Source organism: Spermophilus citellus (assembly GCF_964194105.1).
Source record: "Spermophilus citellus genome assembly, chromosome: 16".
NCBI classification, from domain to species: domain Eukaryota; kingdom Metazoa; phylum Chordata; class Mammalia; order Rodentia; family Sciuridae; genus Spermophilus; species Spermophilus citellus.
In genome coordinates, this window is record NC_138196.1 from 5,248,115 (window position 1) to 5,318,631 (window position 70,517).

General features: G+C 54.5%; 1 protein-coding gene and 1 pseudogene across 2 annotated transcripts; both read left to right on the top strand.

Moving 5' to 3' along the window:
* Positions 1 to 8,209: 8,209 nt before the first annotated feature.
* Positions 8,210 to 48,429, top strand: LOC308635059 (rho guanine nucleotide exchange factor 10-like; annotated as a pseudogene). Its single transcript, XR_014024340.1, has 18 exons — positions 8,210 to 8,285; positions 10,925 to 11,080; positions 11,433 to 11,696; positions 14,087 to 14,153; positions 14,242 to 14,299; positions 14,410 to 14,519; positions 14,759 to 14,886; positions 26,130 to 26,245; positions 26,572 to 26,698; positions 26,844 to 26,943; positions 28,053 to 28,174; positions 29,313 to 29,399; positions 30,792 to 31,015; positions 31,592 to 31,749; positions 34,952 to 35,094; positions 39,970 to 40,144; positions 46,052 to 46,174; positions 47,900 to 48,429. The product of XR_014024340.1 is annotated as a rho guanine nucleotide exchange factor 10-like (transcript).
* A 4,749-nt stretch (positions 48,430 to 53,178) lies between these two features.
* Positions 53,179 to 58,073, top strand: LOC308635060 (kelch repeat and BTB domain-containing protein 11-like; the record flags this gene model as incomplete). The annotated part of the gene is given in 3 exon segments (XM_081269323.1): positions 53,179 to 53,390; positions 56,462 to 57,659; positions 57,663 to 58,073. Coding segments are annotated over 3 exon segments (1,821 nt in total).
* Between the last annotated feature and the right edge of the window lie 12,444 nt (positions 58,074 to 70,517).

Sequence of the window (70,517 nt, forward strand, 5' to 3'; positions counted from 1 at the left end):
CTGAGGGTGCAGGGATGGTGGGGGGACCAGCAGCCAGTTCAGAGTGAGTGGAGAGAAATCGAGTCTGGGCTCTGCCCAGCACCCACCACAGGTGTGGCCTGGTGGCACCTTTCCTGCCAAGCCACCCTGAGGCCTCAGAAGGCTGCTCCCCAGGTGCCGCTCTGGGAGCGCTGCCGCAGGGTGAGCCTCACTGCTGTGGAGTGGCTGCTGTCCTCCTGGCACCTCTCCTGAGGGCCCGGGTGGGAAGGAGGGTGTGCGCTGTGGTCACCAAGGCGTGGCTGCTGCCTCCTGGCCCTTGGATCTGGTGCTCAGGACTGAGGCCGCCCCTCCAGCCAGGGCAGGAGTAGAGCCAGGACCATCCCCAGCTCATGGCTCAGTGGTGCCTGCACGTGGACAGTGGTCCAGGATCCGTGAAAGGGCCACCAGAGGGATGGACACCACAGGGACGAGGGGCACGTGTTTATCTGGAGCCTGCTGGATGGGGGCCTTCTCCTGATGTTTGAGGATGGTCTTAATAATCCTCGCACAAGGATCCCCCTGGCACCTGGCCTTGAACCAGAGTGGCCACCTAGGACATCCTCCCCAGGGCTCCATGGGACTAAGTCTGCAGGTGAGTGGGAGAGAGGCAGCACTGCTGCAGAGGACATGCTGAGGGCCACCTACTGCCCTGAAGGAGTCTGCCCAGGGCCGACAGCTGCAGCCTTGGCCCCCACACCTGCTGCTGCTGCTGCTCATCCTGTCCCCAGCCACAGAGCCTTCCTGCAGACACCCACCGTGCCCTGGCCTCCCTTCCCCCAGTCAGCCCCTGTTCAACACTGCAGGTGTGGGTTTCCTTTGTTCTAAGGCCTGCCCATGCCATGGACAGGAATGACCAGGCCACCCCTCTCCCAAGTTCCAGACGCCAGCCCCCTGCATTTCTCCTGGCTCTTTCCAGCCCGGCACTCGAGCTGGACTCTGGGCCTTTCCAGGAAGGTCCTTGCCTCCTGGCTTGGGCAGAAGGTCTGACCTGTCACCACTCTTTTCCTTCCTTGTAGGGATTTTAGTCTGGACTTGCACGTCTCAGCTCCCAGAGCTAGGAGTGTGACCACTGTGGCATCCCACTCCTCCTCCAGCCCCTCTACTGGGATGTGAACTCTCAGCAGTAGGTATCTAAGTGCAGGAAGGGACTATAGCCCTGGGGGGATTTTCACAAGTTACTTAAACTCCCATAGCCTTAATATCTTATTATAAAAGTGACTTTTCACCCTGCATGTGGGTAAATACCAGTAATCCCAGTGACCTGGGGAGGCTGAGGCAGGAGGATCATGAGTTTGAGGCCAGCCTCAGCAATTTAGTGAGACCTTCAGCAACTTAGCAAGACCCTGTGTTAACAAATAAAAAGGACCTGGGATGTCACTCAGTGGTTAAGTGCCCCTGGGTTCAATCCCCAGTACCAAATAAAAGTGACTTGGAAGTTTGAACTTGTGTGCATGAAATCCCTGGGTACAATGTTGGGACTTGGGCAGGTGCTCTTCTCCTCTTTACCCCACTCTTCCTTCTGACCTTTGAGAACAGTTGGTTTGACTCGTAGCTCCGTTTGCTTTTCTGGTCCAGTCAGAAACTTTCTGTTCCATTCTGTTCCTTCTGGATGGACTGGCCCTGGAAAAACAACCGAGTGTGGGCAAGCAAAGGCGGGACGCGAGGCAGGTCTGGTGACTCTTGCGGGGGGGGGGGCTTTCTGCTCTGTTTTGTGAATATACCTCTCATGTCATGAGAAAGAGCTGCAAAGACGGGCCGCCCCAGGTAAAGGTGCCACCCACGTAGGTGCTGGGGCAGTTGGCAGTGGGAGCGATGGTGTTCTTTCTGGCTGGCTTTTCCCGGAGAGGACGCTCCTGGGCTGGCGTGGTGACACCTGGTGTGCGTCTGCCCGCAGAGGCTCCTGGGAGGGCTGTGATGTGGTGGCCACCCTGGTCTGGGTGCCATGATCTCAGGTGCAGTGGGACGACTGCTTGGGGGCAGGGGGGAGGAAAGCACTGGAACAGACCCACCTCCCGCCAGTTCAGCCGCTGGCTGCTGGGGTCTGTGAGGGAGCTCGGGTGCGGGATTTGCTGAGGGCCAGTGCAGACTGGCAGGGGTCTAGCTGGGTTGTGCATCCGGGGATGCTCTCCCCGCGCTCTTGCCTGCCTTCTTCCTCCACACCTGGTTTTGAGAGCTGACCACTGCGGGCATGCTGCTGAGTGCCCAGCACATAACCCATCTCTGCTGTCCCCGCTCTTACCCCTGCAGACGCGCTCTAGTCGGCTGTGCAGCACGCAGGTGTCTGTGTGCTGGGGCTGCAGGTGAGTGGCTGCACGCTGATCCGCCTACTGCCAGGGAGGGCTTGCGCAGGGTCCTGTCGTTCTCCCCCTTGTTTGTCCTGGGGAGTCTGGCTTCTAGTGGGGGACAACAGGGAACATGGAGACAGTACTAATGGCTCCATCTCTGCTGGCCTAGGGGGAAGAAGGGCACACACAGGTGAGGTGACGTGGCCAAGTCCACAGGGGCCACCCTGGCAGCTGGGCCAGGGCGGGTGGAGGACAGCAGGGAGTGGAAGACCGGGGACATGGAGCTTGGTGCCTCTGGCAGGCAGTGGGAGCCAGGCCAGGGCAAGTCCTGATGGGCAGTGCCCCTCCATGCCCTCAGGTGCACCCTCAGCCAGAGCTCTGCTCCTCCAGCCCGGGCAGCCCCTGCTGCTCACGCTGCCTTTCTCCTGTCCCCCTCCCTGTGTCCTCTGGAGAGTCCTGCATTCTTTCTCTTCTGTCCACGAATGAGAGCTCGACCTCAGAGGTCACTTGAGATGTCTCAGCATGCCCGGGGGGGCCTTCCTGAGGATGTGGTGGCAGTGCTTAAGCACAGACAGCAGGCACACAGGCACAGCGGGCACTGGGGGCAGAGCCCAGGTACTGCTGGCCAGGTTCCAGCAGTGCCCATGCAGGTGGCGGCTGCCCATCCCGGCAGAGCACTTCTAAGGGGTCTGGCCCTTCAGGGGCAGTTGTAGGGGGTCTGGCCTGCAGGAGTAGTGGTTATAGGGTCTGGCCCTTCAGGGGCGGTTGTAGGGTTTTTGGCCCCGCAGGAGTGGCTGTAGGGGGCCTGGTCCCGCAGGAGTGGCTGTAGGGGGCCTGGTCCCGCAGGAGTGGCTGTAGGGGGCCTGGTCCCGCAGGAGTGGCTGTAGGGGGCCGGGTCCCGCAGGAGTGGCTGTAGGGGGCCTGGTCCCGCAGGAGTGGCTGTAGGGGGCCTGGTCCCGCAGGAGTGGCTGTAGGGGGCCTGGTCCCGCAGGAGTGGCTGTAGGGGGCCTGGTCCCGCAGGAGTGGCTGTAGGGGGCCTGGTCCCGCAGGAGTGGCTGTAGGGGGTCGGGTCCAGCAGGAGTGGCTGTAGGGGGTCTGGTCCTGCAGGAGTGGCTGTCGGGGGTCTGGTCCTGCAGGAGTGGCTGTCGGGGGTCTGGTCCTGCAGGAGTGGCTGTAGGGGGTCTGGTCCTGCAGGAGTGGCTGTAGGGGGTCTGGTCCTGCAGGAGTGGCTGTAGGGGGTCTGGTCCTGCAGGAGTGGCTGTAGGGGGTCTGGTCCTGTAGGAGTGGTTGCAGGGGGTCTGGTCCTGTAGGAGTGGTTGCAGGGGGTATGATCTTGGGCTCTGGTAGCCCTTGGGAAGGCAGCTGCCCCAGCACATGGCTAGCCCTTTGAAGCTGAACCTTGAGGGATGTGGCTGCTTGCTGTCCCTCCTGGAGTGGGTGCAGGCTCTGATGAAGAGACAACCTGGAGTCCCTGAGTGACCTGTCCACACAGCCACACAGTAGCTCTGACACGCTAGGCTTCTCTAGTCCTGGAGAAGAGTGACTGTGGAAAGCATGTTTGGATTTTCAGTTTTTGTAAGCATCCTGTCTGCTTGTACCCGTGGACAGTGAGAGGAATGTCCACTGTCTCTCTCTGCAGTGGGGTGGGCTGAGCACCCTGTACTTATGTCTGCACCCCCTCATGGATTCTTTATGGGTACAGAGCCTTCCCAGCAGGCAGCCAGGTTTTGCTCAGCCACCGAGAACCCGTGGGTGTTGCAGCAGCACATGCTCCTGACCCGCTTCCGGGCTCTCTGCTCCCTGGCTGCCTCCTCTTAAACCTGGAGAGGGCCGGTCCTGAGCCTTTCCTGAGCCTCCCTCTGCCCAGGGACTGCCGGGTATGGACGGCCATGGATCTGCCTCTGGTGGGACTCCAGTGTGACGTGTGGTGTCGACTCACGAGGGCTCCGTGAGCTCTCACCTTTGAAGGGCTGAGGGGCCAGGAGGCTCAGGGTACGCAGGTCTTGTGTTTGTCGCGTGAATCTGGCAGAGCATTCTGAAGCAGGCATGACACCTGTGCTACCAGATATGGTGCTCCTGCCAGCCTGCCAGAAGTGGGATTGCCATGTCAGCAGCCCAGCTGCAGCAGAGGACACAGGCTGGGTGGGTCAGATCCTTGTCTGACCAGGAACAGTGACCAGACAGAGCCTCCAGCCCCTTTGCCCTCTGCTCAGTGAGGGCCTCGGCCAGGGGATTCCAGAAGGGCTGTGCACATGGGCTCATGCCCAGTTTCCTGAGGTCTCTGGCTGCGGTCTTTCCTGTTTGCCTGAATGCAGCAGCTCTTGCCCAATACCACCACTGGGGTGGTGATCAGGGGCCTTCACCAACTCGGGTGGGTGACCATGCTGGCCAGGGGCAGTTGTATGAAAGGGAGCACAATGTTTGAACACAAAAGGCTGAGGCAGTCTGTTAGTGTCTGGGCTCTTTAACTGACCATTTCTACTTTTGTTTAAAACCACAATCCAAATGTACAATGAGATCTTTCATTAAGATGCTTAAATTGGACAATGACAGCAGTCATGAAAACAAAGCTGGGCAGCCGAGGCTGGTCTTGCTCACGCTGCACGCAGGTCAGACACAGGGTGCTTTGAAAGCAGACCCTGGGCTCTGCCTGGCGTCAGTCTGTCTCACCTGCTCGCAGCAGGCAGAGCTCCTGCCCAGTGCTCCAGTGAGGACCACCTCCACCCGAGGGCCAGCCCCCGAAGCCCCTGCTCCGGGGTGCAGTGTCCAGGGGCACTCACATGCAGGAGAAGGTCTGGAGCCCTGGCTCATCTGTTTGACACACTGTCTGGGATGCAGGGAGTGGGTAGCAGTCCTGATAGCCCCTGACAGCCAGGGAGCCACAGGCCTGCTGCGGGCCCTCTGGCCTCAGGGGAATGGCAGAGAGTTGTGTGGGTAAAGTGGCCTGGTGTGTGTGAAGCCCCAGTTCAGCTGACAGGTGTAAGTGCTGTGTGAGTGCGAGCCAGTGTGACTTCAGAGATCAGGTGTTGCTGGAAGACTCGGGTGTTTATTCTTTTTTCATCCTGCTCATACCGGTCACACTGGTGAGATGGGTTGGCTTGACCCTTTTTCCAGGTGTTCTGGGCAGAAAAACAGAGCATCAGTGAGGCCAGACCCACGCAGCATGGTTAGGAAATGTTTAGCCAAAGCGAGGGCACACCGGGCCCCTGTAAGACACAGAGAGCCTTGTGGCTGCCAGCAGTGGGCCAGCATGCCCACCTTCTGTCTTGAGCAGATGCAGGCAGAGCGCACTTGCTTTCTCTGCTGACAGGAAGACCTCTAGAGAAGAGCAACCCATGCTGTGCGACTCTGCGGACCTAGGCGCTCAGTCTGCTGAGGCGAGCCCTGGCAAGGGCAGACTGAGCACCAAGGTCCGCAGAGTCGCACAGCAAAGCTCGGGTCACCGCAGGCTGAGCTGGTCTCTGTCCCATGCCCTCCTAGGCAGGTGATTCAGCCTCAGCCATCACTGGGCAGTGCTGCGGGGCAGCCGCCTCTCCTGTGGCAGTGTCTGGAGATGCCTGTGTCTCTTTCCCCGTTTCTCTGGACTAGAGTTCAAGGACATTCACTGATGGCCCTCTCTGTCCTGTTCCTGAGGCCTTGGCACTCTGGAGGATGGGCCCGGGTCCTGGGCCCAGTGGGAGCCACCGTGTCGTTCCGTGCTCCTTTCCTTACGCACCCCAACTGTTTTGCAGCTGCACGGGCATCATGCGAGCAGCCCGATGCGGTGTTCCATGAAACGCGGGAGCTCTTAGGCTCTGTGGGACCTGGGCTGGCCTTCCAGCACCTCCTTCTTCTCCTGGCTATGCAGACTGCCCTCAGCCTCAGAGGCGCGGGGTCACCAGGCCTGCCTCCCATAGTCCAGTCCTGTCCACTCTGCTTCCCTGCCCTGCGCCCTCCCTGGGAGAAGCTGGAGGAAGCCTGTGGCCGTGTCAGCCCAGAATGCAGTGCGCTGCTGTGAGTGGCTGGGGGCTCTCATGTGCACCTGCGTGTGTGCAGGGCGAGTCGATTCTGTCTCAGAACCGTGGGTTTCTGCAGCACAGCAGGTGTGCCCTTGGCTGGACTGGCACTACAGCAGCCCTTTGCCTGCCCTCACTTACATCCCTGTGCAGCTGCAGGCAGTGTCTGCGTTGCTCAGCTTCTCTCTGAGGACCCTTCTGTGGCCCTCCCAACTGTGGCCCAGCCTTGAGCCTAAGCACGCCTGCCTTAGACGGGAAAGCAAGTCTGTTTCCTACCACTGGCATGAGCTCCTTTGCCCCTTCTGTGGATGTCCTCAGTGTCCAGCATGTAGAGTCCAGGTGTGGCTGGAGGGCCTGGTGCAGAGCAGCAGGAACTGCAGCAGTGACCACTCCTGTCCGCCACCGTGAGCAGCAGTGGCAGCTGGCACGTGCGTGCCCAGCACTGACGAGGCTCCTATTCTCATCCCTGCACCATGTTTCACCTGCAGCGTGCTGGGAGGTGGACACTGTTGCCGCCCACCAGTTCCAGGTGTAGCAGTTGGCTGCACCATCTCAGAACTTGCCAGGTCTCACCTGGCATGTGGACAGCAGATTCTGCCCCAGCCTCTGGGCTCTGAGGCTCCGAGTCATACACCTGCCCTTGTATGGCTTGGGTAGGTCCTTTGAACTTTCTGAGCTGTTGCATCTTCATTTGAGGCAGAACCCCCTTGTTGGGGCGATACTGTGACTGGGTTACTCCCAAGTGAGGCCACTGCTCCCAGCAGCTTCCCGGCACCTGTGGATCTGCGAGTGTTGGTGAAGGAGGGATGTGGGAACTGAGACTCCAGATGCCAGCGAGGAGGGCCAGCTGCTCACACAGGGTGTGCAGCTCTGGGCCAGGTCCTGGCAGCTTCTCAATGCCCATGAGGGTGTCAGGGAAAGTTGGGTAAGGGGAGCATGGGGCAGAGGGTGGCTGCTCCTGCTGGGTGCCCCTGGAGCCCTCCACATCTCAGTGGATGAGAGCCTTCGTGGCACTGCCAGCTCATCTTAGTTTGAGAACACATTGGCTTTCTCCGGAAAGTACCACATTTTGTTAATTAATTTGGCTAAAATAATTGGCTGGGATTAGGTGGTTGCAGATGAAGTCCAAGGCTGTGCCCGCTGGCAGCCCATGGCTTTTCCAGGCCTGTTTTCTGTGCGGAGCACATGAAGCCAGTGATGGCCTTGGGTAGGCAGCTGGCGGTGGAGGAGGCGCTGGGGGCAGGCGTCGCCGTCCGTCTGTCGCATCCGTTGTTCCTGACGTGGGAACGGAAGCAGTTGGCTTTTCCTCAACCCTCTGTCCCTGTCTGAAGCCAGGTGGGTGCGGGGCAGTCTCCTGTGAGTCAGTGGACAGGATGTCCTCCTCTGGAGCTAGGAGCCAGCCTTCTCATGAGCTCTGGGTGTCACCCTGTTTTAGATCCAGGCACGTGGGATTGTCCTAGCCAAGAGACTGGTTACTTGTTCCCTCAAGGAAGCTTAGAAAACTGTCAGCTGCACCTTAATCCTGATAGTTCTTTACTCAGAACTGCTAAGTGTTAGTTGAAGGAAGAGGAAGCACACATTTGGCTTATGTGCTGATTTTTCCCTTCAGAACCCTGAATGAACTTAAGCAAAGACTTTCGGAGGTGTTGGCTGGCAGGGATCTGCCCAGTGGTCCCAGCTGTGAGGCTACCTGCTGGCTGCGATTCAGGGTGACCCGAGGAGAAGTCGCGCTGACTGAGAACCCTCTCTTGGGTTTGGTTTGCAGCCAGTAGGGGATGAGTTCTTTAACCCCAGCTGCAAGTGACAGCTGTGTTTCCTCCTTACAGGGCCATCAGGCCATCACTACAAGCCCTGCACGTGGTGAGAAAGTGACATCTGCCTAGCCAGCATGTGACAGGTGGTGTCTCCACTTCCTGCGGGGGCTTCTGTTCCCTGACCAAGCCACAGAGCATGGACCAGCAAGAGGGCCCTCCTCCTGCCCCCACAGGTGTGTGGCCTCCACAGGGGTGTCCAGGAGCCCTGGGGCACTAGGGGCTCTTCCTGAACACTCTGTGCTCTGGAATTACGAGGCTGCTCCTGACAGGGGCGAGTGGTGGGGGAGACGAGGGTGAGAGAATCTCAGGGAGAATGATGAGGTGCTTGCTGGGGCTCAGAGGGGATATGAACTTTGAGGGTCCCAGCTCTTAGGCCAGTGCACTTGGGGTGTACCAGTGAGCCTCTTGCACCAGGCTTGCCTGTCCTGGGCATCTCAGCTTCCTGCAAGGTGTTCCGTCTGCCACCCAAGCTGACTGATGTGGAAGGGAAAGGGCTTCCTGTTCAGAGGCCACGTCCACGTGCAGGCCCAGTGGCCAGGGCCAACGTTCCACCACTAGAACACAGCCTCTCCAGGCACTTGTAACGGGGTCCAGGGAGTCCTCTCCTGCTTCCTTTCTCTGGGGCAACTCAGGGCCATGCATGGATCTCTTCTGTCCATCCACACCAGGTACAGCCTTCTTATCATCTCGCCAGAGCCGCCTGCCCAGATGCCCATGGCAGGGAAGGCTGGCCCCAGCCCTGTGGTGGACCCTAACATTTCTGTAGCAGGCATCCCCAGGGCTTCCTGTTCTTTCGAAACCTGGGCTGTGGGGCAGGTGGGGCAAAGCTGTGCGGGCATTCTTCCACCCTGCACTGCCCGCCATACGGACCTCTGGCCCTGGTTATGCTCATCCAGAAGCTCTGTAGGCAGAGCTTCCCCCAAGTGAGCAGGGCCCCAGAGACACCGAGCCAACTGTGGTGTGGTGAACTGCCCAGAGTGTCCAGTGGGAGGAGAGGCCCCCAGAGAACTGTCAGGTGCCACTGTTTGCAGGAGCTCCTGCTGAGTGGGGGACTGACCCCTGAGGGTCATCTGGAGCTGGAGGACCCAGGAGGCATGGGATGTGGGAATGGGTGCCTAGAGGCCGGTTCTGCGGCTGCACTGGCCTCTGGCGGGTCTCACCTGTGTGGGCCTCAGCTGTGGGAGCCCTGGCCTTTCAGCCATGATGCCCAGGCTTGTACTTTTGTATGAGATATGAAGGAGACAGTTACAGTTTGGGGGGAGACTATAAACACAAGACAGCTTCAGGAAGGACAGATGGAGCAGCGCCTCTTCCAGCCTTGCCACAGGGCTGAGCAAGGCAGTGTCTGCAGCGTTCCCAGCGTCCAGGCTGGCAGCGGCCCACGAGCAGCTCAGACAGCCACCTGAGACGTGTAAAGAAATCATCTCAGAAGATGCTTTGGGGTATTTCAGAAAGCAAAACTCAGTTCCTGATTTTAAAGTCACACTACCAGCAAGAGCTGTCTCTAATTAATACTAAAATTCTGCCACAGATGATGTTTCAGAAAAAGAAATCATACTATCGCTATATTAACCTCAGTTCATGAAGACCCAGGGACTGAATGCCTCTTGATGTGGCAAGATCAGGAGGAAGGGCTCAGCTCTCCTGAGAGCAGCTACCGTGCTCTCGCCCTGGTCACCCAGCCCTGGGCCCCAGGCCAGGACCTCCTCGGATGCCCTGGGCATGGCAGACCCAGTCTTGTGCATAGCACTGTGAGGCCCAGCCTGCCTGAGTTTGGGTCAGAGCAGCCTCGGGTGGAGGTAGCCAGACAGAGTATGGCCCACAGCACTGGGGCACGGGGGCACGGGGGCTGCTCTCAGGTCCTTGGGGACAAGCAGAAGGCCTTGGCTGGGACAAGGGCTGAGACCTCAGCCAGTGCAGGGAGAGCATGGGCCAAATGGGGCCAGACCCGGCCTGAGCAGCACCCATCAGTGTCCAGCTGGGGTGCGGCGTCTTCAGCATGGGGTCCATGCCTTTAGATTGTTGCTTTTCTTTTTTCCCTTCTTCCCTCCCGTCCCCCTCCCCCTCTTCCCCTTTCCCTCTTCCCTTCCCTCCTTCTATTCCTTCCTCTCTCCCTTCCCTTCCTCCTCCTCTCCCTCCCTCCTCTCCCTCTGGTCTCCCCTTCTTCCTTTTCCTTCCCCTCTTCCCTCCCCTTCTCCCCCTTCCTTTCTCCTTTCTCCCTCCCCTCCTCTTCCTCTCTTCCCTCCTCACCCCTCCCTTCTCTCCCTCTTCCCTACTCCCCTCCTCCTTTCCTCTCCTCCCTTCTTCTCCCCTCCCCTCCCCTCCCCTCCTTCCTCCCTCCTCTCCCCTCTCCTCCTCCCTCCCTCCTCTCCCTCTCCTTCCTCTCTTCCTCCCCTTCCTTCCTCCCCTCTTCCCTTCCCTCCCCCCTCCCCCTCCCTTCCCCCTCTCCCCCTCCCCTCTCCCTCCCCTCCCTCCTCCACCCTCCTCCACCCTCCTCCACCCTCTCCTCTTTTCTCTAGCCTCCCTTGGCCATTGAGTATTCCACGGTCCTTTCTATGTTTTACTTCCAGAAGCTCCTGAGTAGTGCAGGGTCGGCCTGGGCTTCCCTTCTGTCCTTCTCTCTTTGCTTGGGCCCCAGGCCCTCCTGGGCATGAAGTAGACTGTCTTCCTCTTTGGAATGCTCTGGCTGCTGGCCTTGCTCCTGCTTCCCAGGAGGGAAGCGCCCCGTGGTCTCTGTCCTTGTTCAGGAAGGTGCAAGCCCTTGTGCCAAGAATAATGGTTAACCTGGTAATTCATACTTCTTAAATTTTAGAAAATGAAGTGAAATATGGTGCTAATAACAACGAGGAGGAGGAGGGGGAGCAGTTCGATTTTGACAGTGGAGATGAAGTTCCGGAAGCAGACCGACAAGCCCCGGCAGATGCTGGGGCCCAGGGCCAGGAGGCAGGTGAAGCCTCCTCCCCTGCTGGTGAGTCCCACTTGCCTTTCTTCACAGCGTGGCCCTGCGGGGAGTCACCCAGGTTTTCCGTCTTCAAGACTACAGGCCTGGGCTGGCTCACTGAGCAGGGGCTGCTGAGCCCGAGCTGTGGTCCAGGGTCAGCCACCAGGCTGTGTCCATCTCACCTGTCCCAGAGGGGGTGTGGAGCCCAGTTCTGCAGTGTGCTGCATGGACTGTGGTCTCCTATATCCATCTGGACATGCCAGGCATATGCTGCGTGCCCAGGCCTTCCTGGCCCGCACACTGAGGGCACCCGCCTGCCCTTGAGTGCTCTGACAGGTGACCTTCCGCCCTCCAGGAGGCAAAAACGGGACCAGCACAGAAGCCGAGGCAGTGGCAGAACCTGCCCCCCTTGCGGTCCCAGCCAGAGTGAACCCCTATTCCGTCATCGACATCACGCCATTCCAGGAGGACCAGCCGCCACCCTCCGACCTGAGCGCCAAGGAGGAAGCCGTGGGTCTGCAGGTGCCCAGCGGGTACTCGGTGCCCGTGCCCTGCGGCTACGCTGTCCCCTGCAGCCTACCCCTGCTGCAGCCAGCCTACTGCAGCCCCGCCATCATCCGCATGGAGTCTGCGGAGGAGGAAGGTACTGCGCCTGCTCCCTGGCACAGCAGGGCGTGCTGTCTTCCCTTCCCCACCTTAGTCACCCCCTGCTCATAGGGTGGGATCAGTGCTCTCTTCCACAAGGCACAGATAAGGAGGGCTTTGAAATTGAGGCTGAGCCTGCGAGTCTGGCCTCTGAAGACCAGGGAGCCATAGGTGACCTCTGGCAGTGCCACCACGCCCCACACCTCCTCTGGCACTCTGTTCCGCTGCTGGCTGGATTCACGTGTGTCCTGATACACCTGTCTACCTACAAACCAGCCGTCCTCTGAGTTGTTGTCCAGCTGTTTCATTCTCAGTGAGGAGGGGTGAGGAGGGAAGGAGAGACAAGGGCACACTCTGCCTGGGAGCTGTCTCCCTGCCCGGCAGCAGGCCTACAGTGGAGGCCCGGAGATGCTCCAGAGCTGGCCACACCAGTGAGGTGCAAGAAGAGACCTTGGGGAGAGGCCTGGACCCCACAGCCATGCCAGGGTGTGCAGCAAGGCACTGGGGATGACAGGTGTTCACCCATCTCTCCAGCCTGTGTCCTCAGTTCTGGGGTGGGGGCAGTCAGTCTCTGCCTTCCTCTCTACCCAGAGCGCAGAAGCTGCGAGGGTCTCGAGAGGCTGGGCTGAGTTAGCTAGAGATGGCCTTCTCACAACGTGAGCGGCATATGAGAGTGGCCCAGGTGTGAGTCGCAGTTGTGCTCTTGTGGGGAGTTTGTCAGAGATCCTTTTCTTTCTAGTTAGCAGCAATTTAAGAGAAACACCTTCCTTAAAGAAAGCTCTTGATTCTGGAAACCACAGAGGGCTTGTAGGAGAGGTGTCTTCCGCCTGTCTTTGTTCTGCAGTGGGCCACGAGCCATGGTCTGTCCTTGGTCTGTAACCACGAAGCTGGCCTGTCTGCAGACCAGGGAGTGTGTCATGGAGACTTTCACTTAAGAAAATGTGCTCCTTTTACAGTGCTTTGCTTGTATTTAAGTTGTTTGGTTATTTAGCGATTGAACATCATTTAAAGTAGCTTAAAAATCACTCAGCATAATCTTAAAACAACTGCTGATTATTTTTACTGTCAACCAAGAGCCTGTAATAAAGTCATGTTGTGGTCAATTCTGCCGTGAGTCTTGGAGCCGAGGAACAAGGCCGTTTGTGTTTATCTTTTGAAGAGAGATGAACATTCTGACCTCTTTCCAAGGAGGGTTGGTCTTGGGCAGGTCCAAAGCCTGCTTGCCTTTCAGCTTCTGGTGCCAGGATTCTGCCCTGGAGATGGGGACCGCTGTGACCCTTAGGATTGTCTTGGGACACTGTGCTAGCCTGGCCCCTTCCCACACCGGGCCCTGGCCTGCTGTTTAAGGCCATCCTGAAGGCCTCTGAGACAGGTGCTGCTTTGGTTCCCTGGTTGTCTTCTGCCAGCAGAGCGCTCGCAGTGCCCTGTGTGGTGAGCATGCTCCCCTGGCCCCTGCCCCACATCAGAGCTCTCGTGTTCTGGAGGACACCCAACTTGCACTTTCCTTCTTGAAAGGAGGATCCGAGCCGGGAACTGCAACCTTCTGGGGGTGGGACATGTGGAAGCCCCTGCAGTGAAAAGTTGGGTGGGAGCAGGCTGGGAGGCCTGCCTGAGCTCCCGCAGCACTGGGCACAGAGGCCTGCTTCTGTGGCCTGGAAGTCCTGCCTGCTGTGTGCAGTTCCTTGCCCTGCACCTGTGCCTGTGCTGTGTGGCAGCAGCCCTGTGCCTGGACTCTGCCTTCATCTGTGGAGTCACCAAGCTGGCTGAGCTCTCTTGGCCTTTGAGTCAGCCGTCCAGCAGCTGACTGGGAATGGTGGCTTACCCATCAATGAGTCCCTTTTGAGGGCTCTGTGTGGACAGTGGAGACTCATTTCTCTTGCTGGCACCTGATTGGCTGTTCGTCAGCCGTCTTCTCATGTAGGATGGCCTTTGCCATGATTTCCGCTCTCAACACCCACACAGGGCTGAGAGAAGGATGCCTGGTGGAGCCCAGGCGCCTGAGTCGGCCCTGTGCAGAGTGAGGGCATGAGTGTGTGTGTGCATAAGGCTGGACCCACGTCACGCTTTCTCCCCTGAGGGCCATCTGCATTGGTCCATAGATACCCCTGCAAATAAATCAGATTTTAAATTCCCACGGACACTGGAGCTAGAGGGTCGTGTGCTTCCACCTGCAGCCTGATCTGTCTGCACCTCCGTGTGCTTTGTTTGTTCTGTGTCATGACCCCATACTGAGCACATTTGGCCTATGAACTGGAGGTTCTTAAGCCTCCCAGCCATCTTTATGGTGCCATAAGCCTGTGGTGAGAAGGAGCTGTGGACTCATCATGAGAGGAGAATGATGACCGCTCACACACTCTGGGATGTAAAGCATGGGTTCTTCTTTCCCAGCAGGAGCTCTGGAGGTTGCTGAGGACCACCAGCCTGCTTCTCCAAGTTCTGCAGACCCTCCACTCAGGTAGGTCGCTGTATTATCCTGAGGCCCTGCCTGCTCAGGTGGGCCGCGTGCACTGACCCCATGTGCCCGGTGCCCGCCCTTCCCTCAGCCTCCTGCACGGGTCCCCCTGGGATGCGGCGGAGCCCTCGCTGTCCCCCCAGGATGTGGTAGAGCCCTCAATGTGCCCCCAGGACATGGTGGAGACCTCCTGTCCCCCAGGACGTGGTGGAGCCCTCCTGTCCCTCCAGGACATGGTGGAGCCCTCCTGTCCCTCCAGGATATGGTGGAGCCCTTGCTGTCCCCCTGGGATGCGGCGGAGCCCTCGCTGTACCCCCGGGACGTGGTAGAGCCCTCGCTGTCCCCCCGGGACGTGGTAGAGCCCTCATTGTGCCCCCGGGATGTGGCATGAGCCATCGGGAGCCCTCGATGTCGTCGTGAAGAAGTCCCTCCTGAGTCCCTCAGCCCTGGAAGCCCTCCTGGTGAGACTGAGCTGGACGATTCCCGACGTTCACGTGGGAGAGGGCCGGGTTCCTCTTGCTGCGTGTGGTGCTTCACTGACTCGTGTCCCTCTGAGTCCCTTCACGTCCTCATGGGCAGCATGTCCCTTCTTCTTTGGGACTTGGCAGCATGCCGCGTAAATGGCACTTTTCCTCTGCCTGTTATCCTGTCAGTGGACTCCTGGGTCGTCTACGTCCTGGCTGTCATGATGCATGGGAGTTGGGTGTCTCCTCAAGATGCCGTTCCTTCTCCTCAGGTGCGTGGCTGGCGGGGGACCCTGGCTCTGGTGAGGACCCTCCATGCTGGGTTCCACCTTCCCTCCAGCGGGGCGCAGGCCCCCCTTTTCTGCCACACCTGCTGGCAGCACCCTGACGGTGCGTGTGTGCCCCTGTGGTCTTGGTCCTGATGTTAGGAACTCTTCGTGTCCCTTTTGGCCATATTTTAAAAGTCTTAACACATCAATTGAAATTTGTTGCTACTGTGTGGCTTGTGAGGTGGGACTCAGCTCAGAATCCTGTGGGGCTTCTTCAGACCTCAGAGTGTCCTGCCGCCCTTCATCTGGGGATGTGGTCAGTGGCCCACACGTTTGCTGGCAGAGCGAGTGCTGGGATCCTGGTCTATCCAGATTCACACAGCATGGAGAGGGACTGCGGCTGGTCAGGAGGTGAGGGGTCCTGTGGTGTCAGAGCTGTAACATGGACACATCATGCCCAGCTGCAGCCCTGGAGTTGGCCCCTCTGTCTGCACCAGGACTTCAGCCCTTTCCTGAGTCTTGCTCCTTCGGGGGTGACAGCTCCAGTCCACGCTCTGTTCTCCCCTTCTGGTCCCTTACTGTCTCATTCTGAATCATCGTGAGGGGCCAGGTAGGAGTTATTGTTCTCACTGCACGTTCACGTGACAGTTCTCCTGTTTGAATGGCTCTGTTCTGGGACACTCTGCTCTGGAAGGCCTTGGTGGTTTGGTGTTGCAGACAGAGCGTAGGTCTCCCTGCCTAGCAGCCCGTGCTGGGGTAGGACCGAGGGAGTCCAGAACCAGCAGGGAGCTGCTCCAACCCTCCAGTCCCAGGACACTGCCTCGAGTGTGCCTCTGTCATGCAGGCTGGTCTCCTGAGTCCTTGGACTCTGCTCCTAGCACAGGGCTGGAAGCTGCTCACCTTGATCCTCCAGAAACCCATGGATTGGTTCAAGCTTCCTGAATTCCAGAAGTTATTTTGTAAACTGTGGTGCATTTCTTTTCTGGGTGATTGACGAGGGCTCACTGGCTTCCTGGATTACAGCTTGTGGTGGGGGAAGAAAGACTCTGAACCAACCATGGTGCAGTTCCACGGGGTGCCCATCACGTCCCATGTGGGAAGTGGAGCTCTGAGAAGATGCTTTCCCTGTTGCCAGGAGCAACGTGACTCTGGGTGGGTTCTATTCAGGCAGATCTTCACCGCCCGGTTCATTTTCAATAAATAGGTGACAGAACACTCCCAGCTCACAAGGAGCTAAGTAGGAGTCCTGTGGGGGGAGAGGAATGCTAACCTTGTCCTCTGGGGCCTCTCCACCAAGCCAGGTTCCTGGAGAAACGCTGTGGAGACCGTCCACCAGTCTTTAAACCTTCCAAGCCAGATGGCCCCAAAATGGTGGAATAATAATAATAATGATAATAATAGTGCATTTAAGCATATTTTAAAGGGAACACTCATTTGCCTGGGCAAATATTGATCATTTCGTTTTGTAACTTTCCTATCATTCTGTGGTTAGTTATATAAGCCTTAAAAATGAGAGTGCAGCATAAATAGAATTAAGGACAAAGATTAGTCATTTCAATATATGTGGCCTTTGTCAAAATTCAGCACACATTCACGATTAAAAAACAAACAAACAAACACTGAAGAGACTAGGGACAGAGGAACCTGCCTCAACATCATGAAGGTGATGTGTGAAGACCCAAAGCCAGCCTCATAGTGAATGGGACAACGGAGAGCACTTCCTTCCTAGTCTGGAACAAGATGAGGGTCCACTCTCACCACTGCTGTTCAGTGTAGTGCTAGAAGTTCTACCAGAGAGGAGGCAAGAGAGGAAAAGGGATAAAAAGTGGGAGAGGGGGAAGGCAACGCACCACTGTTTGAGAAGATAAGATCATACACTTAAGAGATCCCAAAGCTCCACCACAAGATGGATAGAGCGGATTCGTGCTCCTGGACAGGCAGGGTCAATGTTGTTAAAACGGCCTCCCACCAAGTAATAGGCAGACTCAGTGCAAACCCATCCACATTCCAGGGTCATTTTCTAGTTCTCCACAGAACTAGGAAAAACAGCTCTCAAGTTCATTTAGAGGAATAAAAGACCCAGAATAGCCAAAGCAATTCTAAGCCAAGAAAGAATGCTGGAGGGCTCACAGTTTCTGACTTTAGATTATCGTACAAAATCATAGTCACAAAACTGCATGGTAAGGTGTGAAAACAGATACCTGGACGAACAGCACAGAAGAGAAGACAGACAGACCCACACATCTGGTCCAGGACAAGGCTGCCAAGACACACCCTGGAGAAAAGACGCCTCTCTAACAAACAGTGCCGCGGCAAGTGCCATCCAAGTGTGAAGAGGAGTAGGTCCCTCCCACCCTGTGCCGAAGTCACAGCGGACCAAAGACCTCAGAATTAGACCAGAAACTGGTGACTCCTAGAAGAAAATGCAGTGACTTTCCAAACAGGACCCTAAGCTCAGGTAGTGATACCGAGAGTTAATAATTAAACTAACCATCAAATTAAAATGCTTCTGGAGAGCAAGGAAACAATCAGGAATGGGAAGAGAGAACCCACAGAATGGGGACTAATGGGGGAATTTTGCTACCTACTTTTCCAACAGAAGATTAATTGCCAGAATATATAAAGAACTCAAAAAATTTATCATCAAAGAGCCCAAATAACTCAATTAATAAACAGGCAAATGAACTAAACAGACATTCTTAAAAGAAGAAATACAAAAGGCCAACAAATACATGAAAAAATGTTCAACATCATTAGGAGTTAGGGAAGTGCAAATCAGAGCCACCCAGAGATTTCCTCCCCCACAGTCAGAACGGAGTTATCTGGACACAGACTCTAGTAAGGCTGAAGAGGACATGGATGAAAGGAACACTTTTGCACTATTGCTGAGATTGTATGGGATTGTATGGAGGTTTCTTAAAAGACCAGGCGTGGAACCACCATGTGACCCAGCTCTACCTCTTCTCGGTATTCATCCTGAAGAATTAAAGCCGTCTGACTACAGTGAGACAGGCATGTCCATGTTTATGGCAGCCCAGTTGACAATGGCCACACTGTGGGACTGTCGTCATAGGTGTCTGTCGTCGGATGGATGGATATACATATACACAACGGAGTTTTATGTATCCATAAAGAAGAATGAAGTTATAGCATTTGCAGGAAAATGGATGGAACTTGAGACCATTATGTTAAGTGAAACACCCAACCTCAGGTCAAGGGTCGTATGTTTTCTCTCACATGTAGAAGCTAGAGAGGAAAAGGGGAGCAAGGGGCATGGGGGTCTCATGAAAACCAAAGGAGAGCAGTAGGGGAAGAGCACGGGGGATGGCAGGTGGGGAGGGAGGGGGAAACACTGGGGAATGGCATTGCCCAAATTACACTGTCACAACATGTGACAACAAATGACACCGTCATGTACAGTTATAAAGCTCCAGTAAAAGGTATGAAGGAAAAGAGAGGCACGGGCCCGAGGAAAGGTGGCCATACCTGAGGACGGCACGGGGCCATGTGCACCTGGGTCAGGCACTGTTCCGGCTGTGTTCGTAGTGCAGACCTGAGAACTGCAGGACCCAGGCGGGCAGCACATCCAGGGGTCTTGCTCGCCCTGGCAGTGGGCCTGAAGAGGCATGGTGTTCCAGGAAGCATCCGCCTCCCCTCTGCAGAGGGGTCAGTCTCTAGTGCCCACCCTCACTCCCAGTCTTCTAAAAGTGCAGGACACTTCTGCAGTGTGATGGGATCTGTGGGGGACCGGGAGATTGGGGTCACTAACCCCAGGCTGGAAGAGGTGGACTTGTGCTGCCTTGGGACGTGCCACAGGAGAGACCCTGAAAACTTCCAGGAGATACAGAAACCTTTGGGGGCGCAGCGTGTGGAGGGGATAAACCCGAGAGCCCACCAGAGGAGCACACGCCCTGGACGGGACATGCACCAGCAGGTGGAGGTGGAGTGGGCTCCATCAGGAAACTCGGCCCTGGCCCTTCCACGGCAGGAGGGAAGGGGCTCAGTGTGTGGGAACCCGGGCCGTTCTCCCGAGACCGCCCAGGGCTGGGGGGCCTTGGTTCCCCCCTGGCCTGACTGCAGAGACTCCAGCATCTGACCCCGGCCCCTGCCTCGCCCAGCAGTGTGCCTTGCTCTGCTGCCACTAAAGCCCTGTGACTCTCCTCACCTGGGGACGGGTGGCTGAGGCTGGACTTGATGGAAAGCTGGGCAGGCTGCTGCAGGCCTGGCTGGCCCTGTGTCGGGGGCATGGAGTCTCCCAGCCCAGTCACCCTGCGGGCTGCACCTGTGAGAGACGTGGCCTGAGCCTGGCTCCTCTTCCCAGGAGCCGTGTGCTTTGAGGGAGTCTGAGGGAGGGGACCTGACCTCTGACATCGGTGAGCAGGGGCCAGCCTCAGCTGGAGGCTTTCCATGTCCCGTGAACAACTGGACCTCACGCAGGTGTGGTCAGGAAGCCGGCTGCAGTGGGCGGTCGTCCTTCATAGTGGGGTGTGTGGCTGGAGGGAGGATTCCTCGATGTCGACCATTCCCCTGTTTTAGTCAGCTGTCTCGCTGTTGTGACTAAAGGATCAGCCGTAACAGTTTCAGGGGAGGAAAAGTTTATTGAGGGATTCACGGTTTCAGAGGTGTCGATCCGTAGACAGCACACTCCATTCCACGGGGCTCAAAGAGGCTGAAGACTGTGGAGGAAGAGTGTGGTGGAGGGCAGCTCCCATGATGATCAGGAAGCAGACTCCACCCACAGCCACACCCAGGGCCCTCCTGCAGCCACACCACACCTCCTCTGTCACCAGCTAGTCCCTCCAGGAACTGAATCCCTGACTGGGTGGAGCTCTCACGGCCCGGTGCTTTCTCCTGTGAACCGTCCTGCATTGCCTCACCTGTGAGCTTTTGGGGGACACCTCACATCCCAACCATGACAGCCTCAGGGGTGTCCCATGGTGTGAGCGACCTCCAGGAAGCTCCTGTGACTTGGGCAGTTCCCTGAGTGGCCCTTATGCTCCACCCCTGCTCACACAGGGCACTTCTACCCCAGCAGGGACTCCTGGTGGTCCTGCTGGCCCTGGAAGCACGTCCTCCGTCAGCAGGCATCTGGCTGGCCCGGATGACCCAGAAAGCCTTCGGCTGTGGTGGTCCCGGTGACTTCTTTTCACAGTAGAGTTGTGAAGGACCAAAGCCCAGTGTGGGCACCGCTTGCTGACTCCACACCTGGGTCAGGAGCTGCACTGAAGCCTACCTGCCCTCCCGGGTGGGTAAGTGCCACCACAGAGCCAGGTTGCCACCTCCTCTGTCTGCTAGTGGCTTGTGATGCCTTGTCCCAGTTGGAGTTTTTCAGAACACAGGTCCACAGGGAGCCCGGCAGACTTCCTGTGACCAGCAGCTGTACCTGGCTTCCTGTCCGTCACTGGCCATCTCCTGTCACTGCCTTGTGTGCAGAGCCTTGAGTCCCCTCTTCTGGTCATTCATAGGCTCTTCACCTACTGTGCCGTAGAGCGCGAGCACCCGGCACGTCTGCCGCTGTTGGGTGCCCGCGGTCCCCCTCCGCTTCCCAGCCCCTAATCGTCATGGTCTCTGCTCAGTGTCCGCGTGGGAGGGACCCGGTGGTGCTTGTCCTTCTGTGGCGTCCTTGGTCCCATCCAGGTAGTGGGAGTGACAACTGTCGGGTCAGAGCTGAGTACTGCTGCCTGGTGAAGAGCACCGCAGGCCGTCCACCCCGGCCACAGCCCCTCCGCTGGCTGTGGGGTGCTGTGTCGTGCGGCAGTGCACGGGGCGCTGTCCTGGGTGTCCCTTTGCAGATTGCCCTCCATTGCATGCCCAGGGGGTCGCAGGGGCTGTGGCAGCACTGTCCTCGGTTTCTGGGACCTGCCTGTGCCCCGCCCTCCTCCCGGCTGCCCTGACCCACGTTCCAGCAGCAGCGTGAGGGCTCGCCCCCAGCACTCTCACCAGCAGCCGCCGTGGTCTGTGTTTTGGGAATAGCCATCCCCACTACCGTGAGGCAGGGTCTCAGCACGGTGTGATTGCATTTCCCTGATGATTAGTGATGCTGAGGATTTTGTTATATATCGTTTTCTTCTTTTGAGAAACATTTATATAGATCTTTTGCCCATTTTTTAAAGTTGTTTTCACAGGTATTGTTAGTTGCTGATGGACCTTTATTTTGTTCATTTATTCACATGTGGTGCTGAGAATCAAACCCAGTGCCTCACACGTGCTAGGCAGGTGCTCCACCAGTGAGCCCCAGCCCCATCCTTTGCCCATTTTTAATTGGATGATTGGGTGGTTTTATTTTGAGTTCCTTAGGTATTCTGGATACCAAACCTTGGTCAGATGAGTATTTCACGTGCGTTTTCCCCTAATTCTGTAGTCCTGTGGTTGAATCTGGGATGTCCCCCCAAGGCCAGTGTGCTGAAGCCTTGGTCCCCAGTGCAGCAGTGTCCAGAGACGAGCCTTGGGAACTTCACGGGGCTCTGACCTCACCGGGGGCCTGGTCCATTGGAGGGCTCACAGCTGAATGGACTGTGGGGAGGTGGCGGAAACCCGGAGGTGGGCCCTTCAGGTGTGCCCTGGGGAACTCCCCCTGCCCTTGGGCAGCTGGAGCTGAGCAGCTCCCCACCCCTCCTCTGCCATGATGTGCTGCCTCACTTAAGCCCAGAGCATGGAGCTGGCCCATCACAGGGAGAAACCTCTGGAACCATGAGCCAAAACAGATCTTTCCCCTTCTGTTGCGGTCGGGCGGTGATGGAGAGCTGGCCTGCATGAGAGGGTCGTCTCTTCACTCTGTGCATTTGCTGGGCAGAGGGTCCTAGTTTGATAGAATCTGGTTTGCCTGTTATTGCTTGTGTTGGTTGTGCTTCTGGGGTCTTGTCCAAAATCCCTTGTCAAAGGGCTCTGGGGAAAGTGGATGTTCATGTTAGGAGACTGAGCCTCGGCCACTGTGGGAAAGTCATCTCGGAATGTCCCCTGGTTTGCTCTTAGGCTTCTGGGACCGCTTTTCCTGCCCTGCCTGTGGGAGCGGGGGTCGCTTCCAGACAGGATGTCTCCAGGGACTGTTCTCCCTGGGAGTCGCTGTTCTGCCTCCTGCCTGTCCTGCTCCAGGGCATTGGGAGGAGGAACTGGACAGGACAGGCCTCACAGCACCGTCTCCCCCTGCCTCTCACAGCCACACCTGGCACCAGCAGGTGTGGACTTTGTACCTCGGGGTGCTCCTTCCCACAGGGCAGGTCCTGGCCAGCGTTTCCTTGGTGAGCACCGTGTCCTTGCTCTCTGAGGAAGCCATTCTGGGAGCAGGCAGGAGGGGCGGGCGCTGGGGAGGGTGGGGGAGGACAGGGGCCAGGGAGGGGACGCTGGTGGTGCCAGGGATGGTGGAGGGGCCAAGTCCTGGAAGGGGCCACGCACTTGGGGGGTCTGGGAAGCAGTGCCTGTCCTGCTGGGCGCTGCCTGGGAGGGGTGGCTGCACAGCGGCTCCCCTGTGCACCTGGTCCTGCACCCCGCCTCCGCTGGGAAGGTGGCTCCTCCGTCCTGCCCAGGAGTGCTCTTCCCACCCCTGCCTGGGAGTGGACTGGCTCCAGCCTGGCCGCGGGCCCTGCGGTCCCAGGCTGGCGAGCCTCCAGGAGGCCGAGGAAACCGCCTGCAGAGGGTCCCACGGGTGTTGGCGCTGCCACGGCCCGGCAGCCCCTGCTTCCTTTCACACACACCTTTCAGCCCACATCTAGAATTTCCCAGCTGTTGCAGGGGTTTCCATGGAAACAGGCAGTGCCCATGAGAAAAGGAAAGACCAGAGACCTTCTCACAGAATTTAAAGTACTTGAAATCCACGACTAGGTGGCTGGACATCGACTCTAACAAAATCTTGAGTTTCAGGTGTTTTATTGGTCAGTAAATTTTGACCATAAAATAGAACAGCTCTCTCCTGGACTGAAGTAACGATTTGGACAGCCTCTGCACCAGGTCCCGCCCTGCTGTCCTGCCCCTGCTGGGAGGGTGCCCACCTGCTGCCCATGGTGGCACTCATTTGCACGATATTCATGATGTATGTGTTAGTTAAAAATTGATTCACAGTCACTGTCCATTTGACCCTCAGAGCAGTGCTAGGAAGCATACAGGAAAAGTGGTTTCATCCCTCTTTACAGAGAGGAAACAGACCAGGGCCAGAGGGTTGGTTCCCAGCAAGTTCTGGAGCATGGACGCCTGAGCCTCGCTGTGGAGAAACCACGTTCGCAGAGAGCGGCCAGCCCCTGGCCTGCGTTCAGCGACTCTGGTTCCGACATGTTTTCCCTTCCAACATGTGGCTTCTCACAGAGACGTTTGGTGGAAGAAGGAGACGTCTGCAAATCAAGCACAAAGGCTGGACTCCTGACCACCCCCCCACACACACAGTTGCCAAGAAGGCGCTTCCCTTATAGCTGACCTCACGCTCGGAGGTGGAGCAGGAGGGGCGAGAGCAGGTAGCCATGCAGCACGGAGTCCCTGTGCAGATGGGCACAGGGTGAGGTCTGCCTGTGCCTTCCTGCCCAGGGGGTGGGAGACACTGTCCTCCAGAACCCAGGGCGCACCAACTAAATACTGTGCCCATGTAAGTGCACTGGGTGGGGCAGGAGACAGGGGGACGCGTCAAACAACACGTGGCCATGGAACGGGTCCGTGGGCGGCGGCTCCTGGTGGAGCTGTCCCCTGGGCTGACCCAGGGTGTCACACACAGCCGTACCTGTCCTAACGCTCCTAGAGCTGGACACCAATGTAAAAGGTCAGTTTTATTGAATGATGATTGTAAAGGTGACAGAAAGTAGGTGTTGGGAAGTTAATAAAGTTAATATAGCTCCATTAACTTCATGTAGCTTTATTAATTTACTTTATCAGTGTATTGTAGTTATGTTTATACAGTTTATCAAAAGTTCATAAATGAAAGGAAATATGTGGGATCACATAAAATATTTATAAGCATGCTGTAAGGAAAAATTGTTAAGAAGTTAGTACTTGTATAAAATCACAAGGATAGATTTGTCCCCTTTTTTATGAAGCTTCATAATGCTTTAGAGGCAACTGACATGAGATTTCATCTTGAAAACCAGGCCTACCCTATGGATAAACCCCTGTAGTCACACCCTTAAACTCAGTGCCCACAAAATGAGGACTGCAACCTCCTCCATGTAAGCAGTGATGCAGTTAGATACAGGTGACTATGAAGTGTGTGTGGTGGACGTGAACCCATCTCATTGGCCCTCACGTACACACTGTGTGCATTGATGTGCTGCAGGACGGGGAGGCCATGTCCAGGTGACTATGAAGTGTGTGTGGTGGACGTGAACCCATCTCGTTGGCCCTCACGTACACACTGTGTGCATTGATGTGCTGCAGGACGGGGAGGCCATGTCCAGGTGACTATGAAGTGTGTGTGGTGGACGTGAACCCGTCTCGTTGGCCCTCACGTACACACTGTGTGCATTGATGTGCTGCAGGACGGGGAGGTCATGTCCAGGTGACTGTGAAGTGTGTGTGGTGGACGTGAACCCGTCTCGTTGGCCCTCACACACACACTGTGTGCATTGATGTGCTGCAGGACGGGGAGGTCATGTCCAGGTGACTGTGAAGTGTGTGTGGTGGACGTGAACCCGTCTCGTTGGCCCTCACGTACACACTGTGTGCATTGATGTGCTGCAGGACAGGGAGCCATGTCCAGGTGACTGTGAAGTGTGTGTGGTGGACATGAACCCATCTCATTGGCCCTCACACACACACTGTGTGCATTGATGTGCTGCAGGACGGGGAGGCCATGTCCAGGGCCCTATGAAATGTTTATGATGGATGTCTGTAGATCTCGTTGGCCCTCACGTACACACTGTGTGCGTTGATGTGCTGTAGGACGGGGAGGTCATGTCCAGGGCCCTATGAAATGTTTATGATGGACGTCTGTAGATCTCGTTGGCCCTCACGTACACTGTGCATTAGACATGCTGTAGGATGGGGAGCCATGTCCAGGGCCCTATAAAATGTTTATGGTGGACGTCCATAGATCTCGTTGGCCCTCACGTACACTGCATTAGACATGCTGTAGGAAGGGGAGCCATGTCCAGGGGCCTATGAAATGTTTATGGTGGACATCTGTAGATCTCGTTGGCCCTCATGTACACTGCATTAGACATGCTGTAGGACGGGACCATGTGCAAGCGCCCAGGCTGGTTGAACATCGGGACCCTTGTTGGAAACCATTACAAATGTGAAGGCGTCCATGGTAAAGCCTCCAACCCAGCTGTGTCCTTTTGCACAGGACTATGTCCAGGCAGCACCCCGGGGACCCAGGTACCAAGGCACCACTCCCCTCTCAGCCACACGAATCCCTTCTGCCTGGATTTGAGTCTGGCTCCTTCCCTGGGTAGCAGTGTGAGCTGACGCAGTCGATTTACGTGGATGTAAGAGAAGACTGATGTCACCACCCCTTGGTCTACGCGTGGGCCTTGAATGTCGTTCTGAGTTCCAGCCCTTCCTGTTGTACATTTGTGGCCTTGGGCAGTTTCAGCTGGCCTGGGGAATGGGGCCTGCTCTGCCCACAGGTTGCTGTGGGACTCAGTGCCACAGAGTCGGAGTAGCACTGCAGCCCACCCAGCCTCAGTAAGTGGTGGGACGGCCGAGTGGACACGCACAGCCCACTGCCAGTCAGTGCAGAAGAACCACGGCCTCCCCAAATGTTCTGTTTCCTCCTCCCCCTCACTTCAGGGAGGATCACAGGGATTCTCTGGGGTGGGTTGGCCCCAGATACTAGAAATTTGGTTCAGATTTAAAATATTGGAAGTGACAAAACACCAGTCAAAGCAAAGCGTGAGACGTCCTGTAAACTAACCCACAGTGTCCTCCACCGCGGCAGGCCACGCTCCTTGATCATGACAACATCGTGGTGCGGAAGCCTGAGGTGGCTCCCAAACGGGGGATGGTGCTCTGGGGAAACCAGTGACATTTGAACAGGGGGATCCGTCGGCAGTGGTGTGTGGGCCTAGTTTCCACCCCAGGGAAGGTGGGCGAGGGGCACTTGGAGGGACTCATCGTGCCATTCTCTGGTGTTCTTCTATAAGTCTAAAATATTTCAAAGTAAGAATTTAAAAGAGATAAAAAATACTAAATTCTTGAAGATGCCCACTTTTAAAAAATTCAAGATTAACCTCCAACTTAAAATAGTAAATAGAATTTACCCACGTTTCTTTCCAGCACTGCCATAACGACCTGTTCCACCAACCCTCTTTTTCTTGCTTGCTTTGTAGACAAAGTTTACATGGGTCCAGGACAGCTGTATCAAGATCTGCAAAACCTGCTGCACGACCTGAACGTTGTGGGACAGATTGCTCAGCTGATAGGAAACCTTAAAGGGAGCTATCAGGTAGGTGGGGTGCACCGGAGCTCTGTCAGGGGTCTGGGTGTCTGCAGGTCTGCCATGGCGACTGCACTCCCGACTCGCCGCATGGCCTGTGGTGCCTTTCCCTTGATTGGGTGGCCGGGCGCCGGTGTAGCTCGTGTGCATCTAGCAGTGCACCCAGGTCAGGTCTGCTCGCCGTGCACGCTGGTCCACCCTGCATGTCCTACTCAGGTGGGGCGCTTTGGGCTTCCTGAATGTTCTGTGTTGCAAACTTGGCTTTTTCCTCCTCCTCCTCCTCCATATTTTTTAAACGCTTGTAAAATAAATGTGCTTCTGGGTTCCCTCTGTAGAACTTAAACCAGTCGTAGCCCATGATTGGACATCAGGTTTACAAAGACTGATTCTGAAGAAAGAGGAAGAAATAGAGCTGCTGACCGCTGCAGAATTCAGCTACAGCTCCTGGGGAAAGCAGGACAAGTCAGTGACATCAGAGAGCCTTCCTGGGCGGGGTGGGTCTCTGTCCCGGGGGGTGGGGGGGTTGGGGGGGTGCTCTTGGCTGGTGCCTGGTGGAGACTGGCGAGTGGTGCGCCTCTGTAGAGTGTGTGTCTGTTGCTCCTGGCAGGTCTGGGTGGCCCACTTTCTTCATGGCTGTGTTCAACACGTTCACGCCTGCCATCAAAGAGTCTGGGTCAACAACTTGCAGATGGCCAAGCTCGCCCTGGGTAAGATGTGGCTCACCGAAGCTGACCTGGGTGTGCTCGAGAAAGCCACGCATCCTGCTGGTTGTCCTCTGTGGACCTTTCTCTGCCGAACTCCTGGTCTCAGAGGATAAAATCGGAAAGACAAAGAGACTTGGTGATAGTCCCCCCATTAGCCTGGAGGGGTGTTTTCAGACGTGTGTGATCTTTAAGAAGTGTGTGTGATGATTTAGGGGTTGCAGGAAGGAGGCTCGGGCTCCCTTGGAACTGGCCTCCTGGCACTCAGCTTTTGAGCATGAGGTGGTCCAGTGTCTGAGGCCATGGTCAGAGCGCCGGCCTGGTGTGGTCATCTCCCAAGAGCAGGTGCCACCCGGGCTCTTCTGCCTGCCTGCTGTCCCCTGTGGCGACACACAAGTCCTGACGGCCTGCCGTGGATCTGCGTGGCTTGATGACGATTTTCTGGTTCCTCTGTCCCTTGGCCACTCATGTGGCTCACCACACAGACCTGCTGTGCAGACACTGGGGTGTAGATGTGTGTGAGCTGCTCCTCCAGATGAGACTGTCAGAACCCAAGCAGAAGGCACACCTGGTCTGCAGGTGGACACTCATCCCCTGGGGAGTTGGGGGTGGGAGGCAGGGGCTTCCTGCTGTGGTGGGGCTGTACCCAGGGCAGACGGCCCACTGCTCCCTTTCTCCTGAGCTGGCGGTGTGCCCGGTTGGGCTCAGAGTGACCAACACATGGGAGATGGCCACTCTGAGGGAGGGAGTGGATGTGAAGATCTTTGAGATGGTTCTTCAAAGCCAGGATGGACCCTTAGCTGCAAACGTGTCTTCCTGGTATCGTCCTCCTTCACCCGCAGTGTCAGCCCCACCACATCCCTGGTGTGTGACGGCGGCCCTCCAGGGGACTTTGAACATGGAGGTTGAAGGAGGCAGCCTGAGGGAGAGTGCATGGGCACTCAGCAGGCGGGGCTGGGGCTCTCGCTCTCTGGGACCCCGAGTGCTGTGCCCACTTTAGGAAGAGGAGGGGCTGCCACCCCGAGCAATGATGGTGGCTCAGGCTCCTGAGCAGCAGAACTGGGGTGTCGCGTGGCAGCTCCTGGGACTGAGCGCCACTCTCTGAATGTACACAGAGGAGGAGAACCACCTGGGCTGGTTCTGCGTGGATGATGAGGGCAGTCACACCAAGAAGGAGACGCACCCTCTCCTCGTGGGACACATGCCGGTGACGGTGGCCAGGCAGCCAGAGTTCAAGGTACATGCGCTGGGTTAGCTGCCTCTCCTGCGGGCGTACCTGGGATCACTGTGAGAGTGTGGTGGTGGGCCATCCTCTGGGCCAGCCACTGCTGCTGCTTCTCCCAAGGGTGAGTCAGAGCTGTCTGAGACGACAGGCCTGTGGCCGAGGTCGAGTCTTGGCTCTTGTCCCCAGGGTGGCCCTGCAGGTCCCTGGAGTGGGAGGGCCTCTGGACGGCACAGGACTGCACACTGCTGGTGCCAGGCTGGCCTGATGCCCAGGGAAGCCCTCGAGCGCTCATCAGGTTTCCGCTCCTGGGCTCGGGCAGGCCGTGTTCCTGAGCGCTGGAGGCTCCTGACCTGCCTTTCCCTTTCCCATTGCTGGTCCCCGGCCACGCTTGGCCTGAGCGCTCAGGGGTTCACTTCTACAATGTGAGCACGGGGCTGACAGTGGCCTGGTCTGCTGGGCTCCCTCAGCAGGGGTCCTGCTGACCAGCAGGAAGATGTTTCGGAACAAAACTGCATCTGCACCTGTGGACAGATTTATATCCTTGTCTTTGTTCCCTGAACAGTAGAACAGAAAAAGCATTCACGCGGTGGCTCCTGACCGCCGTCCCCAGAGGCCTGGCCCAAACCATCTAGAGGAGGTTTCATGGGTCCAGTCTGTGGTCAGCTGAGGCAGAGCACAGGGCAGGAGGGTGTGTCCAACGACAGCAGCTCCGGACATGGCCTCAGGGAGCAGAGAGCTCTGTCCCCAAGGACCCACCTGCTACTGCCCACCTGCCTGCAGCTGCCACCCAGCCATCCCCTGTCAGGGGTTAGTGCCCAGGAGGGTCAGGCTTTCCTCGCTCCACTTCTGAGCGTTCTGCACTGTCTCCCCTGAGCCTTGGGGACACTTCGTGTGTCCCCCAGGACGTGTGGAAGCTACATGGCATCAGTGTCACAAGTGCCTGAGCAGATGTCGAGCGTGGAGGCTGCGCTGGGCTGTCTGCAGGGGAGAGGCTGGAGCACCAGTCTCCCTGGGTGAGGAGGGAGGGCTGGGCCTCAGTCGCCTGCCCCTGCTCTTCTAACTGTGAGAGGCAGGACCCTGAGTCTGTGGTGGTGTTAAAATGGGATCACCAGCTGGAGCCCTGACCGCTTGTTGTGATTGGTGTCTTTAGATCGAGTATGCTGCTTATAACCCCAAGCCTGACCTCGATCACGAAGGCCAACCAGATCCATCCCCCGTGGCACGTGGCTTCCTGTGGGTAAGGGTCTTTATTTGTACTGCAAGTTCACCTAGAATCGAGCCCTACAGTCATGTGAAGCTCAGATTTGAGCAGCTCAGAAGAGTGTCGGTCCCCGCGAGCCCAGGTGACGGCCACAGACACAGAGCCTTTCTCTGATGGGAGCTGATGACTGGGGAAAGATGAAATTCTAGGAATTAAAATGTTGATTTCTGCCCTTTTCCATGTAAAACTTTCACAAGATCTGATTTCATCCAGACAGCTGATCTGGCTAGTGTAAGAGCCATTTTACTGTTTCTTGCCTGTTGGTAGATGAGAAGGACTTTCCTTGTTTGCAGACATTGGTGGCTTTTTACCCTGGAGACTTGGCCGTTGGAATTAATTTGTTCCAAGTGAAACACAGCATCTAAAAATACCCTGCATTTGCAGTGGCCCTTCCTGGTTTGTGCAAATGGAGGACAGTCCTCAGGCGCAGGGACTCAGGTCCACCCTCAGCCCGAAGCCCGGCTCTTCCCAGCTGGACTGTGGTCCAGGGTCATGCCTTGCTGGATGCAGGCAGAGCTCCTGCCCGAATGGTGTTCCTAGCCAGGCTGACAGCGCAGCGGCCGGGCTGGCTGGCATTTCATAGCATCTGTGAAGGAGGGCAGAGGTGTCATTGCCTGGGGGATGCAGGTTTTCCGCCCACAGGGATCTGGGCTGGCTGGGGGTGTCCTCCTCTTCTGGTAACACCACACTCCCCAGGGCTGGCACAGGGACGCCGCAGTTGGTCTTCCCTCCCCGACAGGGCAAAGGAGGGTGTCCTTGTAATGTGGAATAGGAGGCCTAAGAACATGCTCAAATTGGTGGAGAAGAAAGGGGTCTGTCATCAGGGTCAGCCTGGCTCTCTTGGACTGGCCCTTAGTAGGGACCCGTCGTGGCCCCGTACACCAGCTGGACTGGAGCTGCAGTTGGGAGACCGAGTCTGCCGTGTACTCTCAGGGACTCTGTTTTCTTAGCTGAGGGCTGTGAAACTCCAACATTAACTTACTTAAGATGGATATGATTTGCCCCTCAGGATTGTGAATAGGTCTTTGCCCTTGTGTGGTGACGAGTGGGTGGGTGGACACAATACCTTTATTTACTTTTATGTGGAGCTGAGGATCGAACCCAGTGCTGAGCAAGCACTCTACCACTGAGCTGCCATGGCAGCCCTGGGTGTGTGGTTTTTAATGCATGTCTTTTTAAAAACAAAGTTATCCCCTGTTACTACATATTTAAAGACCTAACTATGTGGAAGGGCCGGGGGCCTGGGAGCAGCTGGTTCAGAGGCAGACTGCGTTGTGTGGGGTCGATCCTCACAGGAGGCTGCCTTTCTTCTGGGGTTCCCGGGGTTCCCATGCACCCTCACTCTCTTTCTCTTAACTCCCTGATCAGATTGGAAGTTGTAGTGACCATATGGGTCAGATTGCCATTGTCTCCTTTCACAACTCCACCCCCAAAGTCATCGAATGTTTCAATGTCGAATCCCGCATCCTGTGTATGGGGTACATTCCTGCCAAGGAGCAGCATCGGGAGCCCAGCACCATTGTGGACCCTGAGGCCCAGGCCACCAGAGCATCTGAAGTGCCCACCATCTGTGTGGGCACGGAGGAGGGAAGGTAGAGGTCACATGGGGTGTGGCAAGCTGTGCCCAGACACCTAGGGCCCATCCTGGGAATAGGCTTTGGCGTGAGCGTTGGGCAGCAGGCGGGAATGACAAGATCCGGGGAGGGGTCTCTGCGCTCTGAAGTCACCAGTGATTGGGCCCCGGGAATTATTCTAGGAGACCCCAAAAAGCAATGGAAGTTTCACACCTGCTGTTTGTCCCTAAGGTACTCATTTTTATCATGCTTTAAAAGCACACCACTCTTGCATTTTGGAATAAAATAGCTATTTTTCGGTGTTATGATCGCATTGAACATTGACATCCTTTAATGGAAAGTTAAAATGATTTTCCTGATGTGAAGTTAAGCCATAGGAAGATCTAATTATTTTTATGACCTAGAATTTCTATTTTAAATATAGGAAAGAAATCGGGGTGCTGCAGATCTGTTGGAAATGCAGCCAGTGTGTCTCGGAGCAGGAGGCGGGCTCAACAGGGAGCAGAACGAGGAGATGGGCACCCTGCTGTCGAGGGTGCGGGGCCTTCGGGGGGGGGGGCAGTGTGCAGACTAACTCGTGTTTTCCTTTTAAAGCATTTCCATTTACAAAAGCAACCAAGGCTCCGAGAAAGTGAGGCTTCAGCACTTTTTCACTCCCGAGAAGTCCACGGTCCTGAGCCTGGCCTGCTCGCCGCAGGGCCTGTATGCTGGCCTGGTCAACGGCTCAGTGGCCAGCTACACCAAGGCTGCAGGTACCGCACTCCCTCCCAACTGCTCCTGGGGTTGTTTCCGTCCCACCTTCCCTTGGCGCCTGTCACCTCTGGTCCCAGGCTTCTGTGACGTGTTCCTTCTCGAAAGGCGTCCGTGGGACACGTGGGCTCCAAGCTGCGCAGTGTGCTCTCCTGGAGCCCACCCGGGCTCCGTCCTCTCCGCCCACCCTGCCCACTGCACTGAGGCCCCACCTCTCTGCCTTCCCGGCAGCTCCATGTGGTGCTGCCAGCCTCCTCCTGCCCCAGCAGGGTCCTTCCTGCCTCTGAGGTTCTTGGTCCTCCTCCGTGTCCCTCAACCTCCAGCCCTCTTTGCCACCTGTCCACCTTTAACTGGCAGTTCTGTGGCTCTGGGGCAGCAGAGAGGAGCACTGCCTGGCCTCGGGGCCCTCGCAGCCTTGCAGATTGCCCAGCCTGGGCTCCCTGTCTCCCGTCTTGTCCTGCTAGCAGCGGGAGCTGGTGGGGGTGTGTGTGCAGTCCCGCTGCTCTCCCTGTGCATCGGCCTTCTAGAGCCTTTAGCGTCGGCACAGCACCACTGTCCTAAGCCCTTCTCTCACGACCTCCACTGTCCCTTCTCTGGAAACCCTGTTCCTGGGCTTCCCTGCCCTGTGCACGGCTGCTGGCCAGGTCCCCCTGGCTCCTCTCATTCAGGGATAAGCGCAGACCTGCTGTGCTGCAGCCGGGAGCCCACCCTTCTCTGCCCGCCACTGCACTGCCACCCCAGACCCACACCACTGCCCACAGGCTGGCCTTGTACCCGGGCTCACGTGTCCAGCACCCTTTGCTGCTGCCCCTGGCCCTGAAGGATTTTAGTGCAGCAGAGGGCTTTCCTCCAGCAAAGGCTGCTCCCACCAGGAGGGGACACCGTCCTGCAGCCAGGCTCCGTGCCCCTTAGGATCTCCCTCCTGTCCTGTGGCCCACCCACCAGCACCTCTTGTCCCTGCTCCTGGACCTGCAGCCAGCCCCCACCGTCACCACCTGCTGCAGAAGGCCTCAGCGACCACGTGGCTTCCTGTGTCACCTCTGTCTTCGTCTTGCACTCCTACAGTCTGCCCTCCCCGCGTTCGCTCGTGAGCTTTTAAAACTGCCAATTAGACCTTGGCCCTCTCCTGCATAAAGCAGTCAGGGATTCCCCGTGTGCTGGGAATGCAGTCCCAGTTCCCGCCCTGGCCCGTGAGCCCCGCTCCCCTGCAAACACCCCTTTGTTAGCCCTGGTCCTGCTCAGAGTCTGTCCCTCCTGGAGGTCTGCACCAGCCTGAGCCCAGGCTCAGGACTACCTTGCACTTGGCCTCTGACCTTCCTGAGTCGTTTCCATGGCCAGGGGCTGCATCGGCCCTTCCCCCATGGTGGGAATTCCCTGGAGGGTGGAGCCTTCTCTTGCCACCCTAGGTGCAGCAGGTGGAGTGATGCCTCAGGTTCAAAGTGTCACTAGTTTGTGCATGGACTGTGACTGGTGTCGGTGGACTGAGAGGCCTGGCCTGAGGCGCAGATGCAGGGGGAACTGTTGCCAGAGGCGGTCCTGTCGGCCCAGATTCACGTTGCACGTGGCCCCCCAGGGAGACAAGCCTACGGTACCTAGAAAGAGTAGCTAAGAGGCTCAGAAATCAGAGTTCAATTGTGGGAGCTGATCCTCAACCAAGGTAAACGTCTGGAGTATCCCACCTCTGACCTTTGGGGTCTTGTTTCAAAGGTGGCTTGCTCTCAGTGGGTCAGTGCAGTACCATCCTGGTCGGCTAGTGGGCAGAAGCCACTGTGCCCTCAGAGCATGTGAAAGTCAGAGAAAACCTGTCCATCAGAACTTCCATGTCCCATCATTGCTTTCCAGGATGGGAAGGCCTGTGCATGCATGTGTAAGGGCATGTGCGTGTGCAGCCATGTGCACTGTGGGTGTGCACGTGTGCTTCCATGTGTGTACATGTGAGTGGGAGGGTGTGTGTGCATTGTGTTGGTATGTGTGCATGTGTGTGTGTACTTGTTCCTATGTGTGCAAGTGCATGTATGCACGTGTGAATGAAAAGGAGTGTGTACACATGTGTGTCAGTGGGTGTGCACATGTGTGCATGTGTGTGTGTGCCTGGGTTTGTGTTCAGATGCATAATTGCAACTGGACCTGGTGCAGGTGCAGAGTAAAAGGCAAGCCAGTGTCCTTGGAGGCTGTGGGTGCCCTGAACACCATTCAGCTGCGTCACAGCGTGGAGTCCCCACGGCAGTCAGAGCCACAGCTTGCTGGCAGAGACTGCACAGCTCAGCTTCAGACAGGTGCCCACAGTAAGCTGTGGAGCAGGGCATCAGTGCTCAGCACCAGAGCACAGGGTAGAACCAAGACCTGGTTCTCTGAGCGAAGTGTGTTGCCTTGATGTGAGGCCGAAGGCAGTGAGGCAGTGACACTTCCGTTACGTTTTTGAGCATGGTGGCTTAATTAGTGGCTAGACTGAGAATCAAAGAGTTAGTTTTAATCATTTACAGGGTAATTACATCAGTCACTTTAAAATCTGTATTAAGTCTTGCTTGAAGTATTTTTTATTGACAAGTTTCTGACTCATACTTCATGTGAAGTGTGATAGACCTCATTGTAGATCTTTGAAAATATTTTCAAACCAAAACGTATTCCATGAGTGTCAGGACAGGGAGCAGTGTAAGAAGACAGGAAAGCCATTCACTTCCGTTTGGATTGTTTTTCACGTTCAGGGAAGGTGCGGTTTCTCCTCCAGATGCCGTGCACATCTAGCAGATGATGGGAAGCTCTAAACGTTGGCTCAGTTATTTTGAATGCAGCTCCTTCCAGCCATGATCACATCACAGTAGTGTTGCTTGCACCTCTTGCCCCCTGGGTGCTGTGCTAAGCTTTTTACATGCTTTATCTTGCTTATGATTCTCCAGTATTCGAGGCTAAGAGGCTAACGGAGGCATCATCCCCACTCTACAGATAAGGCATCTGAGATTCAGCGCAAATGAGCCATTTGTTTGGCACACCCCCCTCTGGGCCCTCGTCTGTCTTCCCCACACAGACTCCCTGATGGCATTAATTCTTGAGGCCACGGGCACACCCAGAATTAAGCATAAGCATCAAAATTGCTATGGATATTTTGGTTGTCTGTTATTTAAAGTGATCTGTGATCCTGTTTATTTGTCCCTGTGCATGGTTACCTGAACTCAAATGAAATTAAAAGAAGTGTTTTCTTTTAAGATGGATCCTGGAATTCAGAACCTCAAAAAGTGATCAAACTGGGCGTCCTGCCAGTTAGAAGCCTCCTGCTGATGGAAGACACCTTGTGGGCAGCGTCTGGTGGTCAGGTGTTCCTCATCAGCACAGAGACTCATGCTGTGGAGGTGAGTCCTTTCAGGTGGCTGCGTGGCGTGGGGAAGGCATTTCAGAGCAGGGTTCCTGGTGAGACACCATGTGCTGTGCAGAGCCCAGGGGCTGCGTGCCAGAGGAGGGGAGTGCCTGACGGGGCCAGTGGCCAAGCGCTCTGTTGTGGTTCCCTGGGCATGGCAGCAGCTGGCACCTCGTGGCCTGGCCCGCCAAAAAGTTCCACTCTTACATGGCTTTTACTGTAAAGGCCTGTGCCCAGCTGTCCTGTTTACCCACGACCATCTCTCACCCCGTCTTTCTCTCAGCAAACACAGGGCACACGGGCATTTTTTTCAGCCATTAAAATGATTCTCGTCATGATTACACCTTCCTTTAATGCTCACATACAAGGTCATAGAAAGTCTGTCCAGATAGGTGAGGGTCCAGCACCTGTCTGAGGACATGGTCCATTGACTATGTAAATAGCTGCAAGTTTAGAAACAAACTTGGGTCATTATCGACCTCTCAAGATGTTGTCCAGAGGTTTCCTAGGGGGTGTATCAGCTCCCCGGGTGGGGACCAGGCCACTGTCCTGGTATTTCAGGATGAGCTCTTGTGGCGTGTTCTGTAAGTACAGAGGGAAGTGGAACTTCGGCTCCCAATAAGGAGAACTTCATTTTGGGTGTGTGCTGGTGATGAAACCCAGGGCCTTGCGCATGCTAAGCCGTGCTCTGTCGCCCAGCCACACCGCCAGCCCGGAGCATCCTCTGAATTGTGGTGCAAAGCTGGAGAGTTGCTGGCAAAGTCAAGTTCTTGAGAATAGGTGTGGATGCCGTCTGCAGCCAGGGAAGGACTCTGAGGGCGCTGCAGGGGATCAGGGCCTGGTTAGAGCCACGAGGTCCCTGGTTGGGGTCTTGGACAGACTCAGGCCTGACTTCTTCCCTTGGGCCACCACTAACCTTCCTGTGTTTCCCTGGTTGGTACTTTTGGTGCTGTGGCTTGTTCAGTGTACCAAGACCAGTCAGGGAAGCGTGGCCACCAGGAGCCCCTGAGCTGTGTCATCCCAAGGGTCTTGTAGTCCAGCCCCACGCGGCCTTCCTACGGGGATGTCAGAGGCCAAGGGAAGGAAGCGCAGTTAAAGGATGCAGTGCCCAGAGCACAGCCCGAGAGCAGACTGGATGCCAGTTAAGCACACGGCTCTGCAGCGTCTTCAGGGCGAGTGTCAGCCTGACACGTCATCCTGGGGCGTTGTCATTGAGTACAAGAGGAACTGCACCAGGCTGAGGCCCAGGGGTGCAGAATCTGGGGTTCATTGTTGTGTGGATTTCCCTGGGCGAGGTCTGTGATATGACCTGGTGGCAGGGCCAGTGTGCCCTGTGTCCCGCCTCGGGCTCCTCCTCTTCTGGGCCTCGGGGGGTTGTTAAGCTCCTGTGTCGTGTTCCTGGTATGATCTGGGATGCCTCCAGGTCCAGGTGCTCCTGATTTCATTGACAGTTGAGCAGGAGAAGGTTATTTGCCAGGTTGTGCCAAGGAAGGAAGGGCTGCGGACTTGTGCTTGGCTCTTTCTACCATGGCACTTGGCCCCAAGCAGAGCAGCTCCTGGCCAGCTGCTGCAGCATAGAATAGGGGACACAGGGACAGGCACAGCCTGGAGACGGCTGCTCCTCACCGTGGAGGGACGCAGGGCCACAGCCTGCTGTTCATGACAGGTCTGCCCGTGTCTTCCTGTGCCTGGAGAGGAGGTGGGACCTCTGGCTGACATCAGCCAGGGAGGAGACCGCCGCTGAATGTGCAGCAGGGCTCCCAGCAGGCACTCTGGGTATGGGATTTCAGGAGGACGGTGCACCAGAGTGGACAGCAGTGCTGGAGGCAGCTTGGGAGCTGTGCTAGGGGTGAGCCGCTCTTGGGATGAGCTTGCAGAGGAGGCTGAAGATGAGGCACTGGCCCTTCAGGGCAGAGGGAAGGGTGAACGGCCAGGCTCTGGAGCAGACAGGATGTCCGCCTATACCACTCTGGAGAGCACACAGCTGGAGGCTCTGACCAGGCAGCTGGGCAGGAGGAAAGGGATGGCCCAAGGGTAGAGGTTGAATGGAGGAGGAGCAGGAAACCCTAAGAAGTCCACAGAAGATTACTACCACCCCGAATAGAGTGAACAAGCCAGCAAGGCCACAGGTTCCCAGGCCAGTGCCCAGGAGTCCAGCAGATGACCGGCAGTGCTGAGAACACCACCACCAAGAGGGGATACTGAGATCTGAACCCGACAAAGAGTACAGGCATGTGCCCTGGAAACTAGCGGAAGACCCCCTGTGTAGATTGGAAGGGAGGGTCCCAGGTGGCCACAGCACCTGCAGACGGGGCAAGCAGATCCTAGCGCTTGGTGTGAAATGAAGGGGTCCGACATGGCCAGAGTAATGTGGGAAGGCAACAGAATTGGAGGACTCACCATGCCATCTCAGCCTCTCCCTGAACAGCCACAGTGACCAGGGCAGTGTGGCACTGGCTCAAGGACAGCGTGTAGACCAGGGAAGTAGAGCGCGAGTGCAGGAGCAAGAGCATGTTCCGACTGTGAACAGCCCAGTGGCGGGGACTGTCTTCAGCCATCGCCCTGGGCCCAGGCCACCTGCAAATGCTGATGTGGGTGGGTCAGACCCAGCAGAAGAGCTCCAACCATGAGCACTCTCAAAGGAAGCCGAAGGGCCAGTCTGGTGACCTCGGACCAAGCCACAGCTTCTTAGGTAGGACTCCTGGGCAGGTGCAGTGGCCTGGCCTATGATTCCAGCAGGTGGGGAGGCTGAGGCAGGAGGATTGTGAGTTGAAAGCCAGCCTCAGCAACTTAGTGAGACCCTGTCTCAGACTTCAAAGTGAAAAGCCATGCAGATGTGCCTCAGTGGTAGAGCATCCCGGGGCTCAAACCCCAGTACCTGAAAGAAAAGAAAGGAAGAAAGACGGTTGGGAGAAAGGAAGGGGTGGGCGAAAGGGAGGGAGGGAGGAGGAGGGGAGGGAAGGAAGGACATTAGGGCTGGGGATATAGCTCAGTGGTAAAGCACCCTGGGGTTCAATCCCTAGAGCCACCAAAAAAAAAAAAAAAAGATGACGCCTAAATCACAAGCAACTGTGTCAGTGGGAAAAGAGAGAAATTGGATTTCACTCAAATTAAAACTGTGCTTCAGGGCTGGGGATGTGGCTCAAGTGGTAGCGCGCTCACCTGGCATTCGTGCGGCCCGGGTTTGATCCTCAGCACCACATACAAACAAAGATGTGGTGTCCGCCAAAAACTAGAAAATAAATATTAAAATTCTCAAAAAAAAAGATTAAAAAAAAAACTGTGCTTCAGGATACACAAGAAAGTAGAAAGAATGAGATAAAATGAATACAGCTCATGTGATATGATCAGATGTCCAGTACACATAGCAAACCAACAGTGGGCAAAGGAACTGGACAGACTGCCGCAGTCTGGCTAGGCACAAATCACGAGCCACTCAAGCAGGAACAAACTTTATTTCCGAACTCCCGCGAATGCCACGCACGCATGCCACGCGGCCTTCCCCCACACACACACACCACACACCAACCGGAAATCCTTCCTCCTGCACTTCCCCAACCAACAGGAACTCCCCAACTCTCCGGAATCCCCGGGAGAACTCCAAAGTAGCCGGCGCCTGAGGAGGACAGCAGGGGTCTAATATACAATTGAATACACAGCTTAACTTAACCGTCACCATCTCAGTGGCTTGCTGGCATCACCTCTCAACCACTCCCTTCTGGCAAAAATGCCGTGTGTCATTCGGACTTGGCTATGGCTCTCAGCACAGGCAGTTCTGCAGAGAAGCTGCCCAGGTAGAAGTCCTTGGAGAAAGGCCAGTGGAACCAGCCAGTGCTACAGGTCCTGGAGGGCATGTGGAGAAGCACAGGATCATGTTCTCCCAGGAGCAGGTTCCTTCCTTAGGAAGGGACACAGGTGTCCCTGCTCAGCATTTCCTGTCGCAGGTGCATCCTCAAGAGAACTTCTTATTCACATACTCGAAGTCCTGTACGCGGTGACCGAGCATGGTGTTTTATTGGTGGTGTGAATACTGCACAGATCCATCCAAGATGAAGGACAGACAACCTGGTCTCTGCAAATGGCGGGAGATGTTCTGCCCGAGGAAGGGTGAGGTCCTGCCACCGCAGCACGGATGGGCCTTGAGGACCTGTCCAGGAAGAGAGCCACACCGAGGCCACCGCCCTCATGCCCTGCCCATGACGGAGCAGAGGGCCTATTACAGTTGCCCCTGCCCTGCCCAGGGTCCCCACACCCCTTCCCTCAGGACACAGGGGACCCCAGTGGGCAGTGGTTGGCTGCTGTGGGGTGGACACATGTGCAGTCTGTCCAGGGCACACTGGCAGGACCCGGTTTGCTCCCTGTGGGGGCCAGCCCCCTGAAGTGCACACCTCCAGGCTTGTGGTCCCAGCCCTGGGTGCCCAGCCTGGAGGCCACCCCACTCTGCCCTGGTCCTGGGGCTCTGCTGCTGTGCGGTTCCCAGTGAAACGTCTGTGGCCATGAGATCCAGCTGAACCCAGCCAGCCACTCAGTGCTGGCCAGGCCCCGGCAGGGGCTCTGTGGCTGCCCTGTTTCAATTAGGGCTCCTCAGCCCCTGACGAGGCCTGGGTAGCCGAGTGTCACAGGGAGTTCTTGGGCCACTGTGGTCTGCCAAGGGTCAAGAGCAGTTTACCTGTGGTGTCCCACTGCAGGAAGACCCGTGGTTCCAGAGCATGGTCTCCTTGTCCCAGGTCGCTGAGGGGTTCCAGCTGGACCCTGCAGTCCACAGAAATCACTCAGCTTGGTCTCCTGGGGTGGCCTTGGAGACTGCATGGAGCTTCGGCTCCAGCCACCTGACGCCTCGGCGTGGCCTTCTTTTGACCACCCTCTACAGAGTCAGATGGAGGCCCACCAGGAAGAAGGAATGGTCATCTCCCACATGGCCATGGCCGGCATGGGGATCTGGATCGCCTTTACCTCGGGGTCCACCCTTCGTCTCTTCCACACAGAGACCCTGAAGCACCTGCAGGACGTCAGCATCACTGCCCCTGTGCACAGCGTGCTGCCAGGTATGGGCGGGGCCAGCAGGGGACAGCCCACCCTGACCAATGGCCCTGAGCAGAGCCAGTCAGACCCCTGGGCAGAGTGGGCGGCGTGGGCGGCTGTGGGATTTCTCCGCATGTCATCAGGCCCTGGGGAGCGAGGCCCCGAGGTCAGGAACACAGGAAGGAAGGAAGCCCAAGGTGCAGAGGTGCCCCGGAGAGTCGAGCCTGGAGCAGAGGGGTCGCAGAGGGCAGGGAGGGCGTGAGGTGGAACTCCTTAGCCCCTGGCCAGAGGCCTGTGGGTGCTGCTGGGACTTGAGGGTCGTTCTCTCTGTGTAGGCTCACAGCCCCTGGTGTGCATGTTCTTCCTGCGCACAGGCCTGTAGCTACTGTTGTGAGCACATGTACTCTGCGAGTGTGCACTCGTGTGTGTGAGCTTGTGGCCTGTGTGAGGTTTATGTGCATGAGCATGGAACTAGCACACGTGAGTATGTGCCCTGTGGTATGAGTGTGCAGCAGTTGTGAACAAGTGTGAAGCTGGTGTGGGCGAGGGGCCCGTCTGTAGCATGTGCAGCCTGTGTGGACGGGTAAGCGTGAAAGGACTGCAGGGCCCCCAGGACAGGATTGCGGGCTGTCATGGCCATGAGTGGCCATGTTGTTGACCTGGGTCACTGAGGGCTCAGGATGGGAGGCAGCCCTGGCAAAGGGATTTGGAGACTGTCTGCAGCAGTGTAGAAAGGCAGCAGGAGGAACGGGGGGCGTCTCCTTCCAGGCTGCCTGCCCTGGACAGTGTGAGGGAGGACGGGAGCAAGAATGGGAGTGGGGAGTGGCGGGATGGAAACTGGGCAGTGGGTACTGGAGTTGGTTCGATCTTGGAAAAGCACAGCTGCTGCTGAGGACCAGAGCCCCCCCTCTGTCAGTAGCTGGTGACCGGCCTCCTGTGCTCGGTGGTGTTTCTGTGTGCTTGGTTCCTCGCCCACGGAGAGCAAGTCGAAGCGGTCAGACCCTCTTGGGCCAGATGACTGGCAGTGTGCTCTGTGCGTGTGCCTGGGATGGGGGCGGAGGCTCGGTGGGCCTGGTGGGAGGGCTGGGCATGTTGTGGGGCATTCCTGGGGCCAGGGAGGGGCCTGGGGAGCTTCTTGGCTGCTGCCAGCTGCTGTAATGGAATGCAGAAGGCCCCCAGCTAAGGAGGACAGGTCTCTGGCTCTGAAGGTCTGGTCACAGTGTGTGCGTGTCAGGTCCTGAGGAGAGCCCAGTGCTCGCTCCTGGATGTGTGCACACAGGCAGAAGGGAAGTGGGCTCTAGAGTCTGACCCCACACAGGACCCCCACTGGTGCCCAAGGCCCCGTCCCCTCCTGGCCTCACCTCCTGAGGCATCACCTCATCGTAGGCGCTGGGCAGTGGACCCGTCATGACCGCAGCGGTGGCCATTTATGATGCCCTGTAAGAGACCAGTAATAGAGATTCAAGGCACAGAGGGTGTCGTTCCACAGGAGGGATGGGGACGGGGCAGGGCGTGGGGCAGTGGAGGCCTGGGGACTGTGGGGGTGAAGGCGTGGGGTGCTGTGGTGACGCTTCTTTCCTTGGGGCCAGCTGTGCAAACCGTCTTCAGGACGTGTAGAGGACACTTTCAGTGAGAAAAGCGAAGGCCTGTTTAGAGAAGTGGAGTGGCTTAGCCCCTGGCCAGAGGCATGTGGACGCTGTGGGGACTTGAAGATCGCTCTCTCAAGCACAGGCCGGGGGACAGGTGTCGGCTGGTGGACCTGTTACTGTTGGGAGGAGACAAGTGGGATCTACCATTGCCCACACACCCACTCCTCTGGCTGCCGTGCCCAGGGCTCCTGGAGATGGGGCATGGTGGTAAAGGGCCTCCCGGGCCAGCAGCCACTGCGGCCATGGCTCCAGAAGCCTGAGAAAGAGCCACAGAAATGCCTGTGGCACAGCAGGCTGGGCCTGCTCTGCCTTGGTGTCTGTCCCTCTCTCTGCTGATACAGTCAGAAAGAAACTGAGAAAAGGAAGGCCCCAGCCAGTGTGGGCGGAGTGTGTGCGTGGCATCACAGAATCAAGTCCTGCCCGCCCAGGCTGCCCTCTCCTCTAGCCGCCCCCTGTGCCCACGAGGCCTTGTGGGCTCTGGGCTCCACGCTGCCTGTCCCCTGGGAAGGTGGGCGGTCGAGGGCGGGCTCGGCAGCACTGCAAAGGCAGAGTCGTCTGTTGTGCCTCTGAAGCCGGCTCAGGTGGTGTCCTCGGGGTGCAGCGTGGATCGTCCCCTCCTGTCTTGTAGGGTCCCCTCTGCCGGGTCTGTGAACATGACTGTGTTGACGTGTAAGTGCTTGGTGTCTGGACTCCACGCCCCAGGGTGAGGTGAAGGTGCCTTTCTGGGCTGTCGTAGGGATGTAGAATTCAAGATGGCAGGCGATGAACACAGGCCCACAGAGAACAGGATTCGAAGGAAAAAGGAACAGCCACAGCCTCGCCCAGTCTGTCCTTCCTTGAGACGGCAGCGACTCCGACCCTGGAGCCTGGGGCTCCGGGCCCTGTGAGCGGGTCTTTGCCTTCTGTGTGGGTCAGTTGTGGAACCAGGTAGCCAGGCTGCTTCCATGGCACCCCCACCACACACACACCACGTGGTGTCATCCAGCGGCGAGAGGACACAGTTTAGGACTGAGATGTGCATTTGTGGGGCTGCTCACAGGATGTCCAGCACAGGGTGAAGAATGGGCAGCTGTGGACTTGAGGGCACTGTGCCTGCTGCAGGCCTTATCCAGCCAGGGTCCTTTGCTCCAGGCACAGATGTTTCCTGCATGGTGCAGCCTACACAAAGCAGGACGTGTGGGTCACATGTAGCCCTTCTGTGTCCCTGCCGAGCAGATGTAGCCCGCAGAAGTGATGTGACCTAATAAAAGCACCAAAATTTCCATTTAAAATAAGCCACCGAGCATGTTGAAGGACATTGAGCAGCTTAACCTGGGCGCCAGGTGATGGGTGTGCCAAGGGACATGCAGAGCAGCTGGGTTTCCTCCTAGCGACTCGGCAGTGCCCGGGGCCTTGCATCCCAGGACACGGGCAGCAGTGCTGTCATGCCTGGCCCTGGGCCCCTTGGAAAGCGAATAAGCAGCTGTCCCGGGGACTGGTCTCTTACCTGGTTCCTCAGTGGTTTCAAACCAGTTAGGAAAGAAAACCCAGGTTTTACCTGCTTCCACCTGGTCACTAACCTGAGCTCCGGCCATGCTCTGCAGAGCCTTGGCCCACTGCTGCTGGTCACCTCCTGCCCTCCTCCACCCGGCCTCCTGCCCTAGAGGCTGCATGGGCCTGTGTGTTTATTCAGGAGCTCCTGACAGAGGGGTGGAGCCGGAGGACATGCGGCAGCAGGAGCAGGGAGGCTCCCCCTCCTGGTTGATGTGCTTTTTAACAACATTACAAGCCCTTGTTGGAAATCTGACTGTTCAGAGGGGACTTTTGAAAGCCCATTAGTTGTCTCTGAAGTTGTTTGTAAAGATATTTCAGATGTTTCTTCAGAGTCCTAAGCCAGGGGCTGGGGCTCAGGGCAGAGCGCTTGCCCAGCATGTGCGAGGCCCTGGGTTCGAGCCTCAGCACCACAAAAAAATAAGTAAAGTAAAGGAATTGTGTCCGTCTACAACTAAAAAAATAAATATTTTTTAAAAAGCCCTAAGCCAACACTTCAAATTTATAATTCACTGTGGAGGAAAATTCAATTCAGACATTCCTCTGTAGAAAAATTAAAAGATTGTTTCCCAAAACAAAATATTTTTGAATGTCAGATTAAAACGACCGTAAAACAGTCATTATATTCATTTGCATAGTTTTTAATTGGGTCTGGGCCCTCTCAAAGTCCAGGCCCCTGGGACAGGCAGGTGGGGCACCACGGGAATGGAGTAAACCGTTCCTGAGCACACCCTCCTCCTTGTCCTGGCTGAGGAGGCACGGCCTCAGAAGGCCGCAGGGAGTGCAGCCTCACCCCCCTGGGGCAGCTGTGAACTTGGAGGCCTCCCATTCCCACGGGTGGTGAGCAGCTTCTCCGTCCTGCACTCAGGTTGTGGAGAACACTGTTTGTGAGATCCAAACAGAAGTGCAGGGCAGCGAATCAGTCCCAAGTGCACCTCTGCCACCAGCCCGGGGCTCTTCCTCCTCGCTGTCCCGGGGTTGAAGGGAGTGGCCCCAGAGTCTCACTGGACTCCTGTGCACATCTGTCCCTGTCTCCTCAGATGATGGCACTTAATGCTCAGAACACTCACCACGGCTCAGACTGAGGCTCCAGGAAGATCTTCCTGCTCCTCCACACTCCTGCTGAGCCTGGCTAGAGGTCGGAGAGGCAGCAGGGGTGTGGCCTCTGCCGAGCATCCACCCCAGCTGCCTCAGCGCCTGTCTCAGGAGCTTTGTTTTGTTTTGTTTTGTTGAAATCTGTTTTACTCCTTTCAGATGCACTTGACAGTGCCGTGCATTTTGACATATTGCACATACATGGCATAAGACGTGCTCCAAGTAGGATCCCATTCTGTGGTGCACGTGGTGTGGAGTTTCCTGGTCATGTTTCATATATGAAGGAGGGGGTGACATCTGATGCATTCTGCTGTCTTTCCTGCTCCCACCCCCTCCCTTCCTTCACTCCCCTTTGTCTAATCCCATGAACTTCTATTCCCTCTCCCCCCTTATTTTGGGTTAGCATCCATATATCAGAGAACATTCAACCTTGGTATTTTTGGAATTGGCTTATTTCACTTAGCATGACAGTCTCCAGTTATATCCATTTGCTGGCAAATGCCATAATTTCTTCTTTATGGCTTAATGATATTCCATTTTGTATAGATGCCACATTTTCTTTAGCCACTCATCTGTTGAAGGACACCTAGGTTGGTTCCACAGCTTGGCTATTCTGAGTTGAGCTGCTATAAACGTTGATGTGGCTGTGTCCCTACAGGGTGCTGGTATTAAATCCTTTGTCTATATACCATGGAGTGGATAACTGGGTCAAGTGGTGGTTCATTCCAAGTGTTCTGAGGAATCTTCTTGGGAGCTTTGAGAAGGAAACCACCTTGCTCACACAGGGCAAGCCCAGGTTTTATCTGTTTCAAATAAAACCAAGTGCCTTGGTTTTGAGTCTGTTTCTTTATTTTTCCTGTTGCCTAAACATTTCATGGAGTGACTTCTGCCAGTCTGCCTTGGCCCTGGAGCTGGAATGGGTCAGTGCAGAGCTACTTAAAACAGCTCGGGTCTACAGAAGACGGGTCCATCCCCTGGACGCTGGCTTGGCCCAGGGGTGTGGGACCTGCCTACCTCCCAGTGGTGCAGAGCGGGCAGGGTTGGGGCAGCTCTGGCATTGCCCTGGAGAGGAGAGGTGCGTGGAAGGCCCTCCCTCCACTGCCCTGTCTGGCCTGGTCAGAGCTCTGGCTGCGCAGAACAAGGGGCTTCAGGGGCCTCTCTGACTCCCGGCCTGCCTCTGTCCTGACACCATGTCTGTGAGGTTCTCTGAACAGAACTCTGGGTTCTCTCAGGCAGCGTCTTGTCTGTGGTGTGCCAGAGTGTGCCCTTGTGGTTAGGGACGGCTCTTCACGTGTGTGTCATGGACACGTGTAGCTGCACTTCCTTGAAGCACATGGTTTCAGCGGATGCCCAGGGGCTTGGCTCCCTCTGGAGGAGCCGGCCAGGTGCAGCAGGGAGGTGCCGGTGCCTCAGTGCCCTTGTTCCAGCTGCAGGTCCAGGAGCCTCCCCCGTGTGCCTTCTCACCTAGGTGGGGGGCACACACAGGTGTGAGCTCTGCTGTGGCTCATCCTGCCACCAGGCTGGGTGTCGGCTTGGGAGACTGGCCCCCGGTCCAGGGTGTTTCCAGGCAGCACACAGCTCCCCGCTGCCCTACTCCGGCATGGCCGCATGAGCCAACTGCAGGACACAAAAGCCGCTTCCCTCTCTGTTGCCCAGGGCACCAGCGGCTCTCTGTGACCAGCCTCCTCGTCTGCCACGGCTTGCTGATGGTCGGCACCAGCCTGGGTGTGGTTGTGGCCCTGCCGGTCCCTCAGCTGCAGGGGATCCCCAAGGTGACCGGTGAGTGGACGCCTCCACACATACGCCCCTCCCAGGAGAGAATCCGCAGTTGAAGTGCCGGTTGGTCTGGTCTTACTTCCCGGGTGTAGTGGAACAAGTGCCCTTGTTCCAGCTGCAGGTCCAGGAGCCTCCCGTGTGCCTTCTCACCTGGGTGGGGGACGCAGGTGTGAGCTCTGCTGTGGCAGCAGACGGTGCCTGGCAGGTCTGGCTGCCTGTGTCGCGGCCCCGTGAGAAGCTCCTCCTGGAAGCCCGTTTCACACCCACCTGTTGATCTCTGTCGGTCGGGCGTGGTGGCCCTGGAGGAGCTCCCTGGGCTTCTCTGCTCCTCGGCTGGGCCCCCTTCAGTGCGGCCCTCCAGGGAAGCAGCTCGGCACTGTGGCTCTTGGGACCTAACACCCGAGTCCAGAACCAGCCTCCAGTCCAGGAGGCCATCTTGGGAAACGCCCAGCCAGGAGCAAGGCGTGAGCAGAGACCCTCGCCCAGCATCTCATTCTCAGTAGCAGGACACAGAGAACCTGAACGTCCAGGGCAGGGCAGGACAGTGCTCAGAAAGTGGCTGAGGTGGCAGGGGAGGCTGAGAAACGTGGTGAGCATCCTCACGTCCATGCATCCTGCAGTCAGCCTGGGGGGCTGGTTAACGGACGAGGATCTGCAAGACGCTCAGCGATGGGCTTCCCTGCCTGTCCCTCCTGAGGCCCTTGGCCACGGCCCCTGCCCCTGCCCGGGCCTGGTCTAGCAGGGGGCCTCTGCCCTCCTGTCCTGCTGCTGCGTCACCTGTCCTGCTCCCCTAGGCACCACTCTGCCACAGCGGTGGCACCACAGTGGTGGCTCTGGGCCCTCCCCGTGGGTGAGCACCGCTGCCCGCCGCAGACCAGCTCCCGCCCGCCACGGCAGACTTCACTCTGCCACCCCACTTGCCAAGTGCTGGAGTCTCGCAGTGGTGGTGGCTGGTTTTACCACTCCACCCGCCTTGGCCAGAGTAGGAACCCGGTGAAGCTGGGGCCTGTCTGCCCGGACTCACTTGGTGAGGAGGGCCCAGTCTACAGCCCGGCCCACCTGGGTGGGGTCAGTGCTCAGGAGGCCTCAGGGGTCTCTGATAGCAGTGATGCTTTAAAATCTGAATCTCACTCCTGGAAACTGAGAAGTCCTGATTTTAATTAAAATCATAGAATTGATTTTTCCTAAGCCCCAGAAACTTTCTGCAATGAAACAGGACAGAGTGGGGCTAGTGTGGCTCAGTGTAGAGCGCTGGCCTAGCAGGGAAGGCCTGGTCCATCCTCAGCACCACTTAGACCCAAATAAATAAATAGAAAGGTTAAATTCTTAAAACATTGACAGAAGCTGCTGAGAATATAGTCACTTAGTTTCTAAAACTGACAACAGTTTAGTCTTGAGCTTAAAAAGTCAAGATTCAGGGCTGGTGTTTGCCTTTGATGTAAATTTGAAGGATCTGGAAAATAAATCCAAAGACCTTAAAAAAAAGTCAAGATTTAGGAAAGTTAGAACAAATGAGAAGGTATTTAATAGGGAAAACGGGAAACAGACTGTTTATGTAAAAGCCTGGTCCTGCTTTCTCTTGGAGGGACCTGCACGGGTCAGTGCTTGAGGCTGCGGCTCGGGTGGAGAGAGGCCCTGGGTGGGCGGGGCTCGGTTCCCCCTGCTGTCTGCTCTCTGACTGACTCTCTGACTGACGGACTGACGGCCGTTGACCTGATCCCTTTTCAGGAAGAGGCATGGTCTCCTATCATGCTCACAACGGCCCTGTCAAGTCCATCGTCATGGCCACAGCGTTACACAAGAAGGACCAGGACCCAGCCAGGGACAGCCCACCTCCTGGCCTCAAGCCCCAGGAAGAAGACCAGAGGGACGTGCTCCCCCCTGAGGGCACTGGTGCCAGTCCCAGCCAAGGCGACCTGGACACAGCCATCTGGTTGGCAGACTCCTGGGGACCAGTGAACCACCAGAGTGACCTGTCCTCTTCATCTGGGTCTCTGAGCTTATCCCAGGGCTCCAGCTCACTCGAGCACAGGTCTGAGGACAGCAGCACCTGTGACCTCTTGAAGGACCCCACTGCCCCCCCCCCCGAGAAGCAGGGCCCGTCGGCCCAGGAAGGCCAAGGCCACCTCAGTGCTGGTGGTGTGTGGGGGCCAGGGCCACCGGCGGGTGTGCCGGAAAGCCCGGCAGCAGCCCCTGGAGGAGATGGTGTCCTCTGTGATGGTCTGGCAGATCCCACTGCTGAGCGCCTAGGTGGACACAGCCTCTCAGCAGGTGCAGGCCCCTGTGGCTGAGGCCACCTTCACACCAGCAGAGCCAACTGAAGTGTGTTTGGAAAAGAACGTGCAGGGCACCAGCGGCTCCCGCCTACCCTCGGAGAGTGTGAGCCTCTGCCTCCATGTGCAGAGGACAGGGCCTGGTCCTCCCAGGCTGGCTGTCGGTGTCCTACGTGCCCCCGCACCTTCTCCTGTAGTGAATTCCTGGGGACATGTAGCTGTTCAGTAATGTGGGACTTACTAATAGTAGCTCTCAGAATAACTCTGCTTGGCTCAGATTCCCTACCCTTATTTATATGTTCTGTATTTGCAAGTTCCAGGGTAGAATTTATAACAGTTTTTAAAAGCCAGTTAACACACACTAGTCCAGTCAGAATGGTTTACCTTTGGAAGGGACCTGGGCTTTCCTAAGGGGTCTGATGCTTGTACCATATATTTTAACAAAGCATTATTTTTATATTGCATTTTCTATTAAAAATTAACAGTTAAAGCCAATGTATTATCTATGGTGTTTGACAAATAATCTGCTTTGAACCAAAATGTTCAGTGCCTGTCAACGTTTAGACTCAGGCATCAATGCCAAATCATTCTTCCCTTGGCATATCAAATACTTTCTGGACATCCTCATCAGACATGTGTGGGTTTCAGTCCTGTACTGAGTACAGGAGAGAGCTCTGAGTTTCTGGTCCCAGGCATTTCTTGCCCCATAGACCTGGAGTGCTGTGCACGTTTGAAATCTCACCCTGAGGATTCATGGTGTTCATCAGCACAGGTGTGCTGCTGGCCTGGAAGCACCCAGAGGAATGCCCCCACTCTGCCATGGAAATGTCCCTGCAAGACACTGCTGCTGGCCTGGGAGCAGCCCAGAGGAGAGCCCCACTCTGCCCTGGGTTGGCCCTCTGCAGCTACAAGCCCATGCTGCCTGCTGGGGTGCACGGCCACTGCTGAGCTCTGTTTGTTCTTCCTGTGTTTCTGTACCAGGTGCTAGTACCTGGTGAAGTTGGGTCAAAACAGTAAGAAAAAAGCCTATTGCAGGCATCCCCCAGAAACATTTCTTGGCACTTTACAGATGACTAAAAATGCTGATTTTATGACTTAGCCAAATATTTTCTGAGTTGCATATACACTTCCAAGCTTTCTTAAATTGTTAGCTGCTATCTCCTTTCATAAATAAAGTCTTCTTATTAAAAAAGAAATTCGGCATTACAAGTTGCCTTTCTCCCCCTGCCAGAGACTCGGCCCTCACCACTCTGATGGTGCATGATGTCACAATTAGGTTGTAAGGGCAGAGCCAGAAGGGTGCTCCCCCGCATAAACACAAAAGGGTAACTATGCCCAGGAAGGGAGGTGTGGTCTGGCCAGTCCTTTAGCACGGACATCACCACTGGCCAGCCAGGAGACTTTGTGTAAACCCCAGAGCACTGACTGCTCTGGACCACAGGGGACCCTGCAAGAGACTCAGGCCCTCACCACTCTCCTGGTGCGGATGTCCACCAGGTGAACGTGTGGCAAGGCCAGGGAGAACCCCGTGGTGCAGTCTGGGCCCAGAATGAGGCTGCGCAGCAGCTCACCTCTCTGCAGCCCCGAGGAACCAGGGGAGAGGGTGGATGGCACTGGGTTCTGAGGCAGACCAGGAGGATGGCAGGGGACTCCCTGAGACGGACCAGGAGGGAGAGGGTGATGGCAAGGTTCTTAAGGACGCTGGTGGTTGTGTGGTTTCCTGGGACGGCTTCCTGGGTCCTGCAGAGCAGGGTGGCCTGAGTGTGCGACTCAGAGCAGAGCCCTTCCACATCTTACTAAAGGAGAGGGCAATTGGGAGTGTTAGACGGAACTTGCCAAGTAGCACAGAACTCATCTAGTGACCGTGCTCCTTGGGGGGCTCAGAAGACCCCCCTTATCTGGGCAAGAACACCTTGATGATACTCCATGGTGGTTCTCAGCTCCACAGAGTTGAGCCCAGGTGGCCTTGCACACAGTGGGCGTGAGAGACGGCAGGAAGATGACGCACTCGGTGGAGAAGTCTGGTCTTCTTTTTCCTGGAGTTGAATCAGATGGGCAACCAGATAACTTCTCCATTTGAAGACAGCAGAAGTACCCCTGAGTGTCCGTGCCCCCCGATGAGTCAGAGGTTGAAATCCTATTCCCAAGTACAACATCCAGAGGCGAGGCCCGTGGGCACAGTCAGGTTGTGAGGGCAGAGCCAGGAGGGCCACCCCTGCAGGAGTCAGGAAGGAGCCTCAGAGAACTCCCTTGCCCTTTTTCTCCGGGGACTCTGCCCCTAGGAAGAGGCTTTCCCTGGACCCACCCTGCTGCCCCTTGACCTTGGACTTTCAGCCTCCAGAGCTGAGGAAATGGATTTCTGCTGTTCGTGAGCCGCCCACACGGTGGCACTTTGTTACAGCCACCCTGGCACATGGCCAGCTCCAGCCGTCCCAGGCCCCGCCCCTGACAGTCACCGCTGGGAGCTCTTGACCTGAAGGTGAGATCAGTTCCGCTTGAGCGGGGACCACTTGGGAGAGCCGGTGAGGGTGGCTGCAGTCCCTCGTCCTCGGAGCTGGGCAGGCTGCAGGGGGGAGGGAAACCGCAGCGTGGCAGGCTACAGCTGGGGCTGGCTGAGCAGGTGAGCAGAGCCGCACCCTGAGCTGAGTCCCCAGGTCCTTCTCCTAATGTGTCAGTGGGACTTAGCAGCTGGCAGAAACCACATTCTGCCCCCTGGCCTGCATAGTCGTGTCGGAGAGCCAGTTGGCAGGAAGTCCCTGAGCACTGCCCCCCCCCCACAGTGGCACATCCACCCTGCCCTCCTGGACAGCCGGCAGAGATCAGAGCCACCGTGGAAGACAGGATGGCCAGCCCTTGTCCCCACGCATCCCTGTGCGATTCATGGGGCTGACACAGCAAGCCCAGGCACCATGGGAGGTGTGGGTAGGACCCTGTCACAGCCACAGCATCAAGCCCAGGGTCTGCAGGGGCAGGGCGCGTGGCTGTGCCTCAGCACCACCTGCAGGTGAGGGGAGTCTGCCTTTACACCCCCAAACTCCGTGTTGTCTCGCCTCAGCTGTGAAGCCTGCTCCCTAGTATAGTCCACAACGACACTGCCCACAGAGGCCCACTGACCACTGTGTCAATGGTGTCCTGCGGCCTGGAGACCTGCCAACCAGGTCCCCTAGGAGGGTGCACACGGGACAGAGGTGGGATGCAAGCCCCTCCCCTGGGAGCCCTGGTCCCTGAGGCTTTCAGGGGCTCAGACCCCAGGCCTTCTGGATGCACTCGTAAGGCTAGGTGGTGTCACCGGCTTGTCCCACCATGGCTACATGACTACAGGCCTCTTTGGATTTCGGATGGAGCACAACTGCACGTCGGGTCCCCCAGCCCCCTGGGGAGCCTCTTGAGCTATCTGCAGAGTTCTGCGGGGCAGGTGCCTCACCTAGGGCCTGGGGACAGGGCAGATCAGACAGCACTGGGCCATCTGCGGCAGATTCGGTGGAGAGAGAAAACTGGCTCCCGGGTGGGCCCTATCGAGCCCTGACCGCTAGAGTCTGAGCGTGACTGAGTTCCGCAGCAGGAGTTATCACCTGTTGGAACAGCAGCACTTGGGCTCCTGGCCACCGAACAGTGTCCCGGCTCAGGCTGCGGAAACGTCACACAGGAACCCGCAACTCGCCTCTCAGAGCTCTGGAGGCCACTGGTCCAAGGTGAGGGTCCCAGCATGACTGTTCTGGCTGGCAGGGGTCTGGCTTCTCACTACCCTGCCATGGACAGAGGAAGCACGCTGTCCGGTGTCTCCCCTCATCAAGGTGACCCCCTCGTCACCTCCCACGTGGGGTCAGGGCTCTGCCTACAAACCTGGGGGAGACGCCAGCCTGCCTCTCTAGCAGACACTGTCCTCTGTGAATTAAGCTGCCTGTTGTGAGTGGACCTCATACCCGGGGAGCTGTGGCCAGGTGGGCAGTAAGCAACCCACTGCCAGAGGGCACTGGCCCGAGCCGCAGCCCAAGAGCAGACCCAGGAGCAGAGCAGGTGCAAGAGCAGATCCCCACACGCCCATCTCACTACCACTGTCCTCCAGAACTGGTCGGTGTGCAGGCCCCAGACAGCCCAGGCCGCAGGCCAGCTGGGAATGGACGGGAGCACAGGACTGACAGTTCACTGGCCTGTGCAAAGAGGCCCTGAGGAAGCCCCAAAGGGAGTCCTCCTGGGGAGCCCACAGTCCACGCTCAGCCCTGCACCTCCTCAGGAAGAAGCTAGCCAGAGCCGGTGGCCAGGAGCTGGGGTGCCCCAGGCAGCCGGCCCAGGGAGCCAGCAGGGCGCCTGCTGGAGGCCAGGAACTGCAGCAGCTGGAGGGGTCTCAGGGTTGGACGCTGCACCTGATGCACCATCAGTGGGTGACGTAAAGCCTGGCCAACCCCAGGCCTGGGGACCAAGGGGCCAGTGCAGGCACATCCCGCCCACCCACCCTGTCTCTCCCCCAACAACCTTATCATGGCTGCACCCTCAGGTCCTGCTGGGGTTTCCAAAGACAGAAATGTCCCCCGGGGACAGAGTCAGAGTTCCACCAAGAGTAGTGGGACCTTTGACCTTTTGGTGGTGGGCAGCAAAGGAGAGAGTTCCTGAATTGCTGGGTGATGGACACTGGTCCCCATGGGAGGCCAGGACCCTCCTACAGGAAGGGGCAGGAGGAAACAAGAGGGCTTGCTGGACCGTGTCCTGGGACTCCATGGCCATCAGTAAACGCCAATGATATGCCGCACCACCTCAGCCTCAGGCCTCAGCCTCCTCAAGTGTACGGCCTCTCGTGCAGCCAACGTGCTGGCCGAGGGGCCGCTGCGATGGGGTGAGGAACTCGGGCAGGCCGGGGACTGGTCGCCCTCCCTACAAGCTGTAGGAGGCTGCAGCGATCCCAGGGAGCTGAGGACCGTCCCAGAAACGTGCACAGCCAGCATCCCATGGTAGGTGTTGCCCCATGTGCCCGGGAGGGGGCCAGCTGCAGGACTGGTTTCCTGGAATCAGGGAGTATGTCTGTTGAGGGTCAGCTGCTGGAGGGGGCGAAAGCCCGTCCAGTACTTGGTGTCCCAGTGGTGTGCTGTTGAGAGCTGGGCACATGCCACTCTGGACTTGCTTGCCCCCAACTCAGGCTTTTAGCATCTGTTCCAGGGAGCCCCGAGGCCTCAGCCCTCTCCTGGGTAAGGAGCAGGACCAACCCACTGAGGTGACCCAGGAGGGACCCAACTTAGGGCCCATGGCAGCTGATGGTCAAGGGGACTTGACCAGGAGTGACAGAGTAGAGGAGGGGGCACACATGGGCAGTGCCTCCCTCCACAGCCCAGTCTACAGGACAGGCTGTCCAGTCCAGCTGCAGATGTCTGCCCATGAGGACGCCTGCTCCCTCCTCCCTGTCCCCACCTTGCTCCATCACCTGCCACCACAGAGGATGGGCCCTGTGTCCAGTGCTGCCAGCTTTTCCCAGGCCTGCCAGCAGGGCCACACCCCCAAGCCACAGGATGTCAAGGCCTGCGTGGGCGAGATGTTCATCTGAAGCCGACTCCTGACAAGGGTCCTCAGGGTCAGGGACTGGCTTGGGCACAGGCCATGGGAGGTGGCAGGCAAGTTGGGAGTGTCAGGAGATGGGCAGTGCACCAGCTGGACACTCTGAGGCTCTTGAGTGCTATTGAGGTAGGCAAGGCCTTGAGGGACAGCCCCTGGTTCCTGAGATGGGGGAATGCAGGGCACTGGGGTGATCAGAGGGTGAGGAAGGGGTCCCTGAAGCCACACTGTGCCTCCTCATGACTGCCTCATGGATGTCTGTCCCCAGCTCCTGGCCGCCTCCTGTCGCATCCTGATGGGCCAGTGCCCATGCTGCCTGTTGGGAGACCACAGGCTGAGCCCCATGGGATGTGTCCTGAGCTGCCTCCTCCTCTCATCTGGCTGGAAGCCTGCTGCAGGGGGGCCTCGGGAGGGTGTGCCTGGTGGGCTCCAAGGCACTTGCTGTTCTCAGTGGGGACAGAGGGAAAAGTCCTAACAGGCCAGCAAGGGTCTGCGCTGCCCTGCGGACACCATCACTGCACCATGGTCTGTCTAAACCCCAGACATTCAGAGCCTGAGCCCTGAATGCCAATTGACTGAGGGTGTGGCTTTCTTTTCAAACTCAGATCTCTCCAGGTGCCAGGGAGCCTAGGTGGCCTGTGGTCCAAGACATGGAATAAGGACGCATCTCCCTGACAGCGGGTTACTTCCGGTGTTCCTGACAGGTCTGTGGAAATGGGACATCGCTTCTCATCTGACTTTGTAAATCGTGTCCTGGGTGTCTTTTCCTGTAAATCGGTATTTTCACCAATTGGATTTGGCGAGGATCCTCGATACTAGGGAGAGCAGGACGATTTTTACATGTTTTCTCACCGACAGAGTGGGCATGATGGAAGTCCTAAACCTATTGCTCCTTGGACACCCTTCCAATCCGTGGACATGGAAGTGCATGGTAAGTTGATTTTTATGCGAGGGTGTGAAGTCCCAAGAGCAGTGCACTGGCGTGGAGCTGCCCACCAGGCGTGGAGTGGTGGGTCCGGGGGCAGCAGTGCTGGGACGGCTGGGCCCTCTCTCTCTCTCACTTTGCTAAGACAGTTAAGTGAATGTCCTCGAGAAAAATCCGTAAATGACTCTAGGATTCTCTGGGGGCTGGGTTAGTGCTCAGGACACTTCTTGCTGTTTCAGAAACCACTTCCTCTGGCCCTCCCCACATTGCATGAGGCACACACCCCCACACACTCATGCACACACAGACACAACACATACACATACACACACATACCCATACACAGACACACACACACACACATACACATACACACACAGACACACACACATATACCCAGACACACACAGACACACACACACACATACCCAGACACACACACACATACCCAGACACACACACACACACAGACACACATACCCAGACAGACACACACACACACATACACATACACACACAGATACCCAGACACACACAGACACACACACACATACACAGACACACACACATAGACACATACACATACACACACACACCCAGAACACACACACACACTCACACACTCAGACACACACATACACAGACACACACACACAGACACATACACACACACACACACAGACACACATACCCTGACACAGACAGACACACACACACACACATACACATACACACACAGACACACACACACATACCCAGACACACACAGATACATACACATACACGCACACAGACACACCCAGACACACACAGACACATACACATACACACACACACACCCAGACACACACACAGACACACACTCACACACTCAGACACACACATACACACACAGACACACAGACACATACACACACAGACACATACACATACACACACACACATACAGACACACACACATGCACACACACGCAATGCACACATACACATACACACACACAGACACACACACATACACAGACACACACACAGACACATACACATACACGCATACAGACACACCCAGACACACACAGACACATACACATACACACACACCCAGACACACAGACACATACACACACACACAGACACACACTCACAGATACATAGACACAGACACACACAGAGAGACACACAGACACACACACATATACACACACACAGACACACACAGACACACATACACACTCAGACACACATACACACACACAGACACACACACACAGACATATACACACACACAGACACACACGCACACACACATACACACACACGCGCACACACACAGACACATACACACAGACACACACACACACATACACATACACACACACATACACACACACAGACACACACGCACACACACACGCAACGGACACATGCTTGCTCTTCCCCAGTAACTGCCCAGGAGCAGCTTGGGCGGTGTTTCCTCTGGTGGAAACAGAGAAAGGAGACAGCTGGCGGCTACCCTGGCCCCTGTGCCTCTGAGAATCAACCCCTGACAAGCAGGTCAGCGCCGCTTGGCACCCTGGGGCTTCTATCAGCACGGCGCCTGGGAGTTGAGCCCTCGTCCCGCCAGGAGTGCGCGCGCCCTGCGGAGTCTCTGTCCCTGGTGGAGTCTGAGTCCCAGGAAGAGCTCGGAGAACCCGCGCCTGTGCCCCCCGGGGTCGGGACAGCGCACAGAGAGCCCGACCTGGTTATCGAGGTGTCCGGCCGGCGGCTGCGGGCACACAAGACGGTGCTGGCGGCGCGCAGCGACTACTTCCGCGCGCGCGCATCTCGGGACATGCTGCGGGTGCAGGGCGTGAGCTTCGCGGCGCTGCAGCTGCTGCTGGCCGACGCGTACAGCGGCCGGATGGCAGGCGTGCGGCCCGACAACGTGGCTGAAGTGGTGGCTGGCGGGCGCCGCCTGCAGCTGCCTGGCGCCACCGACGCCCTAGGGCCGCAGCTGAACTTGGCGAACTGCTACGAAGTGCTGAGCACCGCCAAGCGGCAGCGGCTCTCAGAGCTGCGCGACGCCGTCTACCGCTTCATGAGCGACCACTACCTGGAAGTGCTGCGCGAGCCCGCTGTGTTCTGGCGCCTGTCGGGCGCCGAGCGCGACTTGCTGCTGCGCCGCTGTCTGCTGCTGGCCGCCGCGCTCGGGCCAGCCGGGGAGCGCTCAGGCAGCCGCCCGCAGAGCCCGTCAGGGGACGCGGATGTGCGCGGCAACGCGGCTGTCTACTGCTACCAGGAGGCGGCCGGCGAGTGGCGCGAGCTGACGCGGCTACCCGAGGGCACGCCGGCGCGCGGCTGCGGCCTGTGCGTGCTCTACAACTACCTCTTCGTGGCCGGCGGCGTGGCGCCCGCGGGCCCTGATGGTCGCGTGCGCCCGCCCGACCAGGTCTTCTGCTACAACCCGGCCACCAACAGCTGGAGCACCGTGCGGCCGCTGCGTCAGGCGCGCTCACAGCTGCAGCTGCAGGCGCTGGACGGCCACCTGTACGCCGTGGGCGGCGAGTGCCTGCTCAGCGTGGAGCGCTATGACCCGCGTGCCGACCGCTGGACCGCGGTGGCCCCGCTGCCACGGGGTGCCTTCGCCGTGGCGCATGAGGCCACCACCTGCAATGGGGAGATCTACGTGTCAGGGGGCTCCCTCTTCTACCGCCTGATCAAGTATGACCCTCGACGCGACGAGTGGCAGGAGTGCCCGTGCAGCAGCAGCCGCTAGCGCTCAGCCGACATGGTGGCCCTGAATGGCTTCATCTACCGCTTCAACCTATGCGGGGCTCGAGGTGAAGCTCAGGCGGCGGCCGTTCCCGGCGGCGGGGTCAGCGTCTTCCGCTACCACTGTCTAGCCAAGCAGTGGAGCCATTTCGCCGCGCACCTGCGGCCTCCGGGCGCCCCAGCTGGCCTGCAGCTCTTCTGCTGCGCCGCCCTGGATGGCACAATCTACTGCGTGAGCCCAGCGGGCACCTGGCGCTTCATGCCCTCGCAGGATGGTGAGCCCGGCGACGCAGGCGCCTGCGGCAGCTTCGAGCCAGAGCCACTGGGAGCCCCCCTGGACATCCGGGGCACACTCTTCCCATTTGTGCTCAACCTGCCTGAGAAGCCGGACCGGGGGGAGCAGGGCGCGGCCTAGGGCAGGCCGGGATCACTGGGCATCTCCCTTGGGCAGCTGTGGGACCAAAGGGGTGGCCCCAAGGGCTGCAGTTCCCAGTGGGTAGGGGGCAGAGGAGAGGAGGAAGAGAGCGGTGGGGTGGGTTGCTGCTCACTGCACCAGGTATACGCTTTGAGGATAGAGGCTTTGGGGCCCTGAGGCGTTTTTCCGATGCCATTCTCAGTGCTTCTCAGTTCTGGATTCTTTTTTGCTTCATTTTGCTTAGTGGGTGGATGGCTTTAAGATGAGATGCAGGATGCCTAGGGGAAGAGAGGGGGGTCAACAGATGGGTCCTCAGGTGCAGCTGCCGCCCTGGGGGTGCAGGGGGGTGAATATAAGGTACAGCTCTCTCGGGGAGCTGAGCCCTGAGCACAGAGGAGCGATTAGAGGTGCTGGGCAGGGTTCCCTCCTGGCCAGGCCACAGAGGGAGTCCTAAAGTCGGCCGGCGCCAGCTCTTAGTGCAGCTGAAGAGAGAAGTCACCCTTCTGTTTTGTTTTGGGCCTGAGGTTAAAGCCATAGCTGATAAGGAAAGCTTTCTGTGATGATTTAGTTAAGAAGCTCGTGTCACCATGTGCTGCAGTTGTGGTGGGCTCAGCTGTAGAGTGACTTAACCTTTAATTACCCATGGGATTTCTAGGCCCTGGGGCACTGCAAGTGTTTCCTCTGCCAATCATGGACACATCACTGGGGTCCCCACAAGCCAGAGCAGTGAGGCCATTGAGTGGAGGGGCCTGGAGTCCTTGGTGGCATGGTGACGATTCACTGTGACTTGACTTTTTGATCTTTGGTGATGAAATGTCACCTGGCAGCACATGGAATCAGGAAAGTTCACTGAGAAGGTACTTGTCTGTTTTGAAAGGACCCTGTGACAGCCAGTCTTCTCATTCCTGTCACCTTCTAGAAGGAGCCAAGAGGGACACTTCCTAAAAAAGAGGGTTAGAATCATTTTTGACAGTTCTAAAAATGAATGATACAGGCACATTTTAAACCCATTACCTAATGTTTTAAATGTGTATCATGTAATTCTGATGAGGGATATTAATTTTTACCAACATCATTCTAAGAAAACAAGGCAGAGTGACATGTCATAAGGAATATAACAAGGAAAATGTCATGTATTTTTAATGTAGTTCAGCAAGTGACGTTTATCTCATTGCGAATTCCAAAATACCTGAATAGAATGGAAGTGAAACTCACTACTTTGAGAACGTACAAAGATATAAAAGAAATCAGTTGATTTCCCCCTCATTTGTTAGGTCAGTTTACTTTTCAGAAATGCTGGCCAGGACTTCCTGTCCATTAGTAGTTCAAGGGTAGAATTCACGCTCATGAACAGGCAAACTGGTTTGGATTGCAAATCCAATTCATCTTACTGTAATAGGACAAGTGCACAACTTTCTGGAACATACCTAGATGAAACCACGAAGACCTTGACATGACTTCCTTATTAACCAGTGGTGGGATAGTGGGACGTAGGCGGTGCTTTTTAGAGTCTTTGGTTGTGAAAGTCTTGGTTAAGTGTGTTTAGAAATGGTCAGCATGAAACTCATGCATGAAGGGAGTGGGATTCACAGTGGCAGTTGGAGTGTGTTCTGGTGGTGTGCATGCTGGCTTCGGAGTGTGCATGAACCAAGAATATGTCTTGGAAACTTGGCCAATCATTTTGGGAAAGAAAGAGAGACTTACTATTGCCTGATTTTATTGGCCTTTTATAGGAGTATACTCGAGAAATACTTAACAGCAAAAAGGAACAGGTAGTGTTTTTTGAAGAAATGTACATTGTATATGGTAGTACATACTCTCTAGAATGTTATTACTAATGCTAAAAGTTTTAATATGGAGTGTCGGGGTATGGAGGTGGGGTGTGTGAGGGGCATGCCCTGGGCAAGCCTGCGCTGGCTGGAGGAACCGGCTGATGCTGAAGGTGGCCGTATCTCCCCAGTGGCGTCCCCTTCCCCCCAGGAGCACCCCCTCATCCCACTGGAATCCCAGAGGGCCTGGGGCTGGAGCCAAGGTGCCTCCCTGCCCCTGTGCATCCCAGCTCTTCAGAACAGACTGAGAAACGGGCTCAGTGGGGAGCAGAGGAGACCAGCTGCATGTGCACCCCCAGCAGAAGAGCAGCACTGGCCTCTGCAGATGGGCTGCGAAGCCCCATCAGTGGGCCCCAGCGCACTGGGATGCAGAGCCTCAGGTGCCTGAGGTGGGCCCAGCTCGCAGGCAGGTCCTCAGGACAGGCCGCATGTGAGGAAGGGGCAGTCCCAATATTTTCCCAGGGAGAAGGGGCAAGGCGAGCGAGTCAAAGCCAGGCCAGAACGTGACAGACTCCCGACATTTTGGAACAGTTCCGGGAGTGGCCCTTCAGAAGCCTCGCCTGTCCTTGGGAGCAGCAGCTTTTCCTGTGTGTGACAGGAAGTGACCTCTGTGGCCCAGAGCCCTCTGAGCTCTCAGGTCACCGCACACTTGGTACTTAATTCCAGAGCCGGATGGTAGGTCATGAGGTTATATCTGGGGTCCCTGAAAACGAGGCTCTACGTTTGCTAGGCCCAGAGCCCTTGGCCCCAGCCTGCGCCACCCACAGATCCCCACAGAAGGGGAGGTGCGGCTGCAGCCCAGCTCAGCAAGACGTGTGGACCAGGCTGGCCATGCTCAGGAGGAGAGGGCTCCGTGACAAGGCGCAGCACTGCCTGGTGTCTGGAGACGTGTCGATGCTGATGCACACACTGGGGTCGGCCACACAGTGCCTGCACCATGAGGTAAGTGTCTCCTGGTCCAGTCTGCACCCTGGTCTGAGTGACAGCCATCCTGTCACCCCCAGCTCCCCTCCCAGTCGGGGCCCACAGCCCCTCCTCAGCCCCAGCCCTGTCTCCACCCTGTGAACGGGAGTGAGTACTTACAGACCAGACCTCGCTGCTCAGTGGGCCCTGGAGGACCCCAGAGCCACTGCTGATTGGTGGCAGTCGGTCCAGGCAGTTTCTCTCGTGGATCTTTCTTTACTCAGAGGGGACAGGACCATTGCTGAAGGGCGGAGATGTGCTCAGTACCCCAACTGCTGTCTCTGTCTCTCTCCTGCATTTTCTTCTGCAAAAATATTACTCAACTTGAACTTCCCTGAGCCTCAGTGTTTTCCTTGCCAAGTTTTAGGATTTGGATAATAAATCAGAGTGGTTTTCTTTGCAGCCTTTGAAACCAGATGTAATGACAAAAAACATACAGGCTTTTCAGATTGAGGTGATGAATCATCTAACAGCAGTCGGGTGAACGAGATCCAGGAGAACCGTTCACGTAACTCTAATAGTCTTGCTCAGTGAGAAGAAGGATTTTAAACCTCTTTAGATAAATGAAATAAAAGCTATTTGTGCGAAGAGGTGCACCCTGTGTGTTGTGTTGTGCTGACCAAGGCGCTAATGCGGCCTGTGGGCACTGAGGCTGTGCCAATCGCAATTGTGTGGCAAATACCTTAGAGCTATCACATGGTGACAGTGTCTCCACACACTGCAGTGGCAGAGATCAAGCCATCGACTTGTGGACAGGCTTGGTCTCCAGTTCTCAGGGAGGGCACAGGCTCATGGACCTTGGAGTGAGAGGGACAATCCTGGCGGCTTATGTCCTAGATACCCGGTTCCTGATGCTGGGTGGCATGGCAGAGGGCACAGCACCCCTTGAAGCAGCTCTGCAAGGCCTGTAGTTTATAAGGCATAGGTCTTGAAATGAAGCAGAAGTGATAGTCCTGCCAACATCCAGTGAGTGCCACTACCCCGCTTCTGCATGGCACTGGGACGCAGTGGGAAGATGAGACTTGCTTTGCTCAGAGGAGCTCAAGCGGTTGTGACACGTGCCAACAGCTGCTTGCTCAGTGCCAGCAGGCGTCCTGGGGTGCCGACAGGTCACGCCTGCTCCAGCACTGTGTTTGCACGTGGCAAGGCTGGAAGTCCAGAGCAGCCGCACGCCACACTCACCTCCTATTCTCCTTTCTGGGCTGCACACTCATGTTCAAGGCAATGTCTGGCTGACAACTCCTGTGGCTTTGCTGTTACCATTGACCTCTCCAGTCCACAGTCTGGGGTCAAGGTCACTGTGTCTACCACTGTGAAAGGAACTGTGGCTCCCAGATGGGACACCTCCCTTAGGAAGCTTCTGGTGAGTGTCAGAGCCAGTATAGCACATGGGTGACAGCAACGTGAGGCAGGGAGAAAGTCTGTCTGGGTGGCACAGATGCAGCCAGGAGCTTGCTAGGAAACAGAATGGCGAGTCCTGGGATGTGAGAGTGGAGGCCCAGGGCTGGCTGCGCCCTCCCTCTCCCCCATGTGACATTGACACCATCCTTCTGCACTCAGAGCAGACAGTTGAGAACAGGCATGGTGGCCTAGGGACACTGTGGGCTGACTTGAGAGGAGCCCACCAAGGAGAGGGAGGACAGAGGGAAGGTCCCTGCGGCAGGCGGCCACAGAACCGGTAGTCAGGCGAGGCTCTGAAGAGGAACTGCAGAAGGAGGAGACGGCAGAGGCTCCTCAGCTCGCTGTGAGGCATGAACCAAAGGTTCTTAAAAATAGTGATTTGGAGACAGCACCAAAAATGAGTGGAAGGTGCAGAGATTCCCCTGTCCCCCAGCTGAGCCCAGCCTCCAAAGCAGCACCCCTTAGAGCCGAGTGTTTGTTGGAGCTGGTGGGCTTGTGAGACCCCCTCCCCCAGGGCCCACAGCCAACGGGGGGGGGCACGTGGTGCTGGAGACGCCCTGGGTGTGGGCACATGTATGCTGACTCGTGTCCCCTGCAGCACCAAGAGAGCCTCTCTGCCCTAAAGGCCTCTGTGGCCTTGTTCTCCTCCTCCGCAACCCTGCTGACCACCGGGCTCTCACTGGGCCCACAGTTTCACCTTTTCCAGCAGGTCCTGTGTGAGACTCACAGGGCATCTCCTCCCCTGGCAGGCGTGGTCCTCGGGTATCTGTCCCTGGGGAGATCCCCCAGATGCCTCCAAGCTGCCAACAGAGTGGCAGTCTCTTGATGGTATGAGCTGGAATACTGTTGGGCACGAGCCACATTTCTGTTGTATTTTGCTCACACTGCATAGGTAAGACCCGCTATGCCAGTCCCCTCCACACTCTAAGGTTCCTCTCAAGTCAGGTACGGGACCAGGGCGAGGTTCTGGGACTTCCACTTAGCCACCGTGGAACACCTCCACATGTCTGGGTGGCCGTGCTCTCCCCCACCCGTAGCACCTGCGTGGCATGGGTGTGCCCACCTGCCAGCATCCAGGAGCCCCCCTAGCACACTGCACCCCCATCGTTACGTGCCTTATTTTAGTCAGCCTGTCCTTCCCCTGGACAGGAGGTCATTAGCTTCACGTGCCTTTTCCTGCCTCCTCTAAGCCAAGAAACCACTCACTCTGGGACCTGCCAATTTAACTTCTTTGATCTTTTCATTAAGTGTTTCTTGTTGATTTGTCGAGCTCCTGGTAGACTTTAGAGAGATCACTTTATTCTGGATATTTTTAGATATATTCTCCCACCTACCAGTGGGCACTTTTGGTGGGGACCTTTTACTGAATAGCAATCCTTAACTTGAATGAATGTCGAATCTATTAACTTCCCCAGAAGGCTTCTTATTTGGGGATTAATCTTTAATAGAAGAACAATGAAAATGTTTAATGTTTGTTAACAGAATTGTGTAATATGTAAGCTGTCTAACTCTTAATTTATTGTCAGGTACAGAACACTAAATGAAGAAATTAAAGAAGACCTTAGAAGATGGAAAGATCTCCTATGTTCTTGGATAGGCAGAATTTATGTTGTCAAAATGACCATACTACCAAAAGCACTATACAGATTTAAGGCAATCCCAATCAAAATCTGAATGACATTCCTCACAGAAATAGAAAAAACAATCATGAAATTCATCTGGAAAAATAAGAGACCCAGAATAGCTAAAACAATCCTTAGCAGAAAGAGCAAAGCAGGTGGCATCACTATACCAGATCTTAAACTATACTACAGAGCAATAGTAACAAAAACTGCATTGTATTGGCACCGAAACAGACTTGTAGACCAATGGTATGGAATAGAGAACACAGAGACAAACCCACATAATTATAGTTATTTAATATTAGACAAATATGCCAAAAACATATGTTGGAGAAAAGATAGCCTATTCAACAAATGGTGCTGGGAAAACTGGAAATCCATATGAAACAAAATAAAATTAAACCCCTATCTCTCACCATGCATAAAACTCAACTCAAATCAGATCAAGGACCTAGAAATTAAACTAGAGACACTGCATCTATTAGAAGAAAAAGTAGGCCGAAATCTCCATCACGTCAGATTAGGCCTCAACTTCCTTAATAAGACTCCTATAGCACAAGAAATAAAATCAAGAATCAATAAACGGGGTGAATTCAAACTCAAAAGCATCTTCTCAGCAAAAGAAACAATCAGTGAGGGAAATAGAGAGCCTACAAAATTCGAGCAAATTTTTACCACATGCACATCAGATAGAGCAATAATCTCCAGGATAAATAAAGAACTCAAAAATCTTAACAGCAAAAAAACAAACAAAAAAAAAACCCAATCAACAAATAGGCCAAGGAACTGAAGAGACATTTTGCAGAAGAGAATGTACAATGAATTGACAAATATATGAAAAAAATGTTCAACATCCCTATCAATTAGAGAAATGCAAATCAAAACTAAGATTTCAACTCAATCCAGTCAATATGGCAGTTATTTAAGAATACAAAGAACAATAAGTGTTGGCGAGGATGTGGAGGAAAAGGCACACTCATACATTGCTGGTAGGGCTGCAAATTGGTACAGCCAATATGGAAAGCAGTATGGGGAATCCTTGGAAAACTGGGAATGGACTCACCATTTGACCCAATTATCCCACTCCTCGGTTTATACCCAAAGGACTTAAAAACAGCATACTACAGGGACTCAGCCACATCAATGTTTACAGCAGCACAATTCACAATACCAAAATTGGGGAACCAATCTAGATACCCTTCAGTAGATGAATTAATAAAGAAACTGTGGTATATATACACAGTGGAATATTACTCAACATTAAAATGGCATTTGCAGGTAAATGGATGGAGTTTGAGAATATTATGCCAAGTAAGCCAATCCCCCAAATACAAATGCCAAATGTTTTCTCTGAAAGGAGGATGCTGATCCATAATGGGGATGGGGGAAGGAGCATGGGAGGAATGGAGGAACTTTAAATAGGATAAAGGGAATGGAGGAAAAGTCAGGGGATGCAGGGGTAGGAAAGATGGTAGAATGAAATGGACATCATTACCCTAAGTACTGTATGAAGACACAAATGGTGTGACTCTACTTTCTGTACAACCAGAAACATGAAAAATTGTGCTCTATATGTGTAATATAAACTGAAATGCATTCTGTTGTCATGTATAACAAATTAGAATAAATAATTTTAAAAATTAATTGAAGAATTTATATTAATGTTTTTATAACTCAAAAAATAAAGAAAATGAAAATTATTTGGTCAGATATGTTATTCAAATCTTTCATGATTATGTTGCAATAATACTCATTTTGCAGTTACAACAGAAAAATCAAAGCTTTTTATTTTTGACTTGCCAATTTTATATAGAGAGGAGTCTTTAAAAAAACCTATAAAATTATAGGCAACTAATGCTGGGTACATGAGTATTTCTTATCTGTCTTTATGCCTATGTATATGTATAAAAGGTTTTGTAATAACATGTAACCGATTAAGAAGGAATCAGAAAATAAGAAGCAAAAACATTTATATGCAAATATGAAATGATCTCTAACCTTAAGCAAAAATGCAAGATCTAAAATATTATACACAACATGCCTCTGTATGTGGTGTGGTTGTAGCGGTGTGTGTGGGGGGTTGTTTGGGTGTGGGAAAGAGAATTTCACATGCACAAAATATTTTGGAAAGATACATGATAGATAAGGCATCAGCTAATATGATTTCCTTGGGGAGGAAATCAGTAAACTAAAGCAGAAGGGATCTATTTTTGTAGTTATTTGATTAATTAACTGTATGTATCTATCTTTAAAAATTTTTTAGTAAATAGGTTTGGTCCAAGTTATTTCTATTTCCTGTGTCTCAATTGTTTTTGTTCACTGGGGATTTCTATACCCAATGTTTCTTAATGAGAAATATCATCACCAGACTAAATTTTTTCTAAATCTATTTCAACATATTTATAATAATGTTGATCATAAGTAGTAAAGATTTATAATAATTTGACTTACAATTAACATAAAGTAAACAAGATTCGTAATGTCATTGTCATTCTTCAGATTTTCCAGAAATATACTTCATCTACCATAATACAAAGTAATACTATTTCCATAGGAGCCCAAATAGCAACTGAACTTACATGGTGTAAAAAAAGGTTACATTAAGGCTTTTAAAATAACGTGAGAAGAAAATTTATGAATTTATATGTCTACATAAAAACAAAAAAAAAAAAGAAAAAGAAAAACATCTATAAGCAGAAAATATTGCATTCTAGTGCATTCTAGTGGTCTTAGGAAAAACTGCAGTGCAATTAACAAGAAGGAAGAGAAAGCATTCTACAGAATAAATATAACAGAATCAATAACATTAAGAAGTAACATTTTGCTGGGCATCTTGGCACATACCTGTAATCCCAGTGACAGAAGCTGAGGAAGGAGGATTAAAAATTCAAAGCCAGCAATTTAGTGAGGCCTAACCAACTCAGTGAGACCCTGTCTCTAAATAAAATATAAAAAGTGCTGGGGATGTGGCTCAGTGGTTAAGCACCCCTGGGTTCAATCACTGGTACCAATACAAACAAACAAAAAGACACCCAACATTTCATAAGAATTTATATAAGAATGCACAAGGCTGGTTTTAATGCCCAGCCCCACACATACAAAAACAAAATATGTAAAGAACTGTTGAATCATGCTTTCTCTACTGACTTGTAGAAAGAAATATTTTACAAAACCCTCCTTAAGCCTAATAATATACTTTTGAAGCCAATGTTAAAATACACTTCCTCACTCATATTGCTTCAAGCTCATTGTGCTAGCAAAGTATCTTCACTATCCTCTGACTACAGGATAAATAAGCACATTTCATGTCTAACAACTCATATTTGACAAAAGAGTCAGGTTCCCCCAATTGGCACTTATTGAAAAAAATTGTTTGATAACTATAATAAACTAAAGAAGTTTCATACTAGCTTTGTTGTTAAAGTCTGTTATAATAATGTGCTGGAAATAAAATATAGTATACCCAATAACATCTTAAATGTTGATGCTAAAAAAATGACTAATTTCAATTAACTATTACTGAGTCCCTACAACGTACAAGGCAGTGTGCTGACTGCTAGGAATAACCTGTGGTTTGCAGTCAGGTAGGGATGGAAGTAAGAAGATGCCTAAGGGACAGGAATACAAATAACTATAGCACACTATGATAAGAACTTACAAGGGTTATATCAAGTGTTACAGGAATATAGATAAGGGATTATCTAATTCTATAAAAGGTCATGTCCAATAAAGCTATCAAAAAGAAGATAGTGATTTTACCTAAGCCTCAAAAGAACAGTAAGAATTTTCTAGTCAGACAAATGAATGAATATAGGGGGGGTATTTCTGTCAAAAGCATCGCCATAAAAGGGAATAAGAAAAATAGACAGTGGATCAAACAGTAGTTTTACAGTGTATTTAGTATTAGAAGGAATGGAGTTCTGTGAAGGGACTAGAGAAAGGACCTAGTTGCAAAATAACTTTGAAATCGGCTAGATATTTTTAAGTAGGGCTATAACATAACTATTCCATTTGTGTTTCAAAAAGTGAGTCTTGTGGATAAGGAAAATGGACTAGAAAATGGAAATATTAGAGGCAAAGAAGACAGGTGAATTCTTACATTAATTCAGGTAGAAGAAAAGTGGCAGTGAATGGAGAAAAACAACACTGGAGAAATGTTTCAGAACTGTATTTTATATAGTATTTGAAGTTCCTCAGAATAAATGTTTCTGAACAAATCTTGATTATGCACTTTGTATTCTTGAAAAACTAACTGTAGATTTGCTTATTTTGTAACTTTTATTACACTCTAAGGAATACTTTATTAAATTCATTTCTATAATGATAAAGATTCAGTTTTCAAATTTTTTAAGAGAGAGAATTTTTTTAATATATATTATTTATTTTTTTTAGTTTTTGGCAGACACAACATCTTTGTTTGTATGTGGTGCTGAGGATTAAACCCAGGCCACAGGCATGACAGGCGAGCACGCTACTGCTTGAGCCACATACCCAGCCCTCAAATAATTTTTTATATTAAAGTGGGACTACTTAGAAAATCTGCATAGCAGCATAACATCACATGCCTTAGCTCTTAGGTATTTATAAGCAAAATGACAAGATGTCTGGAATTCACTCTTATACAGACCGTGCTAAAACAAGAATGACAAACATTATCTGTTAAATCTTGGAGATGTACATAAAAGGTACTAGTCTTTCCATTGTTGGGTCTCAAATTTTCCTCAATCAAAAACATTTTCATTTTAATTCTTGGCATTTAAGCATTAGGAAAACAGTTTTAGAATGGAAGACACTGGAAATATTATAGAGCTCCAGGCCTTGAAGAAATTTTTTTTTATTCCTTAATTTATTATACTTAAAAGGTGCTGTTAGTTGAAGATCATTTTGGAATAAAAATTACTTGAAAATTGTCCATGTTTCCTATCACATGTAAGGTAAAATTCTGAACTCCTTAGGTAGCTCTCCTTCGGTATTCTAAACTCCATGATCTGACTTGGCCCTCCCCTACCATGTTATCAGTGATGAAATCACAACTATCACCCTACTCTTTACACACAATGACTACAATTTTCTGAATACACCAAAAGGCTTTGTTCCAGGTCAAACATGTTCTACTTCCTGCACCTTACCTAACTGGCAAGCACCTTCTTATTATCTATGTTGCTATTGAAGCCTCACCTCCTCTAATTATGCCCTCCTTACTACTTCCAGATAATATCCAGTCCCTTCTCTGTGACCCCTTGTATAGCCTACATACATCTACCATAGAAACTATCACACTTCATCCACTTTAGTGGTTCACAATTTTGAATACACTCCCATGCACCTTCTCTGGTTACTTCAGTATTTGTGTATTTCAGTTCTCCTACCTTGCAAGACAGTATAATATACTGGTAAACAATACAGGTTTTTGAACCAATCCTGAGAGACCTAACTCAGCTCTACTATAATTCTGATTCTCTATGCAAATTACTTAATTCTAAGTTTTTAGGGCCTAAAACACAGTAGTTATTAAAAAATATTACCATTATTAATGCTCATATTCTTTCTTTGGTTAAACCTATAATTTAGAAAGCCTAGGATGTCAAAAATTCCCAGATTACATACTTCAAAAAATGTTTTTCTTTTTATCTCTCCAACTTTCAACCAACCTCTCAAAGTATGTAAAAAAACAATAACTATTTTTTTTTTACTAAGAGATAAAAAGGTCTGGTACTATTTAATGATCCTATATGAAGATGAACACAAGTTCTAATAAAAATATTTATGTCTCAATATTCATAAATACTATCTAAGTGCTATTTTATGGCAGTTTTACGAATAGTCCATTTACCAACTTCAAAAAATAAGTGATTTACAAAACAAAGCAAAAAACTGACAATAAAGAATTTCAATATCAACTACCAAATTTTTAATTACCTCAAGCAATGAACTGCCTTAGATTTTTCATAAACACACACACACACACACACACACACACATACACAAACACACACACACACATATACACACATAACCAAAGACCATCCACTGAAATATATAAACTTAATTCATATAACTTGCAAAACTCTAATTCATTACCTATTTTCCCTAACTTGTGACACAAATATCATTACTTACATATCTTAGACACTAGCAAAATAAATGTAAACTTAGCTTCTAGAGAGAAAGGAATAGCTGATGACAAAACAATAAAATTCCAAAACAGTCTATGAAACTCTAAGCATAGGCTGCCAGATCTGACAATTTTTTTAAAGAAATTATATCAAATTCATATTAAATCACAGGGAACTTTATACACACAATTTACAATTCAAAAGCTATTTTAGCCCTTTAAAATGGATAATGACAGTTCAGTAAGTACAAACACTTCTTAAGAAAGGAAAAAGTAGGGACAAATGTTTGAAATCATATAAATCAGTTTATTGATCACCATAGTAAGATTAGTATATTATAACATACATAAAAATGTTTATTACACATACTCCTTAATTCAAGAATATACAGTATTAAAATTTGGATTTACTTAAGGAAAGATGGAAAAATTATTTTGTCTTTTGAGAGAACACAACCTTCCATTTTATTGATTTACCTTTCCTGTTTAAGAGCATATTCCAACATTTTGATCC